This window comes from Homarus americanus, unplaced genomic scaffold, assembly GCF_018991925.1.
Source record: "Homarus americanus isolate GMGI-L3 unplaced genomic scaffold, GMGI_Hamer_2.0 scaffold50165, whole genome shotgun sequence".
Taxonomy (NCBI): domain Eukaryota; kingdom Metazoa; phylum Arthropoda; class Malacostraca; order Decapoda; family Nephropidae; genus Homarus; species Homarus americanus.
In genome coordinates, this window is record NW_024748747.1 from 1,315,327 (window position 1) to 1,387,415 (window position 72,089).

Consider the following 72,089-nt stretch of genomic DNA (forward strand, 5'->3'; position numbering starts at 1 on the left):
TTATGTAAACGACAATAAATTCACATTATAAACATAAACAACAATAGAAATCCGACGAATATGTACGAGTATTTAACTTTTTTATGCTGGGTGAGATATAACGTAGATACGAGTTATTAAAGAATCAAAGGCTTCAAAAAACAAGAGGAAGGAATGGAAGAAAACGTGAGATTTATGGGAAACTGATTTAGTATTGAAGTTGGTAATAGCTGTACTTGATATTACTTGGATAACTGTAAAATGTGGTAACTGTTAGAGAAAGTAAAATCAATACTAAATTTCAGTCATGTTATATAATTACGTATTAATATTATGGTAAGTAATTCACTATGCAAATTGTAGAGATAAGTTAATTAGCGGATGTTAAATGAGTTGAGTTTGTTGTAAGTTTCTCAGATTATTTGAGTTTTTTTGTTGAATTATTGAAGGAAAAGTTGAACATCACTTGAAGAATCTCCACTCCAGCTTATATCACCTTAAGATTAATCACCCTAACCTAATCTAACCACAAATAGCGTTAGGTTAGGTTAGGGTGGTTAAATTTTAGGTGAAATAAGCTGGGGTGGAGATTCTTCAAGTGATCCCATACTTAAATATTTTGTGCTGAACTACTTATTGTCACGAGGGGTCGAATTATAATAGGGTAAAAAAATCCGGTTGATGAGGTAGAAGAGCAAGAGTATAGGGGGTAGAATACTGCCTTGTGGAACGCTTTTGATACACATAATGGAAGAAATAATGATGCGTATACACACACACCCTCGTGGTAACATCCATGACGTCCCGATTGGTATCTGGTACAGTCAGTGGTTGCAGGTGGTGTGGTTGGGTCAGGCTCGGTCAGTACTTTAGTTGCAGCACCAAGCTTCATGTGTGACTAATAGAATGATAATGATAATAATGAAGAAAAAGAACAAGAAAATAATAAGAAAAAAGAAGAAAAAGGAAAAGAAAGATTGAAAAAAAAAAGACGGAAAAAGAGGAAATATAAAAAAGAAGAAAAGAAGAAAAAGAGGATGGATAAAAAAGAAGACAAATAAGAAAACTTCATTTAAAATACGAAAACAAAATTTACAGTTGAATTATTAGCAAAACAAATTCTGAAACTTATCACTACGCTAAACACAGACGCTAACCTCTACCTCACCTCCAACCATATCTTAACATAAACTTAGATTCAGACACTTTACTCAAAACACCTTTTAGCATAAATTCGAGTCAAATATCTCTGACATAAGTACACGCACACACACACACACACACACACACACACACACACACACACACACACACACTGATTCTGTACATAAATTCTTGACAACCAGTTAGATTCCTAAGTAGATGTCAAGCTTAAAATACTTTGTAAAAGGTGCCACTGGCTGTGATAATCCCGATACTGGGGGGAGGAGGAGGAGTAAAGGGGGGAGGAGGAGGAGTGAGAGAAAGGGGAGATAAGAGAGAGGTTATTGGAGAGGAGGTGGGTTGTGATGGAGGAAGAGGGGGAGCAGAGAGGAGAGGTAAGCGTGGAAGTGCTTAAAGGGGAAGATAAACAGGGGTGTGGAAAGAGAGGAGAGGAGAGGGGGGGTGGGAGGAACAGAGAGAGAGAGCGAGAATTAGAGAAAATGAGAAAGAGAGCGAGCTGGATAACACAATCAATGGGTTTATATAAATTGTAAGACCCATATTTCCATACATACAGTTGTCACCTTCCATACTGGTATTTGGCGATGTGGTTAGGTTAGGTTAAAGTTAGTTTAGTGGGTGGATGGAGTGTGGGTGTGAGAAATGGAGGGAAGGGTGGGTGGAGTGGAGTGTGGGAGGGAGGAGGTGGGCGTGTCAGTGGATGGAGCGTGTTGTCACTATGCCTCATAAAGGTACCCAGGGCGTGGTGGTAGAGTCAGGTGAGGCTTGTCTATACCCCCCTAAATGTCTCCTGGATGGCGTTTCTCGAGTCATCCCTTGCAGTCGTATATGATTGTGGATTCATGCATGATACGTCATCTTGGCTGGGGTTATCACAAGGCTCTCCCTGGCTGTACTGTACTAGTTGTCCAGCTCCACCACGTTCATCCACACGAGTGACTCTCCACTGATCTACATGACCCTTGAACAATATGAAAGTGAACAAGCTTTGGAAATAAGAAATAAAAAAAAAATATTCTACTACTAACGACGCTGACGAAGGGTGATTTTGTTTTATTCGCCATTCGTAATAAAATGGTAAAAAAAACCTGAATTTTGTTCGCTCTTCTTTCAAATCAGACGTCTCAGGCCATAATCAGCCAGTCAGGTGCGACCAAGAATGTCAGGTGCAAATAAGATAATAGTTTGTTCTCTAGGTGAGTCACTTTGGGGTTTGTATATATAGAGCTGTTGACGCACGCGAAGATATACACATACTGTAAATCTATGTTAGTAGAGTGGGCGGGGCACCTCTCACTTATGGAAAGGTACCCTAACCTAACAGTGATTGGAGCATTAACCTAACCTAACAGTGGGTGGAGCATTAACCTAACCTAACAGTGATTGGAGCATTAACCTAACCTAACAGTGATTGGAGCATTAACCTAACCTAACAGTGGGTGGAGCATTAACCTAATTTAGCAGTGAGATAAACAAAGACTTGATTTACATTTAGAATATCTTTATTTCCGGGTCAGCTAAAAGAGAGGATTATCACTAACATGGCGAGGGGGAGCAACCTCAGTGTGTGTGTTTGGGCGTGGCTAAGCCGGCTCAACCACGCCCACCACACCCTAAGCTTGTCAGATGAGGTAAATAAGGAGGGTTGATCTCCCTGGGAAGTATTTTCGTGAGGTGTGGTCGCTCTTGGGGAAAGGTCGTCATGAGGAGCTGACCTAACCTGACTTGACCTGACGTAATATAACCTAACCTAATTTCATCTGCCCTGACGTGTATCGTAAGCTGACCTGACCTAATGTAACTAAATCTAACCTGTCCTGACTTGACTTGACCTGACCTATTTCTTTTGGTGTTGGTTCCTGTTGATGCTATACTGTACTCTCTTCTCTCTCTCTCTCTCTTTCTCTCTCTCTCTCTTTCTCTCTCTCTCTCTCTCTCTCTGATGTGAAGTCTTAACTCCTTCACTGTTTTTCCTTCTCTTTCTGTTTCCTTACCGTTACCTCTTTTTTTTTTGCTTCCTCCTCTCTCCCACCGCTTCTTCCCTACTACTACTACCACCACCAACCACCACAACCACCCACAACCACCCATCACCATCATCATTGACACGTTGATCAATACCAACATTCTCTTGGCAGGTCATAAAGGGAAGGTAAATCAATCATCTCTGTCTCCTTCACTGACTGACCTCTCCCGGCCGTCGGTGTGTCAACAGGGCGTAACGAGAGACTATATCTGGCGGGGGGGGGGGTAAATAGTGTGAGATGAGGAGGAGGAAGAGAAGGGGAAGACGGCGAAGAGGAGGAAGAGTAAATAGAAGAAGGGGGATGAAGAGGGAGAGGGGATGAGGATGGGGAGTACAACTAGACGGAAGACAGGGGCCCCCGGGGTCTTCCTAATAAAATCTGAGATGGATTTTTGAAGGGAAGATATAATGGGCCAGAAGAGGTCGTGACGTCACGTGGAATAGAGAGGAGGTGGGCGTGAGATGGAGGTGGAGGGTGGTGGGAGGTGGGCGTGAAGAAGGAAGAGGAGAGGTGGGAGTGAGGAGAGAGGTGGAGGGTGGCCGTACAGAGAGAGGTGGCGTGGAGTGGGCGTGAAGAACAAGGAGATGGTGGCTGGTGGGGGTGGGCGTGAGGATAGAGGTGGAGGGTGGGCGTAGAGAGGAGATGGTGGCTGGTGGGTGGGCGTGAGGATAGAGGTGGAGGTGGGCGTAAAGAAGAAGGAGATGGTGGCTGGTAGGGGTGGGCGTGAAGGATGGTGGCTGGTAGGGGTGGGCGTGAGGATAGAGGTGGAGGTGGGCGGGAGGAGAGAGGTGGGGTGCGGGTGGAGGCGGGAGGAGAGAGAGAGGAGAGGTGGGGTGGGCGGAGGAGAGAGAGGTGGGTGGGGTGGGAGGAGAGAGAGGTGGGGTGGGGATGGGCGGGAGATAAGATAAAACCAAAGTGTTATGATGACAGCTGTTCCGCCCATCAGTTGTTTACATCAGCTAACAAGATAAGTGAGGGTGATGCTGGTCATTGTTTTGGTGATGAAGCAAAAAAAAAATCAGACCTTTTCTTTTTTATTATATATATATATATATATATATATATATATATAATTTTTTTTAAGTTGTTTTTATATTAATTTATGAGAATATCGATTTGCTTAAAAAATTTGAGGTATTTTTGTTATTTAAATTCTCGAAAGAAATTTGATTTTGTATAGGTATTTATCTTTCATTAATTTTTATTTAGGAATGTTTTATAGGAATGTTTATTTTTTATTCTTGGGTAATATTTTGGGTGATAAATTTCGATGTCTCAGGAGGTAAAATTTCGGTATTTATAAACAAATTTCACTCATTCTGGTTACAAATTTATCTTGTTTATTTTTCATTTATTTAGGGACGAAATGGGTAGATTTATATCCCACTCTCCACCGGTGTGTTAAATACCTAAGAAACCTGTTTTAATTACCCGTCCATCGTAACCAGGGCAATTAGAGCCGTAACGAGGGCTGCGTGTCGCTAATTACCTCCCTCCATCCCTCACCCCCCCTAGTCCATTGCCTTAGTTGTGTTGGTTACGCCTTTATAGCGATAATTTATCCGATTCTTTACATGGAATTTTTATTGTTCACTGTGTTTCCTGCAGGTGTGTGTTTGAGTGTGTGGTGTGTGTTTGAGTGTGAGGTGTGTTTGAATGTTTGTTTGAGTGTGTGAGGTGTTTTGAGTGTGCGAGGTGTGTGAGGTGTTTTGAGGGTGTGTGGTGTGTGAGGTGTTTTGAGTGTGCGAGGTGTGAGGTGTTTGAGTGTGAGTGTGTTTGAATGTTTGTTTGAGTGTGTGAGGTGTTTTGAGTGTGCGAGGTGTGTGAGGTGTTTTGAGGGTGTGTGGTGTGTGAGGTGTTTTGAGTGTGCGAGGTGTGTGAGGTGTTTTGAGGGTGTGTGGTGTGTGAGGTGTTTTGAGTGTGCGAGGTGTGTTTGAATGTTTGTTTGAGGGTGTGAGGTAAAGATGAGAGGCCGTGGAGAGGTATTTTTGACAGTGAAGTGTGTGAGAGTTGACACTGGGCCTCCCCCACTCCCCGTGTTGACTCTTCGGCTGTAGCACCTGAAGGAGGAGGAGAGAGATGGAGGGTGGTGAGTGAGGGGAGAGGTTGTCTGTCAGGCGTGGCTGTGATGAATGTCTCTCTCTCTCTCTCTCTCTCTCTCTCTCTCTCTCTCTCTCTCTCTCTCTCTCTCTCTCTCTCTCTCCTTCTAGAGACTAAAAAATATTTTATAAAAAAGACGAACGAGAGAGAGAGAAGAAAGAAGAAGGACATATCATATCAAGTGTTCTAAGCGAGACAAACTTGAACTGAGAATTCTAGGTTCATTTAATTTAGTCTTTACCCCCCCCTCTGGCCCCCCCACCCCCTCCTGACCCCACCCTTTAATTAGACTCGTCCTCCCAAATGATGTGAAACTCTGGTTTGTGTAAGTTGTCTTTTTCTCCTTTTTCCTTTTCTTTTTCTTCTTTTTTTTATTTATCGTTTTCTTCCGTCTTTTTCTTTTCTTCTCTCTTACCTTTTCTTCTGATTTCTTTCATTAACTGTTTTTCTTCATTTTTTCCACCTGTTTTGGTTCTTCTGTTTTTCTTCCTTATTCTTCACATACACATAACTATTCTCTCACATAACTACTTCAGAACTACGAGTACACTGATAACTAACCATCTTTAACAATATATATCGTAGAAACACCTATACATGATACGTAACTACCGAATTTCATCACGTGATTGCCTTACATCACGTAACAACCCTACAGCTTCTCGTAACTATCCTACAACATAACATAAGAACATAAGAAAATAAGGAGTCTGCAATAGGCCGGTTGGCCTGTGCATGGCAGCTCCTGTCTAGAGTTACAACCACTTTCTATCATCCATGAATCTATCCAGCCTCCTTTTAAAACTTTCCAGCGTTCCCGCACTTACTACAAAGTTGCTAAGCTTGTTCCACTCGTCTACCACCCTATTTGTGAACCAGTTCCTTCCTATCTCCCTCGTAAACCTAAACTTATCCAACTTAAATCCGTTGCTACGAGTCCTATCCTGCTCGGATATTATAGGAACTTTATCTATGTCCCCTTTATTGATTCCTTTCACCCACTTAAATACTTCTAGCACATTTCCCCGCACTCTTCTTCTTTCTAGGTACATCTCGTAACTACTCTACAACATCACGTAACTACCCTGCAACATCTCGTAACTACCCTACAACATAACGTATAACTACCTTGTGCATGGGTCAAACTACCATACGCTATTATAACTCCCAGACAGTTATCGATTAGGTATTTAGTCCGTCATGACCTTATGCCCTTCTCCTGACGCAGCGGGAGTGTGACGTCACGTACCGGAGGGAGGGTGAGCACTCTACCCCCTCCTCCCCTCACCAGGTGTTGTAATCCCCGGGGTCTGGGAGCACTTTGGCAATACAATTTACCGTCTGTGTAATACCATCCTTGGGGGTATTTTAAGGTTCTTGCCATAAAGATAGCAGCGCCAGCACAAGCGGTCAGCAGCGTCTGGCGATAGGTGATTGGTCTTGTTTTGGTTACAGTGGCGGTCATCTCACTACACGAGTAACACAAGTCCGTGCTGGTGACGTGTTCTTATTGGTAGGTGGTGTACAAATGTCGCCAGGCGCTGTTCGCTGCCCCCACTGGCGTTGGTTGTTTTTTATGATGCTGATATTAGAATTTACTTCTTTTGTTTTTTTTTGCACTGACGACACTGTGATGGTCAGACAGCGGAGGACTCAACGTTTACATGCTCCGAGGCTTAATGAGAGCACCTGCTGACCACAGTACAGAGTGTTGACTCTATCTGTGGCAGCCTATAACAGGTCCCAGCAGAGGCCTCGTCCTGGTAACAAGTGAAGTCTAATTGACCTTCAACAACTATAATAACCTTTACTATATTTTATTAAGAACTAATGGAAGTATTTTGACATTTTTCACCATATATACTATAGGTTTATCATTGAAGGTAAATGTTACGAATACTTTATATTATTATTGATCAATATCATGTAGTTATATCTGCCTGGATCATCAAAACACAACATGGGTGAACGACGCAATTCAAGCATTCGATATTATCAAGTCAAATGGTCCGGAAATGAACCTCCACAGTTAACGGGAGGTCTATGAATAACATGAATTATTTAACATGTTGAATATCAAGTGAAGGATAATGAGCCTCGCCCTGGTGGTTGGCTCACCCGTCTGGTTAACATTTTACGCACCAAGAGCATTCCTGGTACCCTGCCTGTTGTAGAGGATGGTGGGTGGGGGAGGGGGTGACGTGTTGGCTACCTTGATATACTGAAGTTTATGCGTTATCAAAATTCCTCTTAAGATGATAATGATTCTGGGATGTACGTGTGTGTGTGTGTGTGTGTGTGTGTGTGTGTGTGTGTGTGTGTGTGTGGCACGGATGACGATAAGACGAGCAGGAGAAAATATAGTGTGTGGGCGTCCCAAGTTTTAAGCTGTTGGGATTATGGGTGAGCTGGTGGTGGTGCTGGTGGTGGTGTACACAAGAGAGGTCGGTGCGTAGGGGTGTTACACGTTCTTGTTGGCAAAAGATCAACACCTTGCGGGAGATCTACTTTCATCAGGGCAGAGAAACACGGCGGCCAAGTGAAGATTTACCGAGACTCTGGCGGGAGTTTTATGAACGTAGACTCAATTACCTTAATGGTATAAGCCAAACTCCCAGTAACTAGGACTCCGCGGATAATTGCTATTAATTAAAAGTAATGATAGTGGGGAAGGAAGGTGATGTATCAGGGAGTGGAAGGGATGGTGGGAGGGAGGGATAGAGAGAGAGAGAGAGGGAGGGAGGAATAGAGAGAGGGAGTGGGACTAAGGGAGGGAGTGATGAAGGTTTTGTGAGGTAGAGTGAGGGAGCACCATCTTCCTTCAGCATTACCTTGCCAATTAGTTCTCTCGTACCTAAGGAAGGACGTGAGTGGGTAGTAACACTCAACCAGCTCTGGGTGTCACAAAGCCAGCTGGGTGGCTCTAGAGTCTAGAGAGCTGACTATGCCAGTCGGGTGCCTACAAATAGCTGATGATGCCAACTGGGTGCCTACAGAGAGCTGACTATGCCAACTGGGTGCCTACAGAGAGCTGACTATGCCAACTGGGTGCCTATAGAGTCAACACAGGCACGCAATCATCGTGTGTTTATATCCTCGTTCACAAACGCGAAAGCCACTGTGCTTGACCACTGATTTTGTTCTGAGTTTTGCTGTACGTCCCCTGTCTGCTTATTTCACCTTAAGATTAACCTCCGCAACGCTAACCTAACCTAACCTAATAACAGTCATGCAGCTGTGTTATGATGCGATAATGGCCACCGTCTGATATATATTTTGGTGTCGTAACTTGTGGTTCCCTTTGATCAATTCTTTTCAAACTTTAGAAAAATGTTGCTGATATGACAACACAGGTCACGTTTGATAATAGTCAGCATCGGACTAAAATCAAGGTCATCAATGGAGGTCACCCCACGTTAGGAAGTATTCACTGTTATCGACCGAGCGCTAGATATGTTCACAGTTGAGAGTGGGGGTGTCGGGTCCAGCGACTGTGGGAGTGTCGGGAACAGCGGCTGTGGGAGTGTCGGGTCCAGCGGCTGTGGGAGTGTCGGGTCCAGCGGCTGTGGGAGTGTCGGGTCCAGCGGCTGTGGGAGTGTCGGGTCCAGCGGCTGTGGGAGTGTCGGGTCCAGCGGTTCTTTATATCTGCCACAGGTTTGGAATATTACTCGAGTGATGTATGGGAGGTGGGAGTGTGTGTGAGCAAAACTCCTTCCTCTATTGTGAGTGTTGGTAAAATGTGTCCAAAGTTGATCGGCCATTTTGAATATTAAAATGATGAAAAATCCTTAGAAGTATTTTCATCTTAACACTTTAAAAAAAATATATATATAATACATTTCGATGGATCAAAAACACGAACTAATGATGAGTGAAAGAGAAACGCACACCAGCGGTTGTTGACGCTGTGAATGAAACATATCAATGAAGGTCAGGTCAGTCTAACCACCTCCACCCCCTCCTGCCTTGGATAGGTTGGGGATTGATAAAGATTTCTTGGTTAGGCTTGTGCCTTACCTACGCCTACTTCCGGGTCCCACCCCTCCCTCCCTCCCTCCCTCCCTCCAGCCCATTCACTCTTTCCCTCCAGCCCACTCACTCCTTCCCTCCCTCCCTCCAGCCCACTCACTCCTTCCCTCTCTTCACTCCTTCCATCCGTTCTTCCCACACCACCACTTACCACCATTACCACTACCTACCACCAACCACAACCTACTACCATCCACTACCTACCACCAACCACTACCTACCACCAACCACTACCTACCACCAACCACTACCTACCACCAACCACTACCTACCACCATTACCACTACCTACCACCATTACCACAACCTACCACCATTACCACAACCTACCACCATTACCGCTACCTACCACCAACCACTACCTACCACGAGCAGCAGTTACAAGAGTCGCATGTCTTCCCACGACCAATTATCCCGAATTCTTGCCCGCCAGCCAGCCGACCAGTCCACTGTCAAGGGAGAGGGAGGGTGGAAGATGATGGGAAGGAGGGTGAAGATGGAAGGAGGGGTGAGGGGGATGGTGGAAGGAAGGGAAGGTGAATTGAGAGGGACTGGGGGAGGGTGAAGATGGGAGGAGGGGAGGGTGAAGATGGAGGGAAGGGAGGGTGAAGATGGAAGGAGGGAGGGAGGGGGAGGTATGAGGAACGGGAAAGTGAGGGACGTGGATAGTGAAGATGGGGAGGAAGAGGAGGAGGATTTTATGTGCAGGGAGGAGGATGAGGAGGACTGGATGGCCAAAGATGTAGGAAAGAGGTGAGGAGAGTTGTATGACGGAGGAGGAAAGGTAAAGGAGGACTGTATGGGGGGAGGACAACTTTAAGAGCTTAAAAGGCTGTGATAGGATTACCACTGCCGGAGTGCCAGAGATCCTTGGAGGAGACAGGGGAAGTGAAGAGGAAGAGGAGACGGAGGAGGGGGGGGAAGTGAAAGAGGAAGAGGAGACGGTGGAGGAGGCGGGGAAGTGAAGGGAAGAGAGACGGAGGAGGAGATGGGGAAGTGAAGAGGGAAGAGGAGACGGAGGAGGAGACCGGGAAGTGAAGAGGAGACGGAGGAGGGGAGACAGGGGGAAGTGAAAGAGGGAGGAGCAGACAGGAGGAGGAGACAGTGAAGAGGAAGAGGAGACGGTGGAGGAGGTGGAGCAGGAGACGGTGGAAGAGGAGGGAAGCTGGGACAAGAGAGGACCTCCTGTACATTCATCTTTACTTCTTTAAGACGGAAGTCAAGTAAAGACCATTTTCTTTTAAGACTCATTTGAGGTAACAGTAAACGTAACTGTAAAATGTGTTTTGCTTCAAGAGGAGAGTCTGTCTTTATCTGTCTGTGTGTCCGTCTTTTATACGGTAATAATCTTTTTATTTAACATGATATATGAACATCATTTACATCATGGGGTAAAAATGGTTGTACAAGATTGTTTTTTTTCCTTATAAAGAGTTAAGTCCGGGATTTCTTTTTAATGAAAGAGTCGGTGCTGAAATTAAGAAGAGATTCTCCCCTTGTGGGTGGTGTGTGTGTGTGTGTGTGTGTGTGTGTGTGTGTGTGTTAGTAAGCAGATACAGAAAAAAATAATAATATACAGTTTGGGCAGTAAGGGCCAGACAGGTGCCGTCAGGTCCAGGGTGCCAAGTAGTCGCTCTTGTCATAGCCAGCGGCAGTATAACACAATTAGTGGTGTCTATCACGAGGGCACACACACACACACACACACACACACACACACACACACACACACACGCACACACACACACACACACACACACACACACAAACAAACCGGGAGCGTATATGGCACTATTATGACTGGGAAGGAGTATTGCACTCTCAAGCGACATTTTTTTCTGCCACTAGCTACTGGCGGCCAACTCTGACCCTCCCTCATTCCAGGTCCTTCCGTGACAACCTGACCTGCGCTGCTGTAACTTCCCTTGACCTACCCTCCCTGACGTGTCCTGTCCTATACCCTCTCTACTCTGCCCTACCACCCTACTCCTGCCCTAACCTCCCTGCCATACTCCTGCCCTAACCTCCTGCCACCCCACCTGCCCTAACTCCTGCCCTAACCTCCCACATACCTGCCCTAACCTCCTGCCATACCCTGCCCTAACCTCCCTGCCATACCCTGCCCATCCTCCCGCCATACCCTGCCCCTGCCCTAACTCCTGCCCTAACCTCCTGCCATACCTGGCCCTAACCTCCTGCCATATCCCTGCCCTAACCTCCTGCCATATTCCTGCCCCTCTAACCTCCCTTTACACTCCTCTCTGACGTGCACTGCCCTATCCTCTCACCCTGATCTCCTGCCCAACCTGCCCTGCCCTGCTCCTCTCCTGCCCTGCCTGCCCTACCCTGCCCTGCCCTGCCTGCCCTGCCCTACCCTGTTACTTCTCCTAACCTAATCTAACTTACCCTGACCTGACCTCTCTCTGGAATTCAATAAGGCGGACCAAACGAGCTAATAGTGCTGGTATCCCTTGATGAAAATGATCTCAACGACGGTGGTAATTCTTGGACCAGAGTCTCTTAGTTGAAAGGATATTATTTTAATGACGCGCTTAACCTTACTCTCAAGAGGTTTTTGAGGGTATACCGGCGAGTATATCAAGCTTAGAAGGCATACCGGTGTGTATATCAGGCTTTGGAGGCATACTGGTGAGTATATCAAGCTTAGAAGGCATACCGGCGTGTATATCAGGCTTTTGAGGCATACCAGAATACAATGTACATGTGTAGTGACTAAATTTAGATATCTGCAGAAGGAAATTTAATATGCATGAGTGGCACTTAAAAATCTCAAGAAGTGGTTTATTTTTGTTTAGGGCTGGATAGAAGGGGGAGGGTTAAGGGATGGATAAAAGGGGGAGGGCTTAGGGACGGATAGAAGGGGAGGGTTAAGGGATGGATAAATGAATAGATAGTTCTTTTTTTGTATCTATGTGATAATTTAAGAAAAAAAATGTTTAAGAGTCTACTAATAATAATCAATGGTCACATATGTTTGTCCCGCGACACAGTGGCCAGGGCGAGAAGGTGGAGGAGAAGGAGACCGAGGAGGAGAAGGAGACCGAGAAGGAGGATGAGACCGAGTAGGAGGAGGAAACCGAGGAGAAGAAGGGGGAAACCGAGGAGGAGGAGACCGAGGAGGAGAAGGGGGTAAACCGAGGAGGAGAGGGGTGGAGATCGAGTAGAGGGGAAGAGACCGAGGAGAGGGGAAGAGACCGAGGAGATGGGAAGAGACCGATGGGAGGGGATGGGGAGAAGCACGAGTGAGAAGTGACCGAGAAATAGGAGAAAGAGGAGAAGGTGTATGAACAGGAGAGAACAGGAAGAAGGGGAGTATTATGAGGAGGAGTAATATAAGCAGGAAGAAGAGGAAGAGGAATATTATGAGGAAGACGAAGGGGAGTATTATGAGGAGGAGTAATATAAGCAGGAAGAAGAGGAAGAGGAATATTATGAGGAAGACGAAGGGGAGTATTATGAGGAGGAGTAATATAAGCAGGAAGAAGAGGAAGAGAAATATTATGAGGAAGACGAACGGGAGTAGGTATTAGTGTGCCATAAAGGCCTAATGCCCCAACGTGCGAGAGCTACCCGAGACAGACCTCAACGTGCTGACTGTGTTGTTGGGAAGCTGGGAGTCTTCTTGCCTCTCCTCCTTTGTCGTTGTCTTAGTTGGCCTCCTCTCCTGTTGCCTACTGTTGTTCTGTGAGTCGTTTAGTTATTCTGTTGGTTTCTGTTGTTCTGTGAGTCGTTTAGTTATCCTGTTGGTTTCTGTTGTTCTGTGAGTTGTGTAAATCTGTTGGCTACTGTTGTTCTGTGAGTTGTGTAAATCTGTTGGCTACTGTTGTTCTGTGAGGTAAGGTGTAATATAATCCTGTTGTTCATTAGTTATCATTACTTAACCCCCTCGTTACTCCTGTTAGTCAATGGTCCAAACCCAATCAGTTAAGGTGGTAGGTTAAACAATGTCTCCTTTAACTGAGAGACCAAGAGAGACAGGGAGGAGACAAGAGACCCTCATCTCTCACACGGAGCTAATAACACTCCATCCTAACTTGGATGATGACTCCCAATTCTCTCTAGGCGATTGTAGGAAGGGGGGAGGAGTGCCTGTGTGTTCTTTCAAACACACACACACACTCACACCTCACACTCACACACACACACACACACACACACACACACACACACACACACACACACACACACACTCACACACTCACACACACACACACACACACACACACACACACTGTTTTTAGCATTATTTCCGTTGTAATGTACTGCCTCAGGACACAGTAATGTGATAGCAAAGACAAATTATACGGGAAATATAATATATTTATCTAAGTATCAATTACGTACTACGATTATAAAACAAAACAGATTCACAAGCCGACGAACAGTACAGGAGTTAGTAAAGACAGTACGGCACCGGAGACGAGTAACAAAAGAAGCAGATGATGATGGTGGTGGTGGCCATTGTTCCCAGGAGGTTCTTTGTGTTACTGTTTCTTTTCTCCAGCAACACCCAGACCCGCCAGCTGGCCTCTTGTAACGAGATTACTCCAGTAGACAAACCCGAGCTATCATGTGAAGTACCCAGCTAGCATTACATAAGATACACGCCACACCACACCACGCCACAATAAACACACACACACACACACACACACACACACACACACACACCTCACAGGCCCCTCATAACACCATCTGTGAGGGAGTTACTACACTACGTGTCTGCTGTTCAACACCTCAGCTCACATGATATACGTGGCCTCCACTGTAAACATTAATCTGTATGTTCACTGTATGTTCCTTTACCTTTCTCTAATGAAGGCTTTTGTTAAACCACCAATGTATGTAATAAGTCATTTACTGTATGTCCAATGTACAGTATATTTTCAGCCTTCGGGCTGCAAAACTTTTTCAATAAACCGTTTATTATTATTATTATTATTATTATTATTATTATTATTATTATTATTATTATTATTATTATTATTATTATTATTATTATTATTATTATTATTATTATTATTATTATTATTATTATTAAAAAAAAAAAAAAAAAACACACACACACACCACACACCACCACCACCACCACCACCACACCACCACCACCACCACACCACACCACACACCACACACCACCACACCACCACACCACCACCACCACCACCACCACCACCACACCACCACCACCACACACACACACACACACACACACACACACCACACCACACACACACACATTACCACCACACACATACACATATACATACACATATTACACCTCTGAGTCTCTGATGTGGGTCATTGACCTGTGCCCTGGTGGGCAAAAAAAAAACAGGTCCAGGCTCTATATGCAGTAACTTGACGATTTGGGTAACATTTTCCGACTATATTACCAGAGGGTTTGTAGCGACTGACCTGAGGGAGAGAGAGAGAGAGAGAGACGTTCAGTCGTAATCAAAATGCACAAAACTAAATTGCCTACCGTGAGTGGTGGTGTTGGTACATTAATACTGTGGTTCAGCTTTATCTAAAATGTCTGTGTTATTTTTCATTGTTTTCTTCAGCTTTTATTTACCTTCTCGAGAGAGTTTAAGAGATCGTTTGGTTTCGGTTCCGTTTAGGATTTCATCTTAGTCTGCCTAGGCTAATGCTTGTCCAGTCGTCTCTTTTATCATCTCCTTCCTTCTTACCGAACTGTTGAGGTTGTTCATGTGTGTGTGTGTGTGTGTGTGTGTGTGTGTGTGTGTGTGTAAAACAATATAAAAAAAAAAAAATAATAATAATAATAATAATAATAATAATAATAATAATAATAAAACGATAAAGAAAAAAATACAATAATAAAAAAATAAGAACTAGTAAATAAAACATAAAGAAGACAATAAAATAAAGATAACAAAGACAGCAACTAAGATAAAGAGGTTTAAAGACATAAGCGTATAACAATGGATCTGGCTTGATTACTGTGATGAGGGAGAGGAGGGGGAGAGGGAGGGAGGGGAGAGGAGGGGAGAGGGAGGGAGTGGGGGAGGGAGGTGGGAGAGGAGGGAGAGGGGAGAGGAGGGAGAGGGAGGAGGGGAGAGGAGGGGGAGGAGGTGGGAGAGGAGTGTGGGAGAGGAGGTGTGGGAGAGGAGGTGGGAGAGGAGGTGGGAGAGGAGGTGGGAGAGGAGTGGGAGAGGAGGGAGAGAGGTGGGAGAGGAGTGAGGGAGAGGAGGAGTGGAGAGGAGTGAGGGAGAGAGGGAGGGGAGAGGAGGAGTGGGGAGGAGGAGGGGAGAGGAGGAGTGGGGAGGAGGAGGGGGGAGGAGTGATGGGAGAGGAGGTGTGGGGAGAGAGGGGGAGAGGGTGGGGAGAGGAGGGGAGAGGGGAGGGAGGGAGGAGGAGGGAGGGGGGAGAGGAGGTGAGGGGGAGAGGAGGAGGGAGAGGGAGGGGAGAGGGAGGTGGGAGGGAGGGAGAGGGAGGGGGGAGAGGGAGGAGGTGGGAGAGGGAGGTGTGGGGAGAGGAGGGGAGAGGAGGGTGGGGAGAGGGAGGTGGGAGAGAGGTGGGGAGAGGGAGTGAGTGGGAGAGGAGGGGAGGTGGGGAGAGGGGAGGGAGGGAGAGGAGGAGGGAGAGGAGGAGGGGAGAGGAGGAGGGGAGAGGGAGGTGGGAGAGGAGGTGTGGGAGAGGAGGTGTGGGGAGGGAGGTGGGAGAGGAGGTGTGGGAGAGGGGAGGTGGGAGAGGAGGTGGGAGAGGAGTGGGAGAGGAGGAGGGAGAAGAGGTGGAGAGGAGTGAGGGGAGAGGAGGCTTGGGAGAGGAGGTGTGGGAGAGGAGTGCGGGAGAGGAGTGCTTGGGAGAGGAGGTGGGAGAGAGGAGGGGAGAGGGAGGGAGGGAGAGGAGTGGGAGGGGAGAGAGGAGGTGGGGAGAGGGAGGTGTGGGAGAGGGGAGGTGGGAGAGGGGAGGTGGGGGAGAGAGGGGGGAGAGGGAGGTGGGAGAGGGAGGTGGGAGAGGGGAGGTGTGGGAGAGGGGAGGGTGGGGAGAGGAGGTGGGGAGAGGGAGGTGGGGAGAGGGGAGGTGGGAGAGGGAGGTGGGGAGAGGGAGGTGGGGGAGAGGAGGGGTGGGAGAGGAGGTGTGGGGAGGAATGTGGGAGGGGAGGTGGGGAGAGGAGGTGTGTGGGAGGAGGTGGGGAGAGGGAGGTGGGGAGAGGTGGGAGAGGGAGGTGTGGGAGGAGGTGGAGAGGAGGGTGGGAGAGGAGGTGGGAGAGGGAGGGGGAGAGGAGGCAGTGGGAGAGTAGTGAGGGGGAGAGGGAGGTGGGGAGAGAGGTGGGGAGAGAGGGAGAGGAGGGTGGGAGAGGAGGTGGGAGAGGAGGAGGGAAAGGAGGTGTGGGAGAAGACTGATGGGGGGAGGAGTGGGAGGGAGAGGAGGAAGAAGATGAAGAGGAAGAGGATGGGTGAGGATGAAGAGGGGAGGGGGTTTCTGGGTGGCTAGGAGGCTGTGAACTGACCCACCAGGATCACACACACAGTCGGCCACATCACCACCCACCTCCACCCTCCTCCTCTACTCCACCCTCCTCCTCCACCTCCTCTACTCCACCCACTTTCTCCTCCACCTTCCTCTACTCCACCCACTTCCTCCTCCACCTCCTCTACTCCACCCACCTCCTCCACCTTCCCTCTACTCCACCCACTTCCCCTTACTCCACCCATTTCCTCCCTCTACTCCACCCACTCTCCTCCCTCTCACTCCACCCACTTCCTCCTCTACTCCACCCTCCTCTTCCACTACCTATACTCCACCCTCTTCTACTCCACCCACTTCCTCCTCTACTCTACCCTCCTTCCACTACCTCTACTCCACCCACTTCCTCCACTCCACCCACTTCCTCCTCTACTCCATCCTCTCTCCACCATCTCTACTCCACCTCTTCTACTCCACCCACTTCCTCCCACTCTACCCTCCTCTTCCACTACCCTACTCCACCCACTTCCTCATCTACTCCACCCATTTCCTCCTCTACTCCACCCAATTCCTCCTCTACTCCACCCAATTCCTCCTCTACTCCACCTCCTCTCCACTACCTCTACTTCACCCCCTCTACTCCCTCAACTGTTCCACCCACTTCCACTCTACCTTCCTCCTCCACCATTACTCCACCCTCTTCTTCCACCACTTCTAGTCCACCCTTCTCCTCAATCACTCCCCTCCACCTCCTCCACCCATCACCACCACTCTTCCACCTCCTCACCTACATTACTCCACCAACACCACTAGGAAATTTATGTTCCCTTTGCTATATTAACTAATGCAAAAACACTAAACTATATTACAGTCATGTCTGTTGGTACTGTACTCGCTTCCCGTCCTGAGGTTCCCTGGTTCGCTCCCTGGTCAACCTTCTACTCAATCTACCCATATATGTATGCATGTATGTGTATGTATGCGTGTATGTGTGTATGTATGTGTGTATGTATGTATTTTGTACGGATAATTGTATATACCTGACTTTACAGGTGAGGAAGTGTAGAGGGTCGAGTGCAGTGCCGAAGGTTTTGTTTACAGTGTCCTCAATGGGCTACTGAGACCCACTGCAGGTCACCACAAAAGATCTTAATGTCAACAAAAAAGCCCTTAAGGTCAACACAAAAGCCCTTAAGGTCAACATAAAAGCCCCTAATATCTCTTAAGGTCAATATAACATCCACTAACAGCCTTAAGGCCAGTGCAACATCTCCTAATGTCAACACAGCACCCCTTTAGGTCAACACACTACCCCTAAGGTCAACACTCCACCCCTTAAGGTCAACACGCCAGCCTTTAAGGTCAACACAACAGCCCTTAAGGTCAACACAACAGCCCTTAAGGTCAACACAACAGCCCTTAAGGTCAACACAACAGCCCTTAAGGTCAACACAACAGCTCTTAAGGTCAACACAAAAGCCTCATAACTGCCCTTAAGGTCCACATAACAGCCCCTAAGGTGAACACAGCAGCCCTCACCCAACCCTAACACTCCACAGGTGAGGACAGCGTAATAGAGACAACCATTCACTAATTGACACGAAGCAACATGTGAATAACAGTGCAGGTTAGACTCCGGGCCACCCTCACTTGTTGAGAGAGAGAGAGAGAGTCTTGGGTGGGATCGAGAGACAGTCGTTCATGGAAAAAAGTTCCGTGACTGTTCCATCAACGTTCCTTTACTCCACCACCACTACCATACCCCACTTAGTCCCCGCCATAACCACCCCCCTTTCAGTTCCCCACCCATCAACACCCCCCCCCAACTACCACAACTCTACCCCCCACATCACATTATACTCCAGCAGGTGGCCACAGCTGGTGATAGAGGACATGCACCCAGCTAAGTAATGAGGACTGATGTAAATATTTAAATTGGCCACGTGGGGAGAGGGGAGGGGGCGGCTGGAGGTGGTAGGGGGGTGGTAAAGAAAAGAAGGGGAGGGGGAGTTCTTTCAGGGGGAAGTAATGTGTACATACTCAGGAACAAACAATTACACCTACACATGTACGTACACTCACAGGATCTAAACAACAACTGTGTACCATCAGATGTAAACAATGTAGACTGTAGATCTACCTCAGGTTCTTATTACCCAACCTCGCCACTCCCGCCTTCCTGTCCTTTCCTAACCACCTTCTCACACTCCATCCACATTTCTTCCCCTCTCCTTTCCTCCTCCACCTTCTTCTTCTCATCCTCCCTTCTCTTTCTCCTCCTCCTCCTCCTCCTCCTCCTCCTCCTCCTCCTCTTCCTCCTCCTCTTCTTCTTCTTCTTCCTCCTCCTCCTCCTCCTCTTCCTCCTCCTCCTCTCCTAGTTGAGTGGCGCTCTTACCAAAACTTCGACACCGAGGCAGGGTGAAGTCCCTCTCCTTTCCTCCTTCCTTCCTCCTTCCGTCCCATTATTCCTCACGTTTTTCTCTTTTTTTATTTATTTTCTGTTCCTACCATCCTCCCATCCCTCTCTTTCTTTCTTTCTTTCTTCTATCTCACCTCTCGTACCTCCTCTTTCCTCCTCCCTTTTCCTTCCCCCTTCCTTACGTCCTTCCTTCCTTCCCTCTTCCGGTCGTCTTACCTGTACTCGTATATCACTTCTCTCCCTCTCTTTCACTCCATTCTTTCTCCTCTATCTCTTCCCTTTCTACCCTTTAATCCTCTTCCCTCCATCTCTACTCCTCCCATCTTTTTCTGCTTCCCCCCTTTTCGCCCTCTTCCCCTTTCCCTCCTTCTCCCCTCTTCCCATCATCTCCCCTGCCTCTCTCTCTCCCCCTCCCTCCCTCTCTCCCTCCCTCGGTGTGGGGCTGCAGTAGTGTTGTGGGAGGCAGCCGCAGCAACATCAGGTTCTGTCAACACAATAAACCAGCTCCTGACCTTTTCAACTCAGATGACCCGAGCAGTGATTTGTGGTGCCTATAGCCTCCGCCAGTCACCAGGTGCACTCTTCCTCCTCCTCCTCCTCCTCCCACTTCTTCTTACTCGTTATCTTCCACCTCCTGTCCCTCCTTCTCCTCCTCCTCCTCCTCCTTGTTCTTTTCTTCCTCCTCCTGTCCTTCCTTCTCCTCCTCTTGTCCTCGTCCTTCTCTTTCTGACTATCTTTCTCCTCCTATTATTCCTCTTCTCCCTCTTCCCATTACTCTTCCTATTCCTCGTTCTCATCCTTCTCTTATCCTTCTTCCTCCTTCATCCCTCCTCTTTCTCCTTTACCCTCCTCCTCCTCTTCCTCCAACACTTAATATTTAATCTCTGCGTCACACCAAACATTCTCTCTCAAGCACAGGCTGGAATGGGATGACTGATGAACGAGGGAGAGAGGGAGAGAGGGAGGGAGAAGGAGGGAGAGGGAGAGGCAGAGGGAGAGGCAGAGGCTGGAGGATCATCTCAGAGTGTATATATATATGTAGTAATGGTTATGAAGGGTCCCCATGAGTGTGCCATGGTGTTTAATAATTTCATGAGTGACGTGTTGGATGTGGCACTATTTGGCACTGACCGATGTTCTTCACTGATGCTTGATACTTTATACGTCGTTCTTAGTGTAGCATCAACACCCACCACCATCCGAGAGAGAGAGAGAGAAAGAGTGTGTACCTCATACACAACATACACAAGGAAGAAGAAAAATATTGTGTATATAAACGCCTTTTGTAGCCATAACAATGCAAGAAATCATAAATTGTTCTCTCTCTCTCTCTCTCTCCTTGTGTATTGATTTATTCTAAGTTTATGGTAATTAGTCGGTGTTGGGGAGTCCGCTATCTGATTATGGTGGTGTTGGTTGATGCCTGTGGTTGATCTGCACACCCCCTCACCTCTCCCTCTCCCACCTCTCCTCCTCCTTCTCTCTCCCCCCTTCCTCCCCTCTTTCCCTTCCCCTTCCCTCCTGTGATCTGACTCATTCATTCGGTGCCATGGTGATGATCTCTCTCTAATGATCCCATGACCTGACCTGACCTAATCTGACCTTTCTTCAGTGCCGCAGTAAATAGCTTCTGATGATGGGAGGTTTCGCTGACCTAACCTGACCTCCGCAAGCTTAAATTACTGACATTATTTCAGGAATCGTCTTTAAGATTCACTATTAACAGTTTAGTTTTTGGATCACATGAAGAAGCTCCGCTCAAGTTTATTTCACCTAAAGACTAACCTAACCTAACCTAACCTAACCTAACCTAACCTAACCTAACCTAACCTAACCCGACTCTTTATATACACCAGATACGCTCCTTTAATGCAGATATGAAGTCAATAATAAAATCTTGAGTTGTGGTCTGTCCTCTCCAGTCCTCACCAGTCTTCCCCAGTCCTCACCAGTCATCTCCAGTCATCTCCTGTCCTCACCAGTCCTCACCAGTCTTCCCCAGTCCTCACCAGTCTCCCCAGTCCTCACCAGTCATCTCCTGTCCCCAGTCCTCACCAGTCCACCCAGTCCTCACCCCAGTCCTCACCCAGTCTTCCCCAGTCCTCACCAGTCTTCCCAGTCCTCACCAGTCATCTCCTGTCCTCACCAGTCCTCATCAGTCCTCACCCAGTCCTCACCCCAGTCCTCCCCAGTCTCCAGTCTCACCCAGTCCTCACCAGTTCCCACCCCAGTCCTCACCAGTCATCTCCTGTCCTCACCAGTCCTCACCAGTCCTCACCCAGTCCTCACCCCAGTCCTCACCCCAGTCCTCACCAGTCTTCCCCAGTCCTCACCAGTCTTCCCAGTCCTCACCAGTCATCTCCTGTCCTCACCAGTCCTCATCAGTCCTCACCCAGTCCTCACCCCAGTCCTCCCCAGTCTTCACCAGTCCTCACCCCAGTCCTCACCAGTTCTCACCCATCGTTCAGCTAGGGAGTGAGGGAAGGACTGCAGTGGTAAGTTTCCCGGCTAAATATTATGACAGGTTAGGGCAGCGTCTCGACACCTCACCATTATCCTCACTCAGTAAATTATCCTCGAGTGGCAACTGCTGTGACGTCACCCTAATAAAAATACTCCAGTCTTGTCTTAATTATGTTTATTTTTTGTTATGTGTTTACGTAATCAAGATAGGTGTGAACTTGTTGTGAACTGCTTGTGTGTGTGTGTGTGTGTGTGTGTGTGTGTGTGTGTGTGTGTTCAAGTATTATTGTGTTTTATAATATGTAAAATGTTTAAATAAGTTTGTGTTTATTTTTATTTTTACTGTGTATAAATGTGAGTGATTGCGTGTGGAGGGATGGTGAGAGTGTTGTATAAATATATGAGAATGAGTAGGAGGGAAGGAGGGAGGAAGGGAGAGAGAGAGATAAAGGGAGGGTGAGCCACAGTGTGAGGAAGGGAAGGATGGAGGTGAAGGGAGGAAGAAGAGAGGAAGGAAGGTGAGAGATGGAGGTAAAGGGGCGAAGGAGGGATTGCAGTGAGGAGGGAAGGATGGAAGGAGGTGAGGAGGAGGAGAGAGGGAGGGATGGAAAGAGGTGAGGAGGGAGGATGGAAGAGGTGAGGAGAGGGAGGTGAGGAGAGAGGAGAGGGAGGCTGTGATGGTGTTGTGCCGTGCCTTAGTTCCCAGGCTGGATCGTCGCCTCGACCCCCATCACCTTAGACAAATATTTAAAATTGACCCTCCACTGCCTGATAACTGATGATATAGTGTCTCTCTCTCTCTCTCTCTCTCCTGTTCTCAGCAACTATTCATTGTTTTATTATTATTATTATTATTATTATTATTATTATTATTTACACAAGAAACGGAATGACAAGCTGAAGTTTCCACCAATCACATCACCCCTCTCTTGTTAGTAGGCTCCAATCACAGGCTCTCATGTCCCAGTAGGCTCCAATCACATGTTTCCTCACCTCTCGCAGTAGGCTCCAATCACAGGCTCTCTCATGTCCCAGTAGGCTCCAATCACATGTTTCCTCACCTCTCGCAGTAGGCTCCAATCAATACATTAGCCTTTGTTTACCATCACTCTGGGTTTCCAATACTGGGTATCACCTCTCTTCTCCCCTTTACCTCTCCATCACCTCCCCTCCCCTTCCCTCACTTCTCTTCCCCTCTCCTCTTCTCCCTTCATCTTTTTCCTCTAAGCTCTTGTGATCTATGATTGCATTCTTTATTTACTATCATCTACCCTTTGAATGCGTTCTCTCTCTCTCTCGGAAAACACTCAACACAGCTGGTGAATATTTGTCCCCGAGATTTCTAAATAAAGTTTTTTTCTTCCTCCCTCCCTCTCTCCCTCCCTTTCTCCCTCCCTTTCTCCCTCCCTTTCTCCCTCTCTCCTTCCCTTTTACCCTCCCTCCCTCCCTCCCCTCTTCTCTCCCGCAGGACCCCAATCAGTGCATCCTTCTGAGACGCCTCATTATAGTAGATCCCTCTCCCTTCTCTCTCTCTCCTCATACTACCCCTCCCTCCTCACTCCTCCCCTTCCTCCTCTCCCACCCCCTTACATTTCTCCTTATGGGTAACTTAAACTTCCATTATCTCCCTTACTCCCCTAATCCACCCTCACCTTGTTTTTTGTTTTGATTTTTATGACTGCTTGTATTATTTCCCCTTGTTTTGATATGACTGCTTGTATTATTTCCTTGTTTTCTTGTTTCTTTGTTTTGTTTTAGTTTCTTGTTTTTTTTATTTTATTTTTTTTTGCATTTTGGGGGTTTGATGAAGTAGTTCGGTTAGTTGTCTTGGAAGTTTTTATTATACGGAGGAGAATTGTTGTTGTAGTTAATGATTTACTTTGGTCGACTGTGTTAAAGCTTGTGGGACTCATTACTGAAAGTTGTAACGGGGCAAGTGTTGATTTTATCGTCCAAGATGTGTGTTGAGGGGGGCAGGGGACTGAAGCACAAATAGTGGCTGGGGGCTGAAGCACTAGTAATAACAGGGGATTGAAGCACTAGTAATAACAGGGAGCTGAAACACTAGTAATAACAGGGGGCTGAAGCACTAGTAATAACAGGGGATTGAAGCACTAGTAATAACAGGGGGCTGAAGCACTAGTAATAACAGCTGAAGCTAATTAGTAATAACAGGGTTGTTAATTAGCACAATAGGGATTAAATTAGTAATAACAGGGATTGAAGCACTCAGTAATAAGTAGGAAGGAAGCACTAAAGTAATAACAGGGGGCTGAAACACTAGTAATAATAGGGGATTGAAGCAATTAGTAATAACAGGATTGAAGCACTAGTAATAACAGGGATTGCTGAAGCACTAGTAATAACAGGGGCTGAAGCTAATTAGTAATAACAGGATTAAAGCACTAGCACAACAGGGATTAAAGCACCAGTAATAGCAGGGGCTAAAACACTAATAATAACAGGGGGTTGAAGCACTAGTAATAATAGGGATTGAAGCTAATTAGTAATAATTGTGATTGAAGTACTAGCACAGCAGGGGCTGAAACACTATTAATAACAGGGGCTGAAGCTAATTCAGTAATAATAGGGGATTGAAGCACTAGTAATAACAGGGGCTGGAAACACTAGTAATAATAGTTGAAGCACTAGTAATAACAGGGGCTGAAACACTAGTATTGTAACAGGGGGCTGAAGCACTAGTAATAACAGGGGGCTGAAGCACTAGTAATAACAGGGGATTGAAGCACTAGTAATAACAGGGGGCTGAAACACTAGTAATAACAGGGGATTGAAGCACTAGTAATAACAGGGGGCTGAAGCACTAGTAATAACAGGGGGCTGGCACTAGACAGGGGGCTGAAACACTAGTAATAACAGGGGACTGAAACACTAGTAATAACAGGGGGCTGCACTAGTAATAACAGGGGACTGAAACACTAGTAATAACAGCTGAACACACAGGGGTTGAAACACAGTAATAACAGAGAAGGGGAAACATTAGTAATAACAGGGGCTAACACTAGTAATAACAGGGACTGCACTAGTAATAATAGGGCTGAAGCACTAGTACAGGGGCTGAAACAGGGGGCTAAAACACTAGTGACAGGGGCTGAAACAATAGTAATAACAGAGGCTGAAACACTAATAACAGGGGGCTGAAACACTAGTAACAACAGGGGACTGAAACAACAAGTAGATAACAAGGGCTGAAGGGGGAATAAAAATAATAAGGGGGGCGACACAAAAATAGAGACAGTAGACCCCAAAACAACAACGAACCAAGACAGAGAATAAAGAGCCTAGTTACCAGACCCAATATCCTATCCCTCTCCTCCCCCATCCCTCTCCTCCCCCATCCCTCTCCTCCCCCCCATCCCCTCTCCCCTCCCCCCATCACCCCCATCGACACCAAATTGCCCTCTCGAGAGACTACTCAAATATTTAACCTGTTTTTAGTGATGCGGTTATAGTGTAGCGGACTTGTATCTCTATATAATTCCGTTATATGGAGGGTTTCACGGACAGGTTATCTAGGTTTTGTGGTTTGTTTCTTTCAATTCTCAAATACTGTAGCAAAGTTTGGTTATTTTTATTATTTTTTTCCGTTACTTTTCTCCGTGTCTCCCCCCCCCCCATGACTTTTTTCCCGTGGCTTTTCTTCCTCTGGCGATTTTTAATGACTTTTTCTGTATTATTTTTTCACTTTATCCTCATTACCACACATAACAATATGTATTAAAGGAGGTGTGTGTTTACTGAAGCCTAGGTCCTGGTCAACCACCATCAGAGAGAGAGAGAGAGAGAGAGAGAGAGAGAGAGAGAGAGAGACGCAGCAGCAGCAGGTCTGGTGTGAACGATTACCGCTAAAATGGATTTGGAGAGCTTTAAGTTAACGATAGATGTCCGATACTGGCTAGCGAGCTGTGCCGCGGGGCTCAATTGGGGGCTCTCTCACTCTATCTTCGTTTCTCTTTCACTCTATCTTCGTTTCTCTTTCTCTCTCTTTTTTCTCTCATTGTTTCTGTATGTATCTATCTTTTCTCTCTCTCTCTCTCTCTCTCTCTCTCTCTCTCTCTCAGGACTTGACTGAATCGCGTAGTCATTCATTGATTCACTCGTGGAAGTGTGTTGAGTGTGTCGTGTGTTTAATTGAGTGAGTGTATGTATGTATGTATGTATGTATGTATGTATGTATTTTCACACATCATTTCCTCACATGTTCCTCATTTTTTATATCGCCTTAATCTGGGATGAATTTGCATACGGATGACGATTATTCTCCCTCTGGCAACGTGCGTCAGTATGTAAACAAAGGCAGGAAGGAGGGGGGGCAGGAACAGCTTCAGGAGATCACGTTTGGTCATTGGTTATCTTGCCTTCGTCCCTCCCTCTTGGGCTAACTTTAACTCTTGGTATACACAGGCTAATGTAATCTTCTCACCTGATCCCCTTGAGTATGATGTAATCCCTTGAGTATGATGTAATCCCTTGAGTATGAAATTATGATGACCTAACCCCTTTGAGGATGATGAATTAGTTCCTTGAGTATGATGACCTAATCTCATAGGGGATGATGAATTAATCCCTTTACGTATGATGAATTAGTTCCTTGAGTACGATGGTGTAGTAATTAATCGATTAAGTCGTTCTCAGAGAGTTATTTACCGTTTACAGGTGAGCTACAGTTAATCAGTGATAGCAAGGGAGAGGTGTTAGTTCCAGCCACTCAGCCAGCCAGTTCCAGAAGCTCAATTAGCAAGCAAGCCAGTCAGTCAGTTAGTTAGCAATCAGCCAGTCAGTTATTCAGTCAGTCAGGAGGAAAGCTTTGGTATGTAGGTCAATACTTCTGACGAAAGCCCCAAAAAAGGCAGGTGGTAAAACACAATTATAATAGGGCCGGGTTATAACAGGCTATTGTCAGAGTAAATTAGATATTCACTATTTATTCTACATGTAAATATGTGATTCGTGAAATCATTATTATTCGTCGATGGAACAGTGTGTGTGTGGGGGGGGTATATGTCTCGTATGAATGTCTGTGTCTGTGTGCCGCTCTAGCTTCCTCATGACCCAAATTGGTGAGTCGTTTCGCCAGCCAGCCAGTGTCTGTGTCTGTCCACCCACCTCTAGCCTCCCAACCTACCTAACCCGCCTGCCCGCCCAGCACTGGCCAACCAAGCCCACATCCTCTCTAACTTAGCCTTAACCCCATTGTAACCTTAACCTAACCTAAATTAAACTAAACCAAAATACCCAGCTGTGTTTAGAGCGTCTCACCGGGTCTTCAACCTTGTCCACACCTCAGCAATGTCGAGATGAGGTATATTGTGTGAGGGGGGGGCCGTGTGTGTGTGTGGTAGTTAGGTTACAGTGCGCGTATATTTGCGTCAGAGTTAGCTGACAGGGCGTGTGTGTGTGTGTGTGTGTGTGTTAGTCAGCTGACATCCTGACAGGTTGAACTAGTGTTGATTTGAAGGGAGTGACCTGACAACCACCAAGGCACGCCACTCCCTCACATACACACACACGCCACCCCCCCAAACGCACACACGCCACCCACCCAAGCGCACACACACACGCCACCCACCCAAACGCACACACACGCCACCCACCCAAACACACCCACCCAAACACACACACCACCTCACACTCCACCCCCTCACACACGCCACCCCCTCACACGCCACCCCTCACACGCCACCCCCTCACACACGCCCCCTCACACACGCCCCCCCTGACACATACACCCCAGCCCCTGACACACACACACACACACACACACACTCACACTCACACAGAAAGAAAGAAAGAAAGAAAGAAAGAGAGAAAGAAAGAAAGAAAGAAAATAAGAAAAAGATAAATTAAAAGAGAGAGAGAGAGAAGGTAAAAGAGAGAGTGAGTAAGAGTTAAGACCCGCGTGTCCATCATACATTCCTGCCCTCAACATTCTTAGTCTCGGGCAGGAGAAAATATTCAGGTTAAGACTCGGTGGACAAGGTCAGGTCGAGGCCCCGTGTGTGTCCTACAGTAATTCAGAACTTCTCGAAAAATGGGACGAAATAATGGAAACCGATGACCCTTCCCTTCCCTTCCCCTTCCCCTTCCCCTTCCCTCCCCTTCCCCTTCCCTACCCTTCCCTTCCTTACCCTTCCCTTCCCTACCCTACCCTACCCTTCCCTCCCTCCCCTCCCTTCCCTACCCTTCCCTTTCTTACCCTACCCTTCCCCTTCCCTTCCCTCCCTCCCTTCCGTTCCCCTTCCCTTCCCTCCCCTCCCCTACCCTTCCCTTCCTTACCCTACCCTTCTCTACCCTACCCTTCCCTTCCTTACTCTTCCCTACCTAACCTAATCTAACCAAACCAAACCAAGACAGCAACCCACCAGAACACGCACACGCCCACAAGCAAAAAAGATCATCATTATTATTTCCTAAGACTACAATTACCTGTTAATGACCCAACCACTCCTACCTGGCCACAGTGTTTCATAATCACGGTATTCTTGAACCACTTCCATCATTCAGGATAATCAGACTGTTTCTTTTTTTAACAACTCAGGTACAGTAAGTCAGTTTATTCTTGTATTTTGAAACTCATTTTCGTTCCATATTTATTTAGTTTTGTTCCATATTCCTCCTCGGTGTCGTTTCATATTCGTTCTTGATTCCGTTCCACATTCTTCCTTGATTCCGTTCCACATTTCTTTTTGATTCTGTTCCACATTCGTCCTTGACTCCGTTCCACATTTCTTCTTGATTCTGTTCCACTTTCCTTTTTGTTTCCGTTCCACATTCCTCTTTGATTCTGCTCTACGTTCTTTCTCAATCCCGTTCCACATTCCTCTTTGATTCTACTCTACGTTCTTTCTCAATCCCGTTCCACATTCCACACAGCAACATGACTTAGGGTCCCATTCTCTATGTTAAATTACAGCTGGTAGTGACGTCACAAATATGGCGGCGGGATGTGCCGTCATGAAGATGACTGAGGACTTAACTGCGTGTCGTGGTCAAACTGGCGGTACTTTATCTTACTTAAAAGTTTACCTACTGTAATAATAATAATAACAATCTCATGTCTCTGTGTTTGTATAGTTTCATATGAGTCTTTTTTTAATTAAGTCATAGTTACCACAAGAAACAGACGTCCTCAGGAGCTTAATGTCATAATTGGCTCCTTTTGGGTGGGTGGGGGATGGGGTGAATAGGAGGGGGGGAGTTCATATTACCTCAAGCGAGAGACTTTGTTGTGAGCTTAAAACGCTGTTTGACAAAACTCTCAGTTGATCATAAACGCGGGAAGTAGAGTATCACGAGAACATTACAACAGTTAACTCGACATTTGTTCTTTTTTCTCTTTTTTGGTCATAAAGCAGCAAGAGACAGACGCTCGCTTGACTCACTACTCGCTCGTATATTTAACACAGGATGCACAAACATATTACTACTTTGCTCTTCACTGGGAATCCAGTATGACGATCATCCAGCTAGGATAAAATGATAAGAGTTATTTAGGATATCACTGTTGGTGAGCTCTGAGGTGACTAGAGAGGCCGGTATGGGACCGGCAGGGTCGTCCACAGACGTTGCACGTGTGGAGGGCTACATCTAGTGCGGGAGGGGCTGGGCAGCGTTTTTCCGGCGTTGGCACTTGTCTGCCTCGTTATGCAATCGGGCTAACTCGAAAATATTGACACCTCGTGTGGTGCTTCTCCAAGCTTTACGGTGTGGAGTAATCGTCTTCCAGGTGAGGGGGTCGATTTGGCACTTTTTCAGGTTTGTCTTAAGACTATCCTATACCTTTTTAGTTGCCCGCCAGCGTTACTTGCTTTAGCAGTTTACTGTCGTCCTTGCGGGTAACATGGCCAGTCCAGCGTAGTTGTTCATGGATAATGGTAGCCTCGATGCCCCTACAGTTGGTGTCAGCGAGAATACTGGCATTTGTTCTCTTTTCTTCCCAGTGAACTCGGAGATGGAACGTAGACTATGTTGGTGAAAGTTTTGAAGTGCCTTGAGGTGCCTCCTGTATGTGACCCATGTCTCGCTGCGATATAGCAGGGTGGGGAGGACCACTACTCGATATACGTGCAACTTTGTAGATAATTTCATCTCCCTACAGCTGAAAACACAGGTACGGAGTCTGCCAAAGGCTTCAGATGCACATCTGATTCGATTTTGAATTTTGTCAGCGATTTCCACGCTGGTGGACAGATGGGAGCCGACAAACTGAAAGTGGGTAACATTCGAGAGGGTAGTACCATTAAGCTGGAGGGATGGTGGAGATGTGGCTGAACCAGGGGCAGGATGAAAGAGAATTTGAGTCTTACGTACATTCACCTCAAGGCCTAAGTGTGCATACGCACCTGCGTAGGTGTTTAGGATCTCCTGTAGGTCGCGTTCAGTGTGAGCGACAAGGTTGAAGTCGTCTGCATACTGAAATTCAGTAAAGGAAGCTGCCGACACATTTGTTCCTGCCTGGAGTCGTCTATGTTGAAAAGCCCCTTTATCCGGTACTTGATGTTCACCCCACCAGCTAAATTGGCACTGGCACAAGTAAGGAAGGCAACTAAGAAAATGGAAAAAAGAGTTGTTGCCAGTACACATCCTTGTTTTACCCCCATTTGGATGGGGTAGAACTCAGACTGGGTACCATTGTGCAGGACACTGCCGTTCATACCATCGTGGAGTTGCCTCACAATGGCGCTGAATTTTGGTGTGCAGCCAAAACGACTGAGGGTCCGCCAGAGGGCTTCCCTGCCAACCAAATCGAAGGCCTTGGTTAGGTCGATGAAAGCCATGTACAGGTTACGACGCTGTTCTCTGCATTTTTCCTGTATCTGCAGGGCAGCAAAAAATCATGTCGGTGGTGCCACGTGATGGTCTAAAGCTACATTGAGATTCTGGGAGGAAGTTTTCCGCCTCAGGAAGAAATCTGTTTAGGAGGACTCGGACGATAGTCTTGTGCAGCTATGGACAGCAGCAAGATCCCGCAGTAGTTGCCACAGTCTGACCAGTCTCCCTTGTTCTTATAAATATTGACAATGGAGGTGTCTTTAAGAGCTTGGGGGATTTCCTCCTTTTCCCATATATTCTCCAGGAGAGAATGGAGATGGCTGGCAAGCAAATGTCCTCCTGCTTTATAAACCTCGGCTGGGATTCCATCAGGCCCTGAGGCTTTGTTATTTTTCATCTGTTTGATGGCAGTAGCTACCTCATCCAGGGATGGAGGATAGCTGAGGTGGGTCAGCTCTGGATGCTGTGGGACCTGCTGGGTAGTCAGGACATCCACACTCGGTGTTTCGGTTGAGCAGTGAATGGTAGTGCTCTTTCCTGCGCTGAAGGAGGCCTTCTTCGTCTTTAATTAGGAAGTTACCGTCGGATGAGTGGAGGGGGGCTGCGCCACGAGTGATTGGCCCATAAAAGTTTTAGTGGAATTGAAGAATTTGCACATCTTGTTGATCTGCAAGTTTTTGTGTTTCACATGCTTTGTTTTTAAACCAGTCGTCCTTTAGATTGTGAAGTTCGCACTGGGCCGCCACTTTCTTCTTGCGGAAGGTATCAGCTTGGTCTGAGGCTGAGGGTTGTTCTGCCAGTCAGTGAAGGCAGCACGTTTATCATCGATGAGTACATTAACTTCCAGGTCATTTTCATCAAACCAGTCCTGGTGTATTCTATCGATTTGGCCGATGGTCTCTCTGCAGGTTTTTGTCATGATAGTGTCGAGAATACCCCATCCGGCACTGGGATTACACACACACACACACACTCGTTAACCTCGATTCACATTTACCACAACCATTTTTCACTGTAATAACACCTTCTCCGTCACATAAACACCTGACACAATTAATAATGGTTAAATTAATATCAACACCTGATAATTAGTAATAATAATTAGTGCAATGGATGAATTTCGTGACCCACATAGCATAAACACACTGGGTGAAATGCCATGAAAAACAATTAGCCTAGATGTTATGTGACCCGGGTGGTGAGGGCGGTGAGGAAATGGGTGGGATGGGTGGGCTAAGTGGGTAGGTGGTAATAACGACAGTGGGTGGGATGGGTAGGGTCCTTGGATTAGGTGGGTGATGGGGTCAGGAGTTAGTAGGTAGGTGGGTAGTGGGTTCAGGGTTAGTATGTGGATGGGATAGGGTGGGTGGATGGGATAGGGTGGGGGCAATGGGTGAGTAGTGGGTGGGGTGTGTGTTCGAGAGCCACACCCCACCTATGTTTTAACTAGTTACATACCTTTAATTGAGGGCGGGGCCGACCGTATACACCTCATCTCTTGTTAGCCAAACAGGTGACCCAGGTGACAAGTGACCCAGGTGACAGGTGAACTATGTGACAGGTGAACTATGTGACAGATGACCCAGGTGAATCATGTGACAGGTAACTCAGGTGACACGCTGCTCACCTAACATCACCTTTTGCTATAATAAAGTTTGTTATTTTCATGTGTTTTTTTCTAAATTATATATATGAGAAACTGGTAAAGTTACGTGAGGAAGAAGAAAGTTAAATTAAGGACACACACATACACACACACATGCACATACATACATATACGCACATACATAGGCGCACATACTGTACATACATATACACACACACACATACACACACACATACATACATGCACACATACATACACACACACACACATACATACATACACACACACACACCTTGCTTGTTCCGAGTAAACCAATCAATTAACTGCTCGCTACACTGGTCAGATTTGGATCACCAATCAATTATTGAGTGTCACGTGTCATACCGGTATTGTGTGTCATGTTATTGTGTGTCATGTCATCGTTATTGCGTGTTATGGCTCATACAGTTATTGCGTGTAATGTGTCATACAGTTATTGTGTGTCATGTTTCATATCGTTATTGTCATGTGTCATATAGTTTTGTGTCATGCCATGCAGCTATCGTGTGTCATGTGTCATACAGTTATTGTGTGTCATGTGTCATACAGTTATTGTGTGTCATGTGTCATACAGTTATTGTGTGTCATGTGTCATACAGTCATTGTGTGTCATGTGTCATACAGTTATTGCGTGTCATGTGTCATACAGTTATTGTGTGTCATGTGTCATACAGTTATGTCATGTGTCATACAGTTATTGTGTGTCATGTGTCATAACAGTTATTGTGTGTCATGTGTCATACAGTTATTAAGTGTCATGTGTCATACAGTTATTGTGTGTCTTTGTCATACAGCATAGTGTCAGTCATTCAGTTATTGTGTGTGTCATGTTATTGTGTGTCTTGTGTCATACAGTTATTGTGTGTGTCATGTGTCATACAGTTATTGTGTGTCATGTGTCATACAGTTATTGTGTGTCATATCATACATGTTGTGACATGTGTCAAGTGTCATGTGTAACAGTTGTGTGTCATGTGTCATACAGTTATTGTGTGTCATGTGTCATACAGTTATTGTGTCATGTGTCATACAGTTATTGGTCATGTGTCATACAGTTATTGTGTGTCATGTGTCATACAGTTATTGTGTGTCATGTGTCATACATAGTGTCATGTGTCATACAGTTATTGTGTGTCATGTGTCATACAGTTATTGTGTGTGTCATACAGTTATTGTGTGTCATGTGTCATACAGTTATTAGTGTCATGTGTCATACAGTTATTAGTGTCATGTGTCATACAGTTATTGTGTGTCATGTGTCATACAGTCATTGTGTGTCAGACAACAAGAGTGTAGTGTGTGTAGAATGAGTGACGTCGTGGTATTATAAACCCATTGATCAGGCCAGGGAGACGGTGTGTAGTAGTGGTGGTGGTGATATTATTGGCGGTTGTGGTAATGGTGGTGATAGTGGTGGTAATAGTAGTGGTAGCGGTGATAATAGTGGTGGTAGCGGTGATAATGGTGGAGGTAATAGTGGTGGTGGCGTGTTAGGGGTCGCCACAGTTCCGGGTAATCAGGTAATTCACATAATACTCTGCCTTTCTTCCTTCCTCCTCCTCCTCCTCCTTCCTTTTCCTTCCTCCTCCTCCCTCCTCCTCCTCCTCCTCCTCCTCCCTCCTCCTCCCTCCTGCTCACGCTTCACCATTGATTCTTGTGTTGTTATGAAACTCTCTTCCTTACGGTTTGATTTCGAATATTATTACTCACAGTTGAATCATTATTTCTTCAGTATTGTAAAACTTCAAAGTATTAAGACTTGGCTCAGATGTGTGTGTGTGTGTAGTGTGTGTTCGTCTGTATGTAGTGTGTGTGTGTGTAGTGTGTGTGTAGTGTGTGTGTGTAGTGTGTGTGTAGTGGAGGTGTTTCACGTTCGCCCAACACATCTTACCTTTTAACAAGAACAGGTACAGTAATTACCCCATAAAGGTGTTGAAACATTAACAAGGTCTTGTACAACACTTGGCCAGGTTACCCCCCAAAACCTCAACCACGTATAATTAGCTTACAGACTTTGTGGTTAGCTAGAGACATTACCTTACCTAGTTAAAGGAAAGTTTCTATAATTTAATGCCATTCTGAGCCTTTATGAATCACATGAAGACTAGACATCCCCAAATTATTTCACCAGAGGATTAAACACCCTAACGCTTACCTGACCTGACCTAACCTAACCTAACCTGACCTAACCTAACGCTTACCTAACCTGACCTAACCTAACCTGACCTAACCTAACCCGAATATTATGACTGGGGATGACTAAGGTTGGTAAGGTTAGGGTTATTAAAAGTGAGATTTATATGTGATTAGGGGCCTTGGGCTTGTTTAATTAAATTAGTTTATAATCCATATGGAACTGGATATGATTTATATAAGTTGGGTTAAGTCGGGGCTGAGTAGGATTGGGGTAAATTAGGATTGGGGACCTGTTGGGATTTGGTGCCTCTCCTCTCTCGATCAGGGAGGTAAACAGGGAGTGTGGCAGTGGTCAGCTCCCGGCACGCCTGGTGTGGTTTCCATAGCGACGGGGTAAAACAGGTGGTGTGTGTGTGGCTCCGGTCTCCTCCCCTTTACAAAGTGCTGTCCTCACCCTCACACCCCCATCCTCACGCCCTCATCCTCACGCCCTCATCCTCAGGCCTTAACCTTCATGCCCTCACCTTCACGCCCCCACCGTCACGCCCTCACCTTCACGCCCTCACCTTCATGCCCTCACCTTCACGCCCTCATCCTCACCCCCTCATCCTCAGGCCTTAACCCTCATGCCCTCACCTTCACGCCCCCACCGTCACGCCCTCACCTTCACGCCCTCACCACGCCCCACCGTCACGCCCCTCACCTTCACGCCCTCACCTTCACGCCCTCACCCTCTCGCCCTCCCTGGCACTCACCATCTCGTCCTCACCTTCACCACATATTCTCTTCATGGTGTTCATGTTGCCACATCATTACATATTCTTTCAGTCGTGTTAACGTTCACATCCACACCTACACGGTATGTGCACCCCTAATACAGACTCTCACGAATGTACACATATACAATGTGCGCCGATATATGTACTCATAAATCAGGTGAATATGTACTTACTTTTACATCATGTGTACCTTAAACACACACACACACACACACACACACACACACACACACACACACACACACACACACACACACACACCACACTCACACTCACATCACACACACACACACACACACACACACACACACACACACACACACACACACACACACACACACACACACACACACCACACCACACCACACACACACACACACACACACACACACACACACACACACACACACTCACACACACACACACCACACACACACACACACACCACACACACACACACACACACACACACACTCACACTCACACCACACACACACACACACACACACACACACACACACACACACACACACACACACACACACACATGTGAAGACGCTAATATGCCTATTTTGGGCTGGGTGCGTTGTTACCGGTTTGTTCGTTCATTCGTCTGTCCGTTTACGTTGGTTAAGGTTCAAAGGTCAACGAGGAAGTTCACCTCCACCTTTACTTCCTGAGTCTTGGAGCCGATCAACCCCACCAACGACCACACTGAGATATCGATGAGTGTCACGAGGTAGTATGTCACCTTTCTCCAGCGACCACCACGGCTAGTTCATCCACTACCACCTACTACCACCACCACCTCGACCAGTTCACTCATTATCACCACAACCACCACCAGTTCACCCACTACCACCAGTTCACCCACTACTACCACCAGTTCACCCACCACCACCAGTTCACCCACCACCACCAGTTCACCCACTACTACCACCAGTTCACCCACCACCACCAGTTCACCCACTACTACCACCAGTTCACCCACCACCACCAGTTCACCCACCACCACCACCAGTTCACCCACCACCACCAGTTCACCCACCACCACCAGTTCACCCACTACTACCACCAGTTCACCCACCACCACCAGTTCACCCCACTACCACGTTCTACCACCAGTTCACCCACCACCACCAAGTTCAACCCACACCACCACCAGTTCACCCACCACCACCAGTTCACCCCTAGTTCACCCCACCACCACCAGTTCACCCACCCACCACACCCCAGTTCACCCACCACAGTTCACCCACCCACCACCACCAGTTCACCCACCACCACCAGTTCACCCACTACCACCAGTTCGGCCAGAGTGGATGGAGTCAAATTTGATAGGCCAATTATAAAAGCAGTTAAGTGTGTGCTGTGAAATAATTGTGTACATGACCCAGTGTGATGATTTGACCTCGTTATTGTGTTCCTTGACCCCGACAGTACTTCTTGACTACTTCATATATCTCATTTTCTGTCTATCTGTCTTGTGATTTCTCTGCTTTTCTGTCTGTCTGTCTGTCTGTCTTTCTATCTGTTTATCCCAGTCCACCTGTCCTTCTCTCTCTGTCTATCTGTCTGTCTGTCTGTCTGTTTGTCTGTCTGTCTGTCTGTCTGTCTGTCTGTCTCTTATTGTCCGTCTGTCTCTGTCTACACACCACCAAGCTATTTAATGTTGGGTTTTCTCAGTGTATAAGAGTGAAAAATTATTCACTCTGGTCCACAAGGTGTATTCACCGGTGAAGGAAGTCGTCCTCCAAGTTTCAAGTACCACTCGAGTGTTGTCAGACAATACTAGCTCGTTTGTGGCGGGCAGGTAAGATTTCCCCCGCTAGTGTAGTACAGTCAGTCACGATGTTGCATGACAGTAAAGCAGCTGAGTTACAGTGTAGGAGGGTAAAATACAGTGGAATTTTGTAGTAATGAAAAGTTCTTGTAATTTATGTATTTTTGTGGATTAAAGTGGATGATATTTGTGGATTTTTTATGATTTGTATATTTTTGGAGTTGATGCCGTACGAGTGTTTACGATTTTAGAAGGAAATTATATATATTTTTTATATGTTTCTAAGATCTTAAGTGTTTGATATTTCTGGGAATTTATATAATTTGTATATTTTTGTGGTTTATGATGACACTGATTTTTTTTTTTGTTTTAAGGAAAATTTGTATCATGTTTTTTTTAATTCTTCAAAATGAGTCTTGGGGAATTTAGTCGAGTATAATGGTTCTTGATATTTGTAGGTGATTAATTTGAGTTGAATTTCTATAATTTATATTTTCCTTAAGATGACGTTATCAAGACTTTTGTTTCAGTAAAGTAATATCGTTTTGTCTTATTAATAAACTGAGAAAATAATAAATTACTTATTATATAATACGAATCAAGATATTGTCAGTAATGTCGGTACTTATTAGTATATTGCTTGATTTTTTAGTACTTAACTACTTACCTTGATTACCTAGATGTAACTACTTACCTTAATTACCTGTACTTAACTACTTACCTTGATTACCTGTGTACTTAACTACTTACCTTGATTACCTGTGTACTTAACTACTTACCTTGATTACCTGTGTACTTAACTATTCACTTACCTTGATTACCTGTACTTAACTACTTACCTTGATTACCTGTACTTAACTACTTACCTTGATTACCTGTGCTTAACCACTTACCTTGATTACCTGTGTACTTAACTACTTGTGATATTTGCGATATATTTGGCGAGATGTTATATTTGAGAGGTGTTATATTTGGCGTCTTATACAAGTGCCGCATTTATTTTACCTGGTTTCATTAATCGCGTTATTCATTTATTCACCCAGTCTCTGCATAATGAGAGAGTTTTCTGAATTAACCAAGATTTTCAGACTCGTTACTTCATTGTTAATATTTGTCTCCTGTAGAAACTAATTACTTGGACGGTCATTATACTCAGTGGGATAATTAATCGTACTCGAAGGGGATGTAGAATAAGTAGGTTAAATCATCGTACTCAGCGGGATAACTGATCGTACTCAAGGGGGGGGGGGTTAAGATATATTATTCCTTTGGTTAATTCATTATACTTAGTGGATTAAAATATCAGACTCGCAGCGTTTAAGCCGTCATCATACTCATTTAACATCATACTCAAGAGATTAAAACAACAACATCATACTCAAGATTAACACAACATCAATAACATTTTCTTCTCATCTCTTTAACATTTGATTGTAATTATTTATTTGGGCATAAAGCCACAAGAGAGGTGGGGGGTGTGGAGGTAGGGGTGTGGAGGAGGTAGGGGGGTGGAGGGGAGGTAGGGGGGTGTGGAGGGAGGTGAGGGGTGGAGGGAGGTGTGGAGGGAGGTAGGGGTGTGGAGGTGGGGTGTGTGGAGGTGGGGGTGTGGAGGGGGTGGGGGTGTGGAGGGTGGGGTGTGGAGGTGAGGGGTGTGGAGGTGGGGGTGGAGGGGGGTGGGGGGTGTGGAAGGGGGGTGTGGAGGGTGGGGGGTGTGGAGGGAGGTAGGGGGTGGAGGGGAGGTAGGGGTGTGGAGGGAGGAGGTAGGGGTGTGGAGGGAGGTAGGGGTGTGGAGGGAGGTAGGGGGTGGAGGAGGTGGGGGTGTGGAGGGAGGTAGGGTGGTGGAGGGGGTGGGGGTGGAGGTGGGGGTGTGGAGGAGGTGGGGGTGGAGGGTGGGGGTGGATGTTGACACGGTGCTATCAATTCAACTCTTTTTTTGTGAGGGTGGGGGTGTAGGTAGTTCTCTTGAAGTTAGGTTACAAATGCTCTCTCTCTCCTCTCTCTCTCTCTCTCTCTCTCTCTCTCTCTCTCTCTCTCCTCTCTCCTCTCTCTCTCTCTCTCTCTCTCTCTCTCTCTCTCTCTCTCTCTCCTTAATATCTTATCTCCTCGTTTATTCTCACCTTTTTCATTTCCGCCTCTCATCACTCCCCTTTCCGTCATTCCTCTCCTCCCACTTATCATTCCCCTCTCTCCTCTCAAAATAATTGCAAAGGATATGCTTGATGTAGAGGTGTAGAGGGTGAGGATAAAAGAGGAAGAGTGTAAGGGAGATAGAAAGGAGGAAAGGGAAGGGAGAAGGAGAAGGGGGCAGGAGGATCGAAGGGAGGGAGTAAAGTAAATAATATAAGAGTATTGACGATGATCACGGCTACCACACTCTCACCCTGTGCCTTACCCTCCCTCTCTCCCTCCTTCTCTCCTCCTTCCCTTCACCCTTATTACTTAGCCGCCCCCATACTTTACACTCTGCCTCTCCCTCCTTTCTTTCTCCTCCCCTACCTCTCCCTCCTCTCCCCCACCCCCCTAAAGCTGCTTTTGTTGTTATTTCTTCCTTCAGACCACTAGTCACTTATGCCTTAATCCTTGTTCTGATCCGCGTCTGGGATTCTACCTCACGTAAGGGTAAGGTGTGTGTGTCGTAGCTTTACACACACACACACACACACACACACACACACACACACACACACACACCACTCTCAAGCATGACGTGGACACCTACAGCGCCTCCGTCATGATCTGTAGACTGAGGGATATCCTGTAGCAAGAGTTGGGTCCTCATAGATCTGGTTATAACGTGGTGGTTGATGGTGTGTCTCCTGGGGTGGTGGTGATGGCGTGTCTCCTGGGGGTGGTGATGATGGTGTGTCTCCTGGGGGTGGTGATGTGTGTGTCTCCTGGGGTGGTGGTGATGGTGTGTCTCCTGGGGTGGTGATGATGTGGTGTGTCTCCTGGGGTGGTGGGTGATGGTGTGTCTCCTGGGGTGGTGGTGATGGTGTGTCTCCTGGGGGGGTGGTGATGGTGTGTGTCTCCTGGGTGGTGAGTGATGGTGTGTCTCCTGGGGGGGGGTGGTGTGTCTCCTGGGGTGGTGGTGATGGTGTGTCTCCTGGGGTGGTGGTGATGGTGTGTCTCCTGGGGGTGGTGGTGATGGTGTGTCTCCTGGGGTGAGTGATGGTGTGTCTCCTGGGGTGGTGATGATGGTGTGTCTCCTGGGGGTGGTGATGATGGTGTCTCCTGGGGTGATGACGGTGTCTCCTGGGGGTGGTGGTGATGGTGTGTCTCCTGGGGTGGTGATGATGGTGTGTCTCCTGGGGGTGGTGATGACGGTGTCTCCTGGGGTGGTGGTGATGGTGTGTCTCCTGGGGGTGGTGGTGATGGAGGGCTGATGTGCTAGATTGGCTGGTGATGGCTTAGCCGCTGGAATTGTCGTGTTAGGCGCTCCTCTGATATATACACATTAGCACCTTTCCCCAGCCGCCCTTACAGCCATGGTTACAGTATAGCCCTTACACCACGACCAGGCCTACAGTATAACCGCCCACACAACCATGGTTACAGTATAGCCTCCTTACAGACCAGGGCTACAGTATAGCCTCGCCCACACGACCAGGGCTACAGTGCACCCCCACTGTGTACTGTAATTGTTGCGGGTACAGTTCACTGCACCTCTGACATCTACAGTGCTCTCTTTGTTATACTGTATATATATATATTCAGCCTAACAAAGTTCTCCACATCAATACACACACGCGAATTCACTCTCAACTATTTGTCTCTCTCTCTCTACTATTTATCTTTATTTTTATCTCTCATTTTCTCTCACCCCACCCTCACACTCTTCCCCAATCTCTGTCACCACCCCTCTCTCTCTCTCTCTCTCTCTCTCTCTCTCCTTAAAATATCAAGGCTACATTTACCCACGACTATCCAAACAGAACAAACACTCTTAGTACCGATACCTTGCCGTGTGATAACCAGATCCGTGAACACAACCCCAATATATGCTGGCCAGAGTGTAGGAGCCAATCTGTCAACACACCTCGATCATAACTCTGTTGATGGGCCTGGGGAGAGGTGTGATTGGTTATTGATTAGTGTTAGCAAATGAGACGTGAGAGAACCCACACACCTTTATTCTTAGGGATTAATTAACCTGACGTAGAAGAATGATACCTTGTTATGGACATCATGATCATTGAATATAAATCTCGCGCAGTAATACTTAATGTTGAAATGGAATATAATAATTAATAGGCATCAACCCAAGTGAAGATAATAATATAAGAACATAATTTGCATAATAAAACAATTAATGACAGGTTTGAATCACTGTATAAAGGTGTTTGTGAAGGTAGTAGGCAGCTACCAAACAGGAGTACTACCGCCTGGGAAGGTATTGGCAGCATAATGTGTTGTCTAATGGTAGACCCTGCTGCCATATGGCATCACGAAAATTTTGACCAAGTCCCAGGTTGCTGATCTGACTTTCTGCCTCATTTACACTGAATTGCAGGGTCTCAATTGTTTCTCTTACTTTGACAACACAACATACATATATTGTTTCTCACTATTGATTTGTTTAAATTTTTGTATATCATCATCATCATCATCATCATCATCATCATCATCATCATTGTTATTACATTTTCGCCCCCTAGGCCCCGATGTGGGTCAGTGACCTGTGCCCGGGTGGGTTAATCCCCGTAAAAAAAGTTATGTTGTATTTTTTGTTTGTTTTAGTGTCCATTTTGTGTTTATAAAATGTTTAGAAATGTTGGTGAGTTTTTGTAGTGTTGTGTTAAATTGACTAACATCACCTCATCCAGAATATATGCCTCTGCCGCCTCCTTTAATTAATATCTTTTAAGTTTGTTCATTAAATCGCTGCCTTATTTCTGGTGCTACGAGGATATAATTTATTTCTTGTTATTCTTGGTGTTAGTCTTCAATGATGGCCAGTTAAGAAAATAGAGTACTGGTTCTTCCTCTGTAATAAAGATGGTGGTTTTTTTTTTACAGCAGTTTGTGTTCTTAAATAATGATTGTGTTTGGACATTTTTTGGGGTATAAATAAACATTATTTTCATACTTTCGTTTAGGGTTAAATTTAAAACTGACAAACACACACACACACACACACACACACACACACACACACACACACACACACACACACACACACACACACACACACACGCACACCCACACACACACACACGAAAGGTTGTTTGTTTACGTATGAATCTATGAATACAAGCGTTATAAACAAAATCCCGAGTGGTGCTGAAAAAAAAATTGCAGTAAAACACACACACACAAAAATCTTGCAACTCACTTTTACTGCAACACACGTTATGGAATAAAGTTTTAGTGCAAATAATAACAGGATGGATGATAGTGCTGTTATTATTAGTGACCAGCTGTTTAATGATAACTATTACACAGCTTGATGCTAACTAACTACCACACAGCCTAACGTAGTGCTAACTATACCATGCCATAACTACACGTCTATATCACACACCCGGGGGGTCAATAATGGATGTATTGACTGGACATGTTTTTCCCGTCTCGGAGAAGGTCAGCCTTAGGGCCACCCTGACGTAGTGGCCCTGTGTGTCCTTGTGTGTCCTTGAGTGGCCCTGAATGGACCTGTGTGTGTGTGTGTGTGTGGAAAGTGTGGGGAGGAGTGAAGAGAGGGTTGAAGGAGGTGGGGAGAGAAATGGGAAGGGGTAGGGAATTGAGGAGAGGTAGACAGGTGGTAGAGGGGGAGGGAGGATAGGTAGAGGGGGGAGGTAGATAGGAGAGGGGAGGTAGACAAAGTGGTGAGGGGTGAGGTAGACAAGTGGTAGAGGGGGGAGGTAGATAGGTGGTAGAGGGGGGAGGTAGACAGTAAGAGGGGAGAGGACAAGTGGTGAGGTAGATAGGTGGTAGAGGCGGCGGTGTGTATACGGTCAACCAGCTGTGTGGGACGTCTAATTGACAGTCAGTATAAAGCAATTAGCTTCTCGAGGACCCTGTGTTAATTACCTGTGTTAACCCTGTTGACTGCCAGTGTTAGGTTATTGTATTAACTATCTCTGTTAGCTTAATGTGTTAACTACCTGTGGTAACTTACTCACTCCTCACAAATCTTTTCATTCATTTGTTCCTAAAAACTAAAATTATATTAAGTATAATTCGTGTAATGTTTTAATTTCCTCGTTCAATGTATATTTGTATAGAGGTGCTGGTGGTCCATACTGAATATATAATTGGGGCAGCGTCAGTTGGCAACACTGCTTCCCCCCCCTCTCCATCCCTAATTTGGCGGTGGGTTAGGTTAGGCCACCCTGGGTCGTGTTAATTGTGTGGCCGTATATTTCCTGCTTACCTATAGAACCTCCCTTCCTACCTCCCCCTACCCCCTCCTCCCCCTAACTCCCCTCTCCTCCTCCCTCTCTCCCTCACAGCTCCCCCTCACTCACAGCATCCCGTCCCCACTCTCACAGCTCTTCTCTCCCCTCCTTGTCAGAACCGCGGGGAGAGGAGGGATTGGATGGGGTGAGAGGAGAAGAAGAGGAATTTGATGGGGTGAGGAGAGGTGAGGGATGGGGTGAAGTCATTACCTGGATGGGGGAAATTTCGGAACCGTAATTTGGAGAGGGAAATGAAGGGGAAGTTGTCTAGAAGTCGAGGGGTTCTACTGAGGGGAGGTGAGGGGAGGGGTTCTACTGAGGGGAGGGGTTCTGTTGAGGTGAGGGAGGGGAGTCTACTGAGGGGAGGTCAGGGGAGGGTTCTACTGAGGGAGGGGTCTTACTGAGGGGAGGGGTTCTGTTGAGGTGAGGGGAGGGGTTCTCTTCTGTTGACCGAGGGGAGGTCAGGGGAGGGGTTCTACTGAGGGGAGGGGTTCTGTTGAGGTGATGGGAGTTTAGGGGTTCTCTCTACTTTCGTTTTTATAGTCTCTCCTCCCCCTCTTTCTCTTACTCCTCATTCTACTTCCTCTTCTTCCTCCTCTGCTTCCTCTTTCCCCCTCTCTTCTTCTTGTTCCTCCTTCTCCTCCTCTTTTTCTTCTCCCTCCTTCTCTTCCTCTTTTTCTCCTTCCTCTATCTCATCCCCACTATCCTCTTCCTCCCCTTCTTCCTCCCCTTCTTCCTCCCCTTCTTCCTCCCCTTCTTCCTCCCCCTCTTCCTTCCCCTCCTCCTCCTCCTGCGTACAACATTCCACTACCCAAGTTGAAGGTCAGAGGAACACGGACGTAAAAGCCTCCGTATTATTCTAAAACGAAAACTCTCCACCAATCAATGTACTGTACACTTGGTATGTCGGAATGTGTCGCTCGATATAACGAACTCCTGATGACGACACAACAGCGTAATAGTAACGTAGAGTTTTGAAGGAATGTTGCCTTGTTGATATTAATGGTGAGAGCTGGGAGAAGTAGTGGATAATGCTGTACACTGTGGTGGATAATGCTGTACACTGTGGTGGATAATACTGTACACTGTGGTGGATAATGCTGTACACTGTGGTGGATAATACTTATACGAATATAATGAGTGTTTTCGCGAAGTGATTTGTATTCAAAGATACATATTGAGTGTGTGTGTGTGTGTGTGTGTGTGTGTGTGTGTGTGTGTGTGTGTGTGTGTGTGTGCTCGCCAAGGTCTGAGTCTGAGTCACATAAGTTATAATATAAAAATCGATAAACTAGAAATAGAGTTGTTGCATAAACATAGTTGTGTCGGTATGTTGCTTTAGGTGAATAACACACACACACACAACACACACACACATACAACACACACACACACACACACACACACACAACACACACACTAGCTAGGGTCTGCTTAGTACTAGCAGCTCTACATATGTGTGTGTGTGTGTGTGTGTGTGTGTGTGTGTGTGTGTGTGTGTGTGTGTGTGTGTGTGTGTGTGTATTATTATAGTATATCTGATTATATTTAGATTATATATGTACCGAATATATCTAATTCCAGGTGTTTTTCTCCTCAGGTATGTTGAGTTAAATCGTATGTCAACTTTGGGAACGACAGGTGTACTGCAGCCGTCATTACGTAAGTTACTCTCTCTCTCTCTCTCTCTCTCTCTCTCTCTCTCATACAATTAAAAAAATATGATCATCAAGTCATTAAGTTATATAGTGGTGGAAGGCAACACGGTGATGGTCTAGTGTATAGTAGGTAGATTTTGTATTGTTACGTCATATCTTGTGTCAGTAACGTGTGTCGTCTGTTACGTCATATCTTGTCAGTAACGTGTGTCGTCTGTTACGTCATATCTTGTCAGTAACGTGTGTCGTCTGTTACGTCATATCTTGTGTCAGTAACGTGTGTCGTCTGTTACGTCATATCTTGTGTCAGTAACGTGTGTCGTCTGCTACGTCATATCTTGTCCCAGAAACGTGTGTCGACTGCTGCGACACACACACACACACACACACGTCAGCATACTCCTAAATATTTCTGGCAGCTAGATCTTGTAGTGGGGAGGAGTAGGAGGAAGAAGAAGAGGTCATTTACACGTGTTGTCTGCCAAACATTCACTTAAGATCAGACTCCCTAGAGCAGCATATATGTACAGTGTGTGGGGAGGAGGGGTGTTGAGATTATGCCCACAGGGGGGGGAGAACCATCGTCATGCCTCTCTGTTTATCTCTGTTATAAGGCTGTGTTGACTTACTGAGCTGCAGGCGTAGGGGTACTTGTAAGCCCGGACTGTGGGCCTAGAAAACAGTGCGTTAATGTTCGAAATAAGGCAAACAGAGTATTAGGTTTTATATCTGGAAGTGTAAGTAATAAGAGTGCGGGGGTCATGTTGAAATTATATCTTGCACCTCGGTTATGCTGTTCAGTTCTGGTGCCCTTATTATAGAATGGATATCAATTCACTGGAGTCGGTGCAGCGAAGAATGACGAAAATGATTCCGGGACTTAGAAACCTTCCATATCAAGAGAGATTAAAGAAACTAAACTTGCATTACCTAGAAAGACAAAGAGTGCGGGGAGATATGATAGAAGTATTTAAGTGGGTAAAAGGAATCAATAAAGGAGATATAAATAAAGTTCTTATAATATCCGAGCAGGATAGGACTCGTAGCAACGGATTTAAGTTGGATAAGTTTAGGTTTAGGAGGAAGATAGGAAGAAACTGGTTCACAAATAGGGTGGTAGACGAGTGGAACAAGCTTAGCAACTTTGTAGTAAGTGCTGGAATGCTGGAAAGTTTTAAAAGGAGGCTAGATAGATTCATGGATGATAGAGAGTGGTTGTAACTCTAGACAGGAGCTGCCATGCACAGGCCAACCGGCCTATTGCAGACTCCTTATTTTCTTATGTTTTTATATTCTTATGTGAGGCGACCCCAGAGTCAGACACCGACACTTCATTCTTGGCACCGGACACTTGGTACCGGACACTTGGTACCGGACACTTGGTACCGACTGTTTACACCGAAACTTGACACTGGCACCGACACCACCATTATTTACGAAGGCGACCGACATGGATGGCTCCTCTTCCAACCATTGTGTAGATTCTTAAAGATTCACAAGTTAACTGCATCACCTTAAGTCAATCAGTTAAGTGTATTCTTTCATCTTCACTAACCAGAAATTATTAAATGTATAAATGCTCTGTAAAAATCTTGACTCAAATCTACGAATGAAAAAGATTAGACGAATTTAATTTACATTTGGATTATTATGTTAAGTGTTTGTGTAGAGTGTGTCTGAAGATGACAAGTCTGGGTGACGTCTGTAAGAAGAAAGTAATTATGGTAATAGAGGGAAGTAGCCATTGTTGGGTCCTGGGGAGATGGTGGGTGAGGGAGAGGGAAGGGGAAATGTGTTTGGATGAAGGGGGACGATGATAGTGTTGGGATGGGAGAGAAGGGTCAGGCAGGGAGGGAATTGAGGAGGGTAGGGAGGTTAAGACATGCGGAAGGGAGAGGATGGGAAGGGGAGGTAGGAAAGGGGAGGTAGGAAAGGGGAAGTGAGAGTGAAAAGGAAGGAGTAGGAGGTGGAAGAGGGCAGTTATCACCACATACATTCACTATCATTCATTCATTGTTATTAGTATACTAGACGCGTTATATTACGGTATACTCACCTGCCACAACAAGGCCCCCTCCCCCCCCCTCAAATATATCCTCCTGTTTAACCTCTGTCCTTCACTAACGCCACCCACCTGTTGACACGTCCTGTTTATTAATAAGAATTATATACCTGAAAAGGTTTACAGGAACAAGATTATATTAGTTCAGGTAACGAGTCCCAGGAGAGGTAATTTGTTCACCTGGAGAATAGGCTAGGAGGGATTGGTTTAGGCTAGTTAAGTTAATTTAGGTTAAGTTAGTGTTAGGTTAGGTTAAGTTAGTGTTAGGTTAGGTTAGGTTAGGTTAGCATTAGGGTATTTAGTTATCAGGTAAACTATATTGGGGTGCGTAATCTTCACTTAATCGGAGGAAACTGAGTGAGTTGTGTTACGTTACAAGGACCACCCCACAGGAGGTCTGGGTAAGTGACAAGTAAACATAGCGTGGGGTAAAAACCTAACCCTCCCCTCCCTCCCCTCCCTCCCCTCCCTCCCGCTTCATACCTGGTCACCTGCCAGAGAGGGTTACCTTGATGGAGGAGGTGTGTTGTGGTGACTTATCTTCCTCTTGATGTTCAAGGTCTCCCTCCCTCACGCCTTTCTTCACCACCACCACCAACAATTACCACCAGAACTACCACCACCACACGACAACAATCACCACCATTTCAAGCACCTGATAGATAATCCTGACACCAAAGTTATCAGACACACGACTCACTGTAAAGATTAGTAGTTAGTCAGGAGGAGGAGGAGGAAGAAGAAGAAGAGGAAGTGTTGAAGATGTTTGGTGTTGCCAGGAAGGAGGGTGTGAGGCTGGCCCTACACAACCTTCCCTCTCCTCCACCATTAAATACTCCCGCCCGGCTCCCTCTAACCCACGCTTATTTTTCACCAATTATCGACACGGTATCGGCAGTAATGTTGCAGCTGGGTGAGTGGGAGGGTGGGTGGGTGGGTGAGAGGGAGGGTGAGAGGGATGGAGGGTGGGTGGGTGGGATGGAGGGTGAGGTGTGGCCAGCTGGTCGAGGCCGGACTTACACTTGTGATGCTCCACCATTCCTCCATCCGGCTTCACCCCGCCTGTGTGTCTCCCTCCTACTTCATCTATGTCTATCTCCTGACTCTTAAGAACATATGACCATAAGAATGGAGGAAACTGCAGCGAGCCTATTGGCCCATACTGGGCAGTCCCATTTACACCCAACCTATGTTTGAAGCTATCCAGCGTGTTCGAGTTAATGACGAAGTTTGGTAACTTGTTCCATTCATCCACTACTCTATTTCCAGACCAATGTTTACCTATTTCGAGCCTAAATCTATTTTTTTTTAATTTGAAACCATTGCTACGAGTTCGCTCCTGGTTGGATAGTTTAAGTACCTTTGTTATATGACCTTTGTTTAACCCTGACTCCCATTTATACACCTCGATCATATCGCCTCTCACTCTACGTCTCTCGAGGGAGTACAAATTCAGATGCTTTAACCTGTCTCTGTACTCAAGGTTCCTAATGCCCGAGATTAGTCTTGTCATCCTCCCCTGAACACTTTCTAGGGCGCTGGTAAAGAATATGGGATCACCTAAAGATTAGCTCCCCGTCCCCCAGCTTATTTCACCCGAAGATTAACCTTAACCATTATAACGTTTACCTAACTTAACCTAACGTGAAGATTAACCACCCCATCATCATCATCATCATCATCATCATCATCATCTTTACCATCACCACTACCACCACCACCACCATCTTCGCTATCATCACTATTACCACCTTCGCCATTATAACGTCGTTATCGTTATGTGCCACGAAGAGAACGTCACATAACACGTCACACAACACGTCACACAACACGTCACACAACACGTCACACAACACGTCACACAACACGTCACATAACACGTCACACAACACGTCACATAACACGTCACATAACACGTCACATAACACGTCACACAACACGTCACATAACACGTCACACAACACGTCACATAATTATCCTGAACAGAAGAATGGTTATAAAATGTTGGTGACGTCATAGGCGTGCGTGACGCGGCCTGACCTATAAATAGCGTCAAGCCTCAGGTAACCTCCACACGCCAGGCCTCCACATGGGCGTGGTCACCAGGTCGTGGGCGTGGTCACCGTCTTCGCCAGGTCCTACACGTGGTCACTAGGTCGTGGTCACCATCCTCACCGGGTCATGCACATGGTCACCAGGTCGTGGGCGTGGTCACCATCTTCACCAGGTCCTACACGTGGTCACCAGGTCGTGGGCGTGGTCACCAGGTCGTGGGTGTGATCACCAGTCTCACCTAGTCGTGGACATGGAAAGATAACGCTGTGTGTGTGTGTGTGTGTGTGTGTGTGTGTGGCGATACATTGACAGGACAGACGCAGTGTAGGAGAGAGGGACAAATGGAAGGGTGAGGGACAGGTGGAATGGAAAGGCGTGAAGGACAGGTGGAATGAAGATATCTAACAGTGGAATGATAAATAAACACAGGCATTAACTAGATAAATAGATAGATAGATAAATTAGATAGATAGATAGATTATTACTCAACCTAAGAGAGAATTAATACAATAGTTACTGTATAAATGACTAATAACAAAGAGGTTACTGTATTACATGTTAATTCTACGGATATATTGAGTTAGATATGTGTTAATATTTACTCTTAATATAACTGAAATATATTAACAATTTACCCTCGATATCACCACAAGAATCAGTGTTTTTATTTATTAAGGCCGAGGTTAATGTTCTGATATCGGAATATTTAACCACGAAGAGCTTTAAGATATTATTGTTTGTTATCGGTATTTCAACTTTATCGGTTTGGTGTCCCTATCATAAAACTAACCCCATTTTATGATAGGTTAAAGTTACGATATCGGAACGTTAACTACTTAAGAGGATAACTTAACCACCAGGACGATAACATTCAAGATATTGCATCGGTAACCACTTTATACAGCAGAGGATAAAGTTACGATATCAGAACTTAAACTATTCAGAGGATAACTTAATATAACCGATCATTAACCACCAGAGAGATACAGGTAACATAATATAAACAACATTAACCAATTCATATTTATTTACAATTAATTGACAACATTAACCGCTGGGTGTTTATTTACAACTAATTAAACATCTATGTTAGAAACAACGTAATATTTTAACACACCTTTAAATTAAACATTCAGGTATAAGAAGTAATTTTTAGTTAATTAAGATAAAATGTTAATGCTATTTTAGTTTTACGACAATAAAAATATTTGATAAAGATTAACAATGATTAAATCTTTCCTATCTTTTATCCTTCAACGGCGGATTAAAAAGGGATTATTTAAAACCATTTCACTATTTGGTTGGACGAAGCAGTGAATGAAACAGTCAATGAAGCAGTGGATGAAACAGTCAATGAAGCAGTGGATGAAACAGTCAATGAAGCAGTGATTGAAGCAGTGAAACAAGGAGTGGAAGAAGCAGAGAATGAAACCGTAAATGAAGCAGTGAATGAAGCATTGAATAAAACATTGGCTGAAACAGTGAATGAAGTAGTGGATGAAATAGCGAATGAAGCAGTGAATGCAGTAGTGGATGAAACATTGGATACGACGGTGAATTAATCAGTAAATGAATCAGTGAATGAATCAGTGAATGAATCAGTGAATAAAACAGTGAATACGAGAGAGAAAGAATCAATGAATGAAACCGTGGATGAAAGTGAAAAATTCAATTAATTAAAAAGTTATTTATTCCATGAAATAGTGAATGAAGCAATGAATGAGCGACATACACCGGAATATCATTAAGGGGGGTTAGAGGTCAGGGGAGGTTAGAGGTCAGGGGAGGTTAGAGGTCAGGGGAGGTTAGAGGTCAGGGGAGGTTAGAGGTCAGGGGAGGTTAGAGGTCAGGGGAAGTTAGAAGTCAGGGGAGGTCAGAGGTCCGGGGAGGTTAAAGGTCAGAGGAGGTCAGAGATCACGGGAGGAAGTCAGGGGAGGTCAAAATTTGGGCCATTTCTGGTGCTGTTCGTCGACTTCCTTTGGTACACTTTAATGAGCATTGCTCTTGGCGGTGGGGCGGATATTAACCCGCTAAATACCGTGACAAACTAACAGCACAGAGAGAGTTATGACCTATGTATTAATAGACGGGTAGATGGTCATACAACTAGACAGGTAGATTGTGATGGAAGTAGGACAGTAGATCGTCATTCAAGGGTCATCCTGTTAGACCGACTGACTGACAGTAGACCAACGATGGGTAAACAGTGTTGCACTAAATGACAGATCAACAGCATTATTAGACGTGGTGACAGATAAGCAGAGATGGTAACCTGTTTGAGACGTCACTAACCTGAGACAGAAGCAGGGAGGATAATAAGGTCAGTTCCTTCCGGTAGACAACCTCAGAGACCTGCCTTTGTTGACGTCTGCTTCCCGGCATATGATGACCTTATCCTCCTCCCTCACACCTTACATCTCTTCCCTTATCCTTCTTCTTACCTTCCCTCCCCCCACGTTTGTTTCAATCTTTCCCTTACACCTCATCCTGCTCCTTCACGTCTCACCCCTTCCCTCATGTCTCATCCTCCCCTCACGTCTCATCCTTCCCCTCACGTCTCATCTTTCCCACCTCACCTTGTCCACTCCTCTCTTGTCATCAACATTTCAAACCCCTCTTCCATTTTTAAAACTCTCTCTGTCTGTCGCTTGTTTTCTCACACACACACACACACACACACACACACACACACTCTCTCTCTCTCGTTTTTTCTCCCCCTCTTCTGTCTGTCTGTCTCTCTCTCCCTGTCTCCCTCACTGTGTCGTCATCGCCACCACCCACACGTGAGTCAGTGGGGTGACCTTTACAACAACAACCTGCCAGCATCAATACTTCACTAACCAATAGACGTCGTGGCTACCTCATTTTATTGGCGCGGGAGGGAGACGGGGTTACCTTTGTGTGATTCACCTGTGTGTGTTGTGTAGTGTTGGTGCATGGGGAGTGGTAGTAGTAGTGGTGGCGGCGATGGTGTTAGTGGTAATGGTTGTAGTAGTGGTGGTTGTGACAGTGGTTTCGGTGGTAGTGGTGGTGAGGGTGGTAGTAGTAGTAGTAGTGGTAGTCGTAGTAGTCGTTAAAACCCACAACTGTAAGACCATATCGATGAATATTTCTGAAGGCCACCAGCACAAACTTTGCTCGTGGAGGATCAGTCAGCGACGTGAATATTTTTATTTTATTTTTTTCAGGGAGGAGGGGGTGTGGGAGAGAGGACGGAGAGGGGGAGGAGGTGGGGAGAGGGGGGGTAGACGGGGTGAGAGAGAGAGGGAGGAAGGGTGGGAGAGAGGAGGGGGGAGAGAGAGGGGAGAGGAAGGGTGGGAGAGAGGGAGAGGAGGTGGGAGAGAGGGTAGGACGGGGTGAGAGAGAGAGGGAGAGGAAGGGTGGGAGAGAGGGTAGGACGGGGTGAGAGAGAGGGGAGAGGAAGGGTGGAGAGAGGAGAGGAGGTGGGAGAGGGTTAGGGACGGGGTGAGAGAGAGAGGGGAAAGGAAGGTGGGAGAGAGAGGAGGAGGGGTGGGGAGAGAGGGGGGGGAGGACTGGGTGGGAGAGATGGGAGAGGAGGTGTGGGGAGAGGGGAGGACTGGGTGTGGGAGAGATGGGAGGAGGTGTGGAGAGAGGGGTAGGACGGGGGAGAGGAGAGGGGAGAGGAGGGGGTGGGAAAGAGGGGGAAGAATGAGGAGGAGGAGGAGGAATATTTTTGTAATTTTCCCTCTTTTTTCCTTCAATATAACGACTAGTGGCCAAAGTCTTACGTAAAAACATAGAACAACAATCTTATTCATATATATTTTGTCTCAATATTTGGTAAATGTTTTTTTTTAATCTATTTAGTGTTTCTTAATCATTTCATTGCAGATATTAAATGATTAGAATGGCTTGGAGGTTAGGGGGGTAGGTCATGGGTCAATGAAGGTTGGGGGTCACGGTGTGCAATGGAGGTTGGAGAAGGGGATTACGACAGGTCATTAATTAGATTGATCGTGGTTGACAGGCAGGGGGGGTGAAAGGGGGGGGGGGGTCATGTGAATGCAAGACCACGCCGGACGTCATTCCTAACACCTCATGCGTTCCAGTTTTATGTCCTGTACATTTCTGCTTTACGTCCTACAGTCCTTCAACCCCGTTTTACGTCGTCTGTCGTTCTTCTGTAAGATCGTCACGTTCCTCCAGAATGTCTCTTACGACCGGTCATAGTCTTACGGGGTTCTGTCGACGTTCTGCTTTTGATCATGTTACTTACTACCATAACAAGTTCCCACCTCGGGGTCTTATCGGGGACTTCCTCACAATAATCTGTTCTGGTGAAAACTCTCTAGTCTCAACCACGTCGTTCTTCAGCTAAAGAGCTTCTCCCATCAAAACGCGTTCAGCTACCTTAACTTCTTCAGTTATCATTTCTCAACACCTCCAGGAGTCTTCCATCACCAGCCAAGACGTCAAACAATACTCTACTAGAAAACCAGCCAATATTATTACTTATTATGCTCCCCGTGTGTAGAACCGAAGAGCTTTGTCAGAAACCTTCGTCATGTTCTCGAGGAGTTACCTGATCATCACATCGCCTCGGCCTCCAGCACGACCCGAGGATCCACCTGCATTTCCATAAGGATAGGATGCATTTAGCGGTGGATAAGTGCATTTTATCGAGATTTTATTTTTTCCTCTGGGTAGCGAGGCTGACTGAGACGTTCTTGAAGAATAAAGTTGTCCTGTCAAGGGTGATGGAGGACGTACGTGCAGATCCGAGAGTTTCTAGTCTTCGTCAGCACCACCTGCAGCCATCTGAGATTATCTTTCGCCCCCTCGATATGTGACTTGGTTGAGGAGGGCGGCCAGCCATCTGGGGTTGTCCCCCGAGAGCTGGACGTGACCTGCCTGACGAGGCCACCAGCAGGACTCTCCTGGCGGGAAGACAACAGCTGGCTGGCTCTCACCGTCATGGGTTGTGGCAACAGCTGAGATTCTATGAAAAGAGAAAAACTCGAGTCTATAATACTAGAATTGTTGAGGACAAGTGTTGAGGAGAATAGTAAACAACTGTGAGGTTTTACTGAGAGACCACGTTTATTATTACCTTTACTTTACTGTTAATTTGTAATGTTGACACCTGAGGACTTGTGGTGATGTAACAGATGTAGACTGATGTTTTCATATTACCTTTGTAATTATAGTGTTGTAACCCCTTTAGCACTGAGGCGTACAGTACCTTCACTGTCAACACAGAATCAGTCACGTAACAAAAACATTCAACACTGACAGTTTCACCTTCAGCAAACATCTTCACCAGACACCTTACTGATGTACGCGTTTTAATGACTAAATTTAAGCTCCATCTCCCAGTCCCTCCTCCACCTGACCCCTCTACCACTCGCTCATCTCGTCTCCAACCCTACAATCAGCTTTGCGAACTATCGAATTAGGGGTACAGCATGACGTACCAACATCACCCTCCTGGTGTTCATACTGGTCTCAGCTGATTGTGATTGGTTGCCATAGTGGTATTTAAGGAGACTAGAAGATGTTGTTTTATGTATTAGTGCGCGTCAACAGCTAATGCGAAGGAGTAAGATATATTCAAAATAAAATAAATACTGATGTTAGTGCCTTTAAAAATAACTGGATGTCATTATTATTATTATTATTTTTTTTTTTATCCAGTAGGGATTACGATATTCTGATTAAGTGTTTATGGTTAAATATTATTGAATGTTTTAAGAGTTGTTATTCAACGATAAAACACACGTATTTATATAGTCTGTTTGTTTGTTTGTTTCAGAAATACAAAACATACACATTAAGAGTTTTTGCTCTATATGGCCACGTTCATAATTTACCTGAAGTGAAGTTTAAGAGCTGGGGGAACCATATTGTTTATTTACAACGTTCATGTTTATCTCTCTCTCTCTCTCTCTCTCTCTCTCTCTCTCTCTCTCTCTCTCTCTCTTTGTATTTATCTTAAGTCCTTCCTTCCTCAGCTTTTATGAAAAATAATCGCAAATTACTTCGTCAGATTCACTTAAAATAAAGACTCCAGGGCGGGCGTTAAGGAGTGTTATGTGATAGGATTACCAGAACTTGGCTTAGAGTGGAGGGACTTCCCGCCAGAAATTTGTAAACACAAGACCCTCTCTCCGTCCCTCCCGCAAGGCACTTCTAAATCTTCTCGCTGGGCATAAATGTAGTGTTCTCCTCGGCACCATGTCTCTAGCTTTTTAATAGTCTAGGGGTGAATCCTTCCCCTTTCGTAACCCAGTCATGTATATACAGTGGGGGACACTTGAGCACCCACAGGCGGACTCTTACAGTAGGAAACAAATGCTAGCGGCCAGACGCACCAACTGTATACTTTATTATATTTCCTCTAACTCCGTACAGATGCTGGTTGTGTTTCTTTTATGTTGATTTTGTATGTTAATTTGTAAAGTCTTATAAAACGTGGCGGTACAGGAAGACTGTAAATGAATTGAAATATTAAGTTTTCTCTAATAAATTATTTCATCGTAGACTCATCTATTTGGCACTGATTCCGTCAGTATTTTTCTCACTGTCTCAAACTCTGGATATGTTGACTAGTGTGTGGATTTATCGTATCTGTTAGTGTACAGTGAAGTGTGTTATAGTGCACAGTGTAATATTACAGTGAACTCTTTATAAACAGCGTAGCGTGTTGTCACTGTTTATAAATTGTGCAGAAGTTGCCAAGTAAATAAATTCACCACCTTAGGCCTCTGTGTGTGTGTGTGTGTGTGTGTGTGTGTGTGTGTGTGTGCGCGCGCTTACTGTTTAATACACCATATAATTTGGCTGGTTTTTTTTATTAGTATTTCATAATTAATTAAGAGTTACATAGTCGTTGGTGTCGTTCGCATGTTTACACCTGACACACCTGTTAATTATACTGACAGGTGATCTTGTCTCCAGTCATTGTTTTCTCTTGTTCTTGTCATCACCAGTCGACTGTGCCTACAACCTTTACCACAACACCATCACCAGCATCATCATCACCACCGACAACGACAACGACTACGACAACGACTACGACTACGACTACGACAACGACTACGACAACGACTACACATTAATCCCTTAAGTCGCCTCACCAACCAAAACGTGGTCGGAATATCTCGTCTCTTGTTTACCCCTGCCACGCCCTCACACGCCCTCCATACACCCCTACCACACCCTCTATACACTCCTACCACACCCTCTATACACTCCTACCACACCCTCTATACACCCCTACCACACCCTCTTTACACGCCTTCCCACCTATAAATGTATACTTTTATCCATATATGTATCTATTTTCCTCTATATATGTATTATTTGGTCAATATTTACATATCAAAATATATATGACAAATCCCTATTGAGTCTTGTGGTGGTGGTGGTGGAGAGAGACACATAAAAGACATAAGGTATAAAATGTCTGATATGGTCTGAGGTGGAAGACATACATTAGACTCTTTGCTAACTCTCTGACTCTCTGATGTTGCCTTATATGGTTGGGTCTTATTTTACGATGGTCCCACAAGCCTTCTATATCCCGTGTGTGTGTGTGGGGTGGGGTATTTTATAAGTGGGGATGAGTGTGGGTGGTAGTGGGAGGAGGTGGAGGATGACATAGTGGGTGAGAGAGTTGAAGGTGGATGAGAAGAGAGAGAGAGAGAGAGAGAGAGAGAGAGAGAGAGAGGAAGAAGGGCGTTTGATGGCATGTTGTAGTGAGTTAATTCAGACGAGCTTCAGTGAGTTTTAAATTTGTAGGTAAGGGTGAGGGATTAGCTAGGGTGAAGGAGGTGAGGGATTGGCTAGGGTAATGGACGTGAGAGCTTGACAAGGGTGAGAAATGAGGGATTGGTTAGGGAGATGGAGGTGAGGGATTACGGGGATGAAGAGAGTGAACGATTGGCCAGGGAATGGGAGAGAGGCAGAGGGGCGGGTGTGACATAGATAACGGGTACGGAGGATATTCATATTTCAAGCAGAAGAAAGGAGCAGAGGTCAGGAGGAGGAGGTAGATGGAAGGGGGAGGAATATTGAGGAGGAGGGAAAGGAAGGAAGGAAGGAAGGAAGAGCGGACGGAGGGAAGGAAGGAAGGAAGGAAGGAAGTAAGACAAGGAGGGTGGAAGACGTTCTTGCGGTGGTATAACTTTGGTGACTCCATAATACAGTATATATATATATATATATATATATATATATATATATATATATATATATATATATATATATATATATATAATGTGTGTAATGTGGTTGTGTAGTGTATCCGTTTGTTCGTGTGTGCGCGCCTTATCTAACACACTCCTGAATAATGAATGTTGTGATGTACGTCTCAGCAAAATTTCTGGCCATTACACACGATATTACGCCCGAGTGTACGTCCTGTGTGTGAGGCCAGGTGGAGTAATGGGTGGGAGAGAAGGAGGGCGCGTGGTGGGGGAGAGAAGGAGGGCGCGTGGTGGGGGAGAAGGAGGGGCGTGTGGGGGAGAGAAGGAGGCGCGGGGTGGGGAGAGAAGGAGGGCGCGTGGTGGGGAGAGAAGGAGGGCGTGGGAGGGAGATGGCGTGGGGTGGGGAGAGGTGAGAAGGCGCAGGGTGGGGAGAAGAAGGCGCGGGTGGGGAGAGAGAAGGAGGGCGTGCGTGGGGGGGAGAGAAGAGGAGGGCGGGTGGGGAGAGAAGGAGGGCGCGGTGGTGGGGGAGGAGAAGGAGGGCGCAGGGGTGGGGAGAGAAGGAGGGCGCGTGGTGGGGGAGAGAAGCAGGGCGCGTGGGTGAGGGAGAGGATGGCGTGGGTGAGGGAGGGGTGAAGGCGCAGGGGTGGGGAGAGAGAAGGAGGGCGCGTGGTGGGGAGACAAGGAGGGCGCAGGGGTGGGGAGAGGTAGGGGCGGGGTGGGGAGAGAAGGAGGGCGCGTGGTGGGGAGAGAAGGAGGGGCGTGGTTGGGAGAGAAGGAGGGCGCAGGGGGTGGAGAGGAGAAGGCGCGGGGTGGGGAGAGAAGGAGGGCGCGTGGGGGACAAGGAGGGCGCGGGGTGGGGAGAGGAGAAAGAGAAGGAGGGCGCGTGGTTGGGAGAGAAGGAGGGCGCGGGGGGGGGAGGTAGAAGGTGGGGTGGGGAGAGAAGGAGGGCGCGGGTAACAGGAAGGAGGGCGCGCAGGGGAGAGGAGGCGCAGCAGGGTGAGTCAATACTGGCAGTGGTGGAGTGTTTGGTGTAGCAGGTAAGCCTTTGTTGTGGTGACGACACACACACACACACACACACACACACACAGACACACACACACACACACACACACAGACACACACACACACACAGACACACACACACACACACACACACACACACACACACACACACATTACTTAATTAAATAAATACACTAAATATCATATACAAACATTTTCCAAACACTCATACACAAACATACGACTGTCACACGACACCAGCACTCTCACACACACATACATGTAACAAAACACTTTCTCTTGTAGCACATACAGTACACGTTGACACACCATAACACACCCTCATGACGACACATGTAACACAACACACCATGACGACACATGTAGCACAACACACCCTTTGACGACACATATGGAACTTAACACGCTCCTCTGATGACACATGGCACAATGACGACACATGTAACACAACACACCATGACGACACATGTAGCACAACACACCCTTTGACGACACATATGGAACTTAACACGCCCTCTGATGACACATGTAGCACAACACACCCTCATGACACGTATGGAGCACAACACACCTTTTAATGACACATATGGAACACAACACACCTTTTAGTGACACATATGGAACACAACACACCTTTTAGTGACACATATGGAACACAACACACCTATTAGTGACACATATGGAACACAACACACCTTTTAGTGACACATATGGAACACAACACACCTTTTAGTGACACATATGGAACACAACACACCTTTTAGTGACACATATGGAACACAACACACCTTTTAGTGACACATATGGAACACAACACACCTATTAGTGACACATATGGAACACAACACACCTATTAGTGACACATATGGAACACAACACACCTTTTAGTGACACATATGGAACACAACACACCTTTTAGTGACACATATGGAACACAACATATGGTGGAAACGCGGTCATAATTCTCTGGATATTTGGCAGTATCTGGAATTTACTTATGGGTCACAGGTGATTGGTTTATAACGAGTAATTGGTGGGTTTTGATTGGTTTATACCTGGTGAACGTTGGTTTTTGATTGATTTAAAGTGTGAACGCTGGTTTAAGAAAAATCACGTAAAATTATGTCAAAATCGCGAGTCTTGAAGCCACATGTTACCAGAAATGTTCAGGAAATTTTGTCCCCACTTGTACACGCGTCACGAGATGGCCGATAAAGCACAGGTCTATTAAGTTTCAATATCTACGCTCATCGTCGTTAACTTCTTCTACCTGACCTAAATATTATTTTTTTGTTTACGAACGATGGTTGTTATTGTTTACATCTACAGTGTTTACTCATGACGTCATAATAGGGTATTTGAGCGTTGATTATTATTGTTTTCGTCCATATTGGTTGGTCCTGACGTCACAATATGTTGACGATCAGTTCAAGGGTTAAAGTTGTCATCAAACTGATTTTTTACGTCCAAATGTACACTATAAACGTCCACACACACACACACACACACACACACACACACACACACACACACACACACACACACACACATGTATCGTGCCAACAATGAACCCATAACTTACCTTTTTAAAAAATTCCTTCAATGCCTCATATAGACATTATCACAAAACCGTAACTTGATTTTAAAATGTATCCGGGGAGTGTAAAGGCTTTAGGTATGAACCCCTGACAGCCAGTAGCAGCAGTAGTAGCAGATATTGATGATAGTGAAGAGCAAAAGACCACGAGAGAAATGTAGTTATTTATTACGCGGTTCGATAGTCTTATTGGTGTTGATGTTCAGTTGTTTTACTGCGCATCAGCAAATAATGTTTCTACGGGCGTATTTTATCTTAATATATACACTAGTTATCAACATTCAACAGTTATATACACTACACACATTCCTCCGGTCTGAGGTGTCGTAAAATAAAGAAAGGTATTTTTATTATTATTATTTATGATGGCAGAGTTTGGGTCTATTTTCTTTATCTGGAAGAGATTAAAGTCAAACTGATTTAATGTTTTTTTTTTCTTCATCTAAGACAGCGATTTAGTGAGTAAGTTCGTGAATGTTATTTTTGTTTGAGCTTTCTAATAACACAATAAAAGGGATAAATGCCATAATGACCCGATACGCAGAACAAGATTTTCATAATACCATTTCATTATAGCCTATTTTTGCTTCTCTCTTGTGGAAAATGGTCACGGGGCTATAAAAAAAAATCCTCGAGTGTAATTTGTGTTTTATGGGGACGATGTTTACCTGGCGTAGAGGGAATTAGTTAATGTGTTTTACGAGGGGTTGAGGCCCGCCAGGGATTATGTTTAGTACCGGGAGGAGCCTTGTGTGTTGCTCATGAATCGAGGAAAGGTTCATTCTCTACCTCCTGCAAGGTATAGCGGGTGTATTAACGACGCTATCTAGGTAACATATGGGGTCTTTTGCACTGTCTAGGTAACATATGGGGTCTTTTACACTGTCTAGGTAACATATGGGGTCTTTTACACTGTCTAGGTAACATATGGAGTCTTTTACACTGTCTAGGTAACATATGGGGTCTTTTACACTGTCTAGGTAACATATGGGGTCTTTTACTCTGTCTAGGTAACATATGGGGTCTTTTACACTGTCTAGGTAACATATGGGGTCTTTTACTCTGCCTAGGTAACATATGGGGTATTTTACACTGTCTAGGTAACATGTGTTTTTACACTGTCTAGTTAACATATGGGGTGTTTTACACTGTCTAGTTAACATATAAGGGTAACATACGGGGCTCTTTAACTCTCTAGGTAAATATATAGGGTCTTACATCTCTTAGGTAAATATGGGATCTTTACACTCTCTAGTAACATATGGGATCTTTTACACTCTCTAGATAACATGTGGGGTCTTTTACACTGTCTAGGTATTTGGGGTCTCATGCTGTCTAGGTAACATGGGGTCTTTTACACTGTCTAGGTAACATATGGGGTCTTTTACACTCGTTCAGTAACATATGGGGTATTTTACACTGTCTAGGTAACATGTGGGGTGTTTTACACTGTCTAGTTAACATATAAGGGTAACATACGGGGTCTTTTACACTGTCTAGGTAACATATAAGGTCTTTTACACTCTTTAGGTAACATATGGGATCTTTTACACTCTCTAGGTAACATATGGGATCTTTTACACTCTCTAGATAACATATGGGGTCTTTTACACTGTCTAGGTAATATTTAGTCTTGCATGCTGTCTAGGAACATGTGGGGTCTTTTACACTGTCTAGGTAACATATGGGGTCTTTTACACTGTCTAGGTAACATATGGGTCTTTTACACTGTCTAGGTAACATGTGGGGTGTTTTACACTGTCTAGGTAACATATGGGGTCTTTTTACACTGTCTAGGTAACATGTGTGTTTTACACTGTCTAGGTAACATGTGCCTTACACTGTCTAGGTAACATTTGGGGTCTTGTACGCTGTCTAGGTAAATATAGGGTATCTCATTTTTTATTTCAATGTTATTTTCATCGGTAATTTTCATTTCTTTAAACATAATCTTGACCAGTGAAGGCAATTCAATTATAATTACGAAGTTATTTCTTGTCAGATATTTGCGTGTTCTTGTCTTAATTCAACCACTTAAGTTCATCTTATTTGTTTTTAATTTCACTAATGAGGAAAATATTTATCGAAGGACACTGTGTGAATGTGGAGGTGAATGTTTTTTCTTATCTGTAATCAGCAGGTGAGACACATGGGGTCCTGAAGTAGTTCCTCACAGGCCAAGTTAGGTGACACACACACACACACACACACACACACACACACACACACAGACACACACACACACACACACAGAAATGAATCAACAGATACACGAATGGACGTATGACCGAAAAGTGGACGGACCAACGGACGTGTGGTGTGTTTACGAGTGGATGAGTGGATTTAAGAACGGATGGATGGATTTACGAACGGATGGATGGATTTAAGAACGGATGGATGGATTTAAAACGGATGGGTGGATTTAAGAACGGATGGATGGACTTACGAACGGATGGATGAATTTACGAACGGATGGATGAATTTACGAACGGATGGTGTGAAGATGATGTCGATGTTGGTTACGAACGATGGATGGATTTAAGAACGGATGGATTAAACGGATGGGTGGATTTAAGAACGGATGGGTGGATTTACGAACGATAGTTGTTTACGAACGATGGATGGATTTACGAACGGATGGATGAATTTACGAATGGCTGGATGGATTTACGAAGAGATGGAGGTCATTGTCAACCAGGAACTTGTGCACACCCTCTACCGCGCTCCTCCTTACCTCCCCATGTCATCATCAATTTCTCCATTTTCTTGTTTATATTTAATCTCCCGGACCTCCTTCATTTGCCCTCTCACCCACCTCTCACCCACCTCTCACCCACCTCTCACCTTAATTTCTCATTTCTTGCCTCTGGTCCAGAAATTGTCTCTCTCTCTCTCTCTCTCTCTCTCTCTCTCTCTCTCTACTTCCGTCTGCCCTTCTCAACCTTTCCATCTCTTCCCTTCTTTTTTCCATCTCCCTCTTTCTCCTCTCCCCATTATCCCTCACTTCACTTTCTTTCTTCCTAACCAATTTCATCCTTTCCCCATCCCCCTTTCTTCCCCTCTCCCCCTTTCTACCTCTCCTCTCTCCCTACCACCCTACCTACTCCTTACCTTTCCCATTTTCTCTCTCTGTCCTCCTTTCCCTCCCATCTCTCTCTGACTCCTCCCTTCTCTCCCTTATCTCCCTTCTCCCTCTCCTCCCTTTCTTCCCCTAATCAATGTTCAGTTTTCCTCTCACAGTGCTACACCTCTCGCCCTCTCCTCGTCTCATCCTTACTCCCCTCCATTAACTCTCTCTCTCTCTCTCTCTCTCTCTCTCTCTCTCTCTCTCCTCTCTCTCTCTCTCAGTCCTCTCCTCTTATTCCCCTCTCTCTGTGCTTATCCTCTCCATTTACCTGTCCCTCTCACCTGTCTCTCTCATCTGTCCTTCTCATGTCTCTTTCATTACCCCTCTTACCTATCCATTACACTCCCTTAGCCTACCCACACCACCTTCCCCTCTTACCCCTACCTCTCACCCCCCACCCCTCTCACCCCTACCTCTCTCCTCCCTACCCCTCTCACCTTCACCCCTCTCACCCCCACCCCTCTCCTCCCCTACCCCTCTCACCTCACCCCTCTCACCCCCTACCCCTCTCACCCCCCACCCCTCTCACCCCTATCCTCTCACCCCCCACCCCTCTCACCCCTACCCTCTCACCCCCCACCCCTCTCCACCCCTCTCACCCCCCTACCCCTCTCACCCCCTACCCTCTCACCCCCCCCCCCTCTCACCCCCTTACCCCTCTCACCTCCCCTACCCCTCTCACCTCCTACCCCCTCTCACCCCTACCCCTCTCACCCTCCTACCCCTCTCTCCCTTACCCCTCCCTCACCCCTACCCCTCTCACTCCCTTAGGTCATCAGCAGGTAGTGGAAGCACCATATTGAACGGCAGTAATAGGACACCCCTACCAGGCTGACCCCTGCTGACCACTTGAGAATTACTCTCTCTCTCCCCCCCTCTCTCTCTCTCTCTCTCTCTCTCCTCTCCCTCTCTCTCTCTCTCTCTCTCTCTCTCTCTCTCTCTCAAGATCATTGTTGGGTGTTAAGTCATTGTCTCTGAGTCACTGTTGCATGATGAGTCACTCGGTCTTGTCTCGTGAGTCAGTCCTGGTGAGGTGTTATTGCGGTTGAGACAGACAGGCGTAAAGGTCTTGATGAATCTCTGTCTTTATGCCTGTCTGTTTGTCTGTCTGTCTGTCTCTCTCTCTCTCTCGTAGACAGACCATCCCCACCAACCCTCCTCATTGCATCTCCTTCCCCCCTCCCCTTTCCCCTCATCCTTCCCCTCCCATCCTTCCCCTCTGCCTCCCATCAACACGTGGGCGGCTCAGAATCCCGTGAGGGGAGACTGGGGGAAAAATATGGAGTAGGGATCACCATCTGTTACATCCTCTTGTGGCTCACTCATCCACCAGTACCATCTGTCTCTCCCCTCCACTCATCCACCAGCACCATCTGTCTCTCCCCTCCACTCATCCACCAGCACCATCTGTCTCTCCCCTCCACTCATCCACCAGAACCATCTGTCTCTCCCTCCACTCATCCACCAGTACCATCTGTCTCTCCCGTCCACTCATCCAGCACCATCTGTCTCTCCCTCCACTCATCCACCAGAACCATCTGTCTCTCCCTCCACTCATCCACCAGTCCATCTGTCTCTCCCTCCACTCATCCACCAGAACCATCTGTCTCTCCCCTCCACTCATCCACCAGCACCATCTGTCTCTCCCCTCCACTCATCCACCAGTACCATCTGTCTCTCCCCTCCACTCATCCACCAGAACCATCTGTCTCTCCCTTCCACCTCTTCCTCTTACTCCTTCTTCTCCATGCCGCCTCCTCTCCTTTTCTTTCCCAGTCTTCTCCTTTCCTCCTCCTCTCACCTCGCTGGACTCTCTCTTCCTCCCACACGGTCAGTATCCCCCTGGCTTAGTCGTATAGATCTCGACTCTAATACATTTGACACAGCCGACACTTCTATGACTCTTGGGAAACAGAAGAAATCCAGACTTTTATAATCTTCTGGTTTATAATTAGAACAGGAAGAGTTGGAGGGGGGGAGGATGATGGAGTGTGTGTGTGTGTGTGTGTGTGTGTGTGTGTGTGTGTGTGTGTGTGTCCGAGATCTTCTAACTTGATGAACAAAGTGAGAGAAAAAACTTTTATTTATTTTTTTCCCAGTTGTTAGTTCTCGGTGTGTCAGGTCTAAGCCATCGAAATTGCCAGTGGATGTAGTTAAATATATTTTGTTTTTTAGGGTTTTTTTTTTTTGTAATTCAATTTAGATTTTTTTTTCTTTTTTATAATTTCGAGTTGATGTAATTTTTTTTTTTGTATTGTTTGTTTGACATTTTGCAATATGACTCCCGAGTGTTTGCGATAGTTAGTCGATATATGGGTACATGTTTTTATTTCTAGTATTGTTAGTTTCATCTTTTAAGTTTCCAGTTTAGGGTTGTTGTTGTTGTTTTTCTCGTGTAGTCATAGTTACTTAATAAAGGCATCAACCAGACATATCAGTACTAACCTGTTTACATACCCACGCTGCTCTCATGTAAACAAGAAGGAGGATGTTGGTCATTAATGTTGCAGCACAGTTTGCAGAAAACATTGACGTTAAGGTTACTCTTACAGTATTGTAGTTAAGAAAGTTTGGTTTAGTTTGTATATGTTTGTTAAATTATTAAAGAGAAACTGTGACTATTTAATGGCATATGTGAGATAGGTAAACACTGGTTTGGAAATAGAATAGTGGATGAGTGGAACAAGTTACCAAACATCATCATTAACTCTAACACGCCGGGAAGCTTCAAATATAGGTTGGATGGATATATGAGCAATAGGGGTTGGGTGTAAACGGGACTTCCCAGTATGGACCAATAGGCCCGCTGCAGTTTCCTCCATTCTCACGTTCATATGGCAGCGCGCGCGTGTGTGTGTGTGTGTGTGTGTGTGTGTGTGTGTGTCATAGTTTAGTGTGCTTTTAGGCAGATGATAACGTCACGATATCGGAACATTAACGATCAACCTAACCTAACCTAACCTGTCCTGACCTAACCTGTCCTGACCTAACCTGTCCTGACCTAACCTGTCCTGATCTAACCTGTCCTGACCTAACCTGTCCTAACCTAAGCTAACCTAACCTAACCTAACCTAACCTAACCTAACCTAACCTAACCTAACCTAACCTACCCTGTAAGTTGTGACAAGGGTTCAGTTGCGTCTACGCCTCATTGATTCTGTCTCTCGTGGTAATATATACAGAACTTCAGCCAGTCTCCCTCACTCCCTCCCTCCTTCTACCTCTCACCGCATCTCCATCATCATAACCCTCTCTATTGTTCGCTCTCTCTCCTCCCGACAAACTTTTACCGTCTTGAAGATTGGAAAACGTGAAATCCATTAATTCTGGGAGAGGGGACCAAGGGAGAGGGGAAAGAGGAGGGGGAGAGGAAGAGAGAGAGGAAGGGAGGGGAGAGGTAGATGAGGGGAGGGGAAGGTGGAGGGAAGAGGAATGTAGAGGAAGGAAGGGTGTGGGGAGAGGAAGGTGTGGGGTGTGGGGAGAGGAAGGTGTGGGGAGGAGAACGTCGCAATGCAAACCTTATCACTTGTATAATCAGGTGACTAGATGCGTGTTAACAGTTGAGTGTCTTGTTTATCTGTGTGGGTGAAGAACACACACACACACACACACACACACACACACACACACACACACACACACACACACACACACACACACACACACACACACACACACACACACACTTGCGGATGTACACAATTGCACATGTTTACATAGGCGAGGCATACGTACACACCCAAGCTCATGTGCGTACATAAACGTAAACACATACGCTTTTACACATACAGTATACTATACCCTTATAAAAATGTTCTCGGAAACGTAGTGAAAGAGGGGCGTGTACACAGGTGTTTTGTGAGTAGACAAGTAATGGAACTCAAGTGGCACTCAGTCAAGATTTCAGTAAACATTTGACAGGGCACTGTACACACACACACACACACACACACACACACACACACACACACACACACACACACCACCCACATCACCTTTGTTCCCTAGCACCAGTGAGTCATACCCAACCCCCGTGCTTCCTTATACACCTCCTCGACTCCTCCTACAGTAAGCTGAGCCACGCCTACCAGTGTACTCACTGTGGCTACCTGGGTGCTTCACGCTACTCACCTAGTTGCCTTGGTTACAACACCGCAGCTGCTGCTGGTGATGGGAATACTAGGTTGTTCCCCGAATGCCTCATTACCCCTTAAACCTGCCCCCAGGCCCCACCCTTAAATGTCATAGATTACATAAATGCCTTTAGGCCCCACCCCTTAAATCTGCCCCCAGGCCCCACCCCTTGAACACTGCCCCAGGCCCACCCCTTAAATGCTGCCCTAGAGCCCACCCATAAATGCGCTGAACCCCAACCCCTTAAATGCTGCCCCCAGAGCCCCCTCATGCATGCTGCCCCAGGGCCCCACCCCTTAATGCTGCCCTAGGCCCCACTTGTAAATGCCCCCAGAGCCCCACCCCTAAGCTTACTGCCCCAGAGGCCTCCTTAAATGTCCTCAGAGCCCCACCCTTAAATACTGTACCCTGAAACCCCCCCACTTCCTTGCCCCCCCCTCCCACCGCATACATTAAATCGTCCACTAACCTCTCCACGCATACCACCCCCAAGCCCCTACCCCTGGATAGCAAGACATAGGGGGTTGGGTGTAAACAGAGGCTGTCAAATATAGGCCAATAGACCCGCTGCTGTTTCCCTCTATTTCTTATGTTCTTCTGTTCTTCCCTCCTCACACTTAACACCAGCATGCCCTCCCCACCAAACTACTTCTCCATACCCCCTTCCCTAAGATCCTGACCCTTATTCTTAATCATTACTCCAGGTCACAACCCCAGAGAATCACCCCAGACGACTTCCACACCACTTTTCTTTCCCTAGACTACTAACATTTATTCCCCCACCCTCCCCGATCTTCCCCAGATAACCCCATCACACTTTCTTCCGCCCCAGACCACTCACTTTTACTCTCCTCCCCCACTCTACACCCCCGCCCCGCCCCGTTCCACCCACTAGCACCTCACCCCACACTCGTTGGCACCATGTCCTCGGGGCTGCTGTTTATATTGCTTGTACAATGAAGCCTCGGCTGTTGCTTCCGCGTTGCTACTGCTTTCAGCTTTACTCGCCCCGTCGCTGTGGTGTGTGGCGGTGTAGTGTGTGGTGTGTGGCGGTGTAGTGTGTGGTGTGTGGTGGTGTGTGGTGATGTAATATGGTGGCAGTGTTGGTAGTGGCACCTGTACTGCTATTACTAGTACTGTTGGTGTTATTAATGGTGTCTCTGATATTGGCAGTGATGGTGGTAGACATGTAATGACAGCAATAGTGTAGTCACTAGTTGATGATAGTAGTAGTAGTAGTAGCAATAGTAGTAGTGGTGGTGGTGGTGGTGGTGGTAGTAGTAATAGTAATAACATCGCAATGTTATCTTATTGATTGGTTAATATTTGGTTAGGTTTAAATATCCTCCCTGATGTTATTCTTCGGCTATCGTAACGTTATCCTCGTTATCTTCTGCCTAAATGACCACACGTTATATGATATATCGTAACGTGATAGAACAGAACATGTCACAACCTGTATGTATCATGTTGTAGGAGTGACGTGTTGTCTTTCATCTTCCTTTGTTACGTTTGTGTGTTGAGTCTCTCTCTCTCTCTCTCTCTCTCTCTCTCTCTCTCTCTCTCTCTCTCTCTCTCTCTCTCTCTCTCTCTCAGTGTATCTCGTTGTTTAAGTTAGATTGTACGGTATTGTTTGCCTTTGTAAGTGTGTGTAAGTGTGCGTATCTGTGTGTATCTGTGCGAGTCTTTGTGTGTGTGTGTGTGTGTGTGAGAGTTTGTGTATTGGCGTTATCTATATCATCATTCAGCCTACATCATCTACTTGTCATTATAAGTCACACAAGAGTCATATAATCTACCTATGACTGAATAGTTAATATTTCCCAGACAAAGGTTGGACTCTCGCGGCTTCAGGAGAGTGGAGGAGCTGTCTTCTTTAAGAGTGGCCAGCCGGGGCGTGAACAGTCTCTCTCTCTCTCTCTCTCTCTCTCTCTCTCTCTCTCTCTCTCTCTCCTCCTCACACACTTGTTCTCCCTCCTCACTTGCATACCCTTGTTCTCCCTCCCTCACTTGCACACCCTTGTTCTCCCTCCCTCACTTGCACGCCCTTGTTCTCCTTTGTAAACCTTAGTTCTCCTTGTCACTTATTCGCCTTTGTTGTCTCTCCCTCCCTAACACACCTTATCTACCTTCCCTTCCTAACACACCTTAGTTCTCTCTCCCTTATCTCTGTATCTCTCACCTATCCTCATATCATTAACCTGCCTATCTCTCACCTTTACCATATAATAATCACTAATACCATAATGTTTATCGTCAGAATTCCTTATCACCTCCACCAATAATATTTTCCCTTATGACTGAGGGTTAAGGTAACATACTTACCCATACAGTATACATGCTGATGTATTCACCCATACAACATACAGTGATAATATCTACGTATCAGCAGTTGGCCATGTTAAATATCACCTGTAGATTAAACAGCCTAATTTGTACCTCTGTGGTTTAATCATCAAAATAAGCGAGGAAGGTCTCTATCTCTATTATTTTGTATTGTCAGCGTCTCTTATTTAGCCATTAACCCACATATATGCCGTCTTCACATATCTAACACAACGCTCACCATATTATCATCCAACAGTCGGCCATTTACACCCCCACTGTTGTTATTGTTTTGAGCGCCATCTGTCTTCCTCTATGTGCGTTCTAGCTCGTTTTCCCTTGTCGCATTTCTCGTTATTATTACCTTTTCTCTTAATTATTTTTTTTTACAAAGGACTGTTTTTATTGGTTGTTTTTGCTTGTGTTTGTTTTTATTTACACATTTTATGCTTTATTTTCACGAAGTTTCTTGTATTAATATAATTTACGTTTTATTTTTTTTCTGCGTTTATAATTCCACTATTTCTTTCGATGTTTTCGCCTCTTTACAATATTTACGCTATTTTAATATTTCTTATATTTGTGTCTTATTTAATTTTATTTTTTATTCCATATTCTCTCTCTCTCTCTCTCTCCTAAGTCATCATCATCATCATCATCATCATCATCATCATCTCCCTCCCATGGTCATCCCCCTCCCCTCCCCCACCGTCTCCCCCCCCTGTTCTCTGGTGGCGTGGGTTGTGACCTTTGACATCTGGTAAACGTTATTGATGTTCTTTGATATTCCCGGGCGTTGATTGGTCGGCGAGCTCTGACGTGGGGGGTGGGGGTGGGGTGGGGGTGGTGTTGACGGAGGAAAAGGGAATGGGAAGGAAGGTGGAGGGAAAGAACAGGGAAAGAATGAGAGGGGTGGGTTGGGAGGAAAGGAGGATAGTAGGAAGATGCAAGGGGAGGGAGACAGGAGGGATTGGTGTTAAGGGAGGAGGATGGAGGAGTGATTGAGTGAAGGAAATGAGGAGGGAGGATAGAGGTGAGGGAGAGTGCAGATGAGGGAGGAGGATGGAGTGAGTGTGCGTAAGCGAGGAAAAATGGGATATAGATTGAGCGGGGGACGGGAGGAGGAAGGAAGGAGAGAGGTGGAAGGAAGAAGTACATTATGCCAGGTCCCCATACAGGATAAGATTGAAGTCATAGGTAAACAAACGCCCCATTTCCCATACTTTTTTTTTTTTTAATCTCGGTATAAACTCACCTGATCCCCCCACCCCCATCCCACCCTTTTGTTTACATGTCTGGGTCGTATTTGGTGGATAAATGGTGGTTAACGGTAGCCTTTGTCCCTGGTGGTGCTGTTGATGGCTTGTTATTGTGTGTATTTAAGGACGCGGGGCCAAAACAATTTTTCTCCTCTGGGTTAATTTTGTGTACTGGTGTGAGAGAAAGAGTTGAGGTGGATGAGTGGCCTTGTTGCTGTTGTTCCCCTTCCCCATTCCCCCCCTTCCCCCTTCCATCCCTCCCCCTCTCGGACTTTCTTAGATTGTGGGGCTTCGATACGTTGGTGGTTTGTTTTTGTTTTTGTTTAGGGTTTGTTTATGGCTTCGATGTTTTTTTGTTTTTTTGAGGATTCGACGTCTTAATCCATCTGTTATTTTTATCGATTAAGATTCGACTCAGACCCTTGGAGGTAAAATGGTGGCACCTACTTGAAGCAGTCTTTGAACCTTCGACTCACAGGGTTATAAGAAACGAGAACTTCAATTTGATTTATTTTTTTTCTCAAGTGTTGGAAGCTTCAAATAATCCGGTGTTTGAAATTCGTATTTTAGGTGCTCGGATCTTTTCACTTCACTTTAGTATTGAAATCTGGCGTTCGGAAGATCGTTTTAGTAAGATCGTGACCTTAAGTAATCGGAGTTTCGAGTTTTTTTTTCTCAATTAGTTTCCTCTTCATTTTACTTCATTTATAGTTTCGAATTTTTTTTTTCATTTTGTATCAATTTGCAAGAAAGTAGTATCCTGGCTGGGCTCTTTAAAATGTTTGGAAATAAATGTGGTTAAGTTAGGTTTTTTTATCTAAAGTGTCTGTCTGTCTGTCTCTCTGTCTGTCTCTCTGTCTGTCTCTCTGTCTGTCTGTGTTTTCAGAATCCATGTGGGAGAAAATAGTGTTTTTATCTATTTCTTTTAAGTGTTTTATCTGTTTTAGGGGAGAATTTCCTCTCGTCACTTCATAACATTTCCACCACGTTGGTTGTCAGGCTCGTGGTCACAATGTCAGAGAGTTTTAATGTAAATAGTTTGAAGGGGACTTTTATTTTCTGCTGAAGAGGAACGCACAGTGAGGGGGAGTGATGTGGAATGTCATTGTAGGGTAGGAGGAGGGGAGGGGGAGGAGGAGGAGGATGGGGAAGAGGGGGATGGGAAAGGAGGAGGAAGATGGGGGTGGGGGATGGTGATGGGGAGGGAAAGGAGGAGGAGGAGAGGTGTGGTGGAGAGTTGGGGATAACGATACACGAAGATGAGGATAATGAGAGAAATGATTGAGAAAATTATGAAAATTGGCAAGATCAAGACAGGTTAGAGGAAGATAAAGCTATGAATGCATCGGTATGTGTGTGTGTGTGTGTGTGTGTAAGAATGTCTATATGTGTGTGAATGATATGAGTATACATGTATGTGTTAAATATATGAGTCTAAGGAACGTGTTTTTGTTGTGAGTAGAGAGCACTTCTATACCCCCCTGACCCTGAGGCTGATGTAGGTGTTGG

At 45.8% G+C, this 72,089-nt stretch overlaps 1 protein-coding gene across 1 annotated transcript; it reads left to right on the forward strand.

Annotated features, from left to right (window-relative positions):
- Positions 1–14,781: 14,781 nt before the first annotated feature.
- On the forward strand, positions 14,782–50,506 carry LOC121880407 (leucine-rich repeat extensin-like protein 5). The gene is made up of 4 exons (XM_042387596.1): positions 14,782–14,805; positions 21,098–21,670; positions 48,971–49,163; positions 50,259–50,506. Exons 1-4 carry the CDS (start codon positions 14,782–14,784, stop codon positions 50,504–50,506), a joined length of 1,038 nt encoding a protein of 345 aa, XP_042243530.1.
- Positions 50,507–72,089: the final 21,583 nt, after the last annotated feature.

Bases quoted from the DNA above. Each gene is read 5' to 3' on its own strand.
- LOC121880407 (XM_042387596.1), top strand. From the start codon at position 14,782: ATGCACAAAACTAAATTGCCTACC. The intron at 14,806-21,097 runs GTGAGTGGTGGT...TGTCCTCTCCAG, and splicing joins ACAAAACTAAATTGCCTACC to TCCTCACCAGTCTTCCCCAG. The intron at 21,671-48,970 runs GTAAGTTTCCCG...TCCACACGCCAG, and splicing joins GTGAGGGAAGGACTGCAGTG to GCCTCCACATGGGCGTGGTC.